The sequence below is a fragment of the Ixodes scapularis genome, unplaced genomic scaffold (genome assembly GCF_016920785.2).
Source record: "Ixodes scapularis isolate PalLabHiFi unplaced genomic scaffold, ASM1692078v2 PGA_scaffold4__175_contigs__length_147842914, whole genome shotgun sequence".
NCBI classification, from domain to species: domain Eukaryota; kingdom Metazoa; phylum Arthropoda; class Arachnida; order Ixodida; family Ixodidae; genus Ixodes; species Ixodes scapularis.
The window spans coordinates 62,741,761-62,813,849 of NW_024609879.1; the positions used below are offsets into that span (position 1 = coordinate 62,741,761).

The following is a 72,089-nucleotide window of genomic DNA, read 5'->3' on the forward strand; positions in this document are numbered from 1 at the left end:
AAGCTACTACGTCACTCTTCCAAGCGTCACTGTGGGCAGTGCTTCATGGGCTATCTGGGCACACAATCTTTTACACCCAGCGAAAAAACGCGAAACGATCGATTCATGTCTGATAAACCATTATTTTCGCAAATACTTTAGACTGGTCTAGCCTCTAATGGAAATCCCCGTCAATACTGCAATTCCAACATGGCTCCTAAAACAAAGAATGAAAAAGATTTCAGTTAATAAGTCAACTTACCGTGACGATTATTGCCTCATATACTATCCGCCGAGGCCGATAAATACCTGATAAAGACATAACATCTAACCCAAACGCCCTATTTAATATATATATATATATATTATTACGGTTAGACCGCGATCACATAATTTGGTTATACGAAGAACGACGAAGTAGCCACGGGGATAAAAAAGAGGAAGTTGGTCGTAAATTAAAGACCGAACTGACAAGACCTGGTTGCCGTGTCTTCCAAGTCCTTTTACACCCTATTATTTGGTGGAGGTGCGGCGACCCCTACCTCAAGGCTGAGAATCCGACACGGAGCTTCGATCAGGTAATCACCGGGGTCTACAGCCATCGTTGGGCACAAACACCGTAACATCCCAAACCATGCCGGATCCACCCGTCACAACGTCATCGACCGTCACATGCCGTCAATGTGATCCTCCATTGTTTGCCGGCACAGCCACCCAAGATGTCGTCGAATGGCTCCGCGACTATGATCGAGCGAGCGCGCACAATCGCTGGGATGATACGCTTAAACTTGCTAACGTTAATTTCTACCTCAAAGACACGGCGATGATCTGGTACAATAACAACGAAGACGCTTTCACCTCCTGGGATCGATTCAAGGGGAAGTTTCTGGAAGTGTTTGGACTTTCTACGCAGCGCAAACAACTGGCTGAAGGGCGTCTCGCTTACCGTGCCCAAAGTCCCGACGAGGACTACATCGGCTACATCGAGGACGTACTTGCTCTCTGTAAACTCGCCAATCCAACCATGTCAGAGGCAGACAAAGCTGGCCATATACTCAAAGGAATATAAGACGGGTTCCAATACCTCATGGCCCGTGACTCCCGCACCGTCGAGAGCACCATAGAAGCATGTCGTCGCCTCAACGAGACCAAAAGAGCCAGGATTCCAGCAACCACCTCAACGAGGTTACCCTCGCTACCTTCGCGACTGCAAATCCCCGTCACTGAAACTATACGCACAGTCATCCGTGACATCATCAAGGAAGTGCTTCGGATTATGTTTCCCGACAGTGCCACATTACTCGAGGAAACAACTGCAGCGACGCGTATGTCTTTAAGGGACGCCATTCGAGAGGAGCCTTCTGCCGCAGCTCCTAATATATCTGCAATTACCGTGAGCCCTCGTCTACATGCTGACTCAGCGCCCAAACATCTTCCCCAGCCAGCTGCCCAGATTTCTTTCCAACCCACGTTCCAAAGACCGATGAGTACCGAACCTCCGAGGACCACTTACTCGAACGTCCAGCGGACGTCCACTGTTCGAAGCCGCCCCACCTGCTTCCACTGCGGAATCCAAAGTCACATTGCTCGCTTTTGTCGCCGACGCATCGCGGAAGAACGAGGAGATACCTACAGATTCTTTGGTCGCTCCAGTTACAACTCGCCACCAGCCTATCCGACGTATCCATACGACGAGGATGTTGCAGTAACAAGCTTCCCACCTCGTAACCGATCTTCATCTCCGAGACCATCGGCATACAGGCGTCCGCACTCGCCTTCGCCTTACCCACGTTCGTCGGCGTCATTCCGACCATCCCATGAGCCATCCACTTCCTACCAGAACGAGGGAAACTAGACGCGGCGGCAGTAGGAGGTAACGCCGCTTCGTTCAATTCTTGACAGACTCCGCCTCCCCCAAGAAATTTTGTTTCAATAACCGTCAAAGGACAAACGTTTTCCGCATTAATAGACACGGATGCATCAGTTTCAGTCAGGAACGAGTCCACGCGACGGAAACTTCGTTTGGTTGGCACCCCTCCAGACGGCAGGTTATTGCAAGGTGCCAATCGTTCACTTTTCTCGCCATGTTGCTTGTGTACCACTCGCATCACTCTAGACAAAGTTACCGTGGTGTCTTTCACTGTTGTTCCTCACTGCAGCAATGATTTTATTTTGGGATGGGACTTCTTATCACAACGCAACGCGCTCATCGACTGCGGCACTGGGTTGCTTAATATTGGTAGAGAGAATTATGATGACTATGACCTAGACACGGTTCAAGTAAGGAAGCTATGTTTGAGTCATGACTATGTCATTCGGTCTTTGAGTACCATTTCTGTCACGGCGGTAAATAAGTTTTTTTTTCGGCGACTATAATGGCAATGTCCTTGTGGAACTTTGCCGTGACATGTTGTTACCCAAGAACCTAGCCCTTCCATTTTCATTATCGACATTGACCAATGGCACGGCCACAGTCCCTATCACCAACATGTCAAACGAGCCTCAACGTTTATCAACTGGAACTTGCTTAGCCTTTCTTTATCCTCTGCCCACTTCTCCAGTGTTTACTCTTCTGCCGTGCACTGAAACATTATTAGGCTCGTCTACTTTATTTCGTGACTCCGTCTCTTCTTTATCATCCATGGTTGATAAACAAACTACCGAGGGATTATCAAAGACTACTGTTGGATTTATTGAAACAATACTCCTCATGCTTTGACATCGACGACGGTCCATTAGGTTTAACAACCTCTGTAAAGCACCGAATTGATACCGGCGATGCTCCACCAGTTCGACACAGACCTTCACGCGTCTCTTCAGAGCGAGCCTTAATTGATCAGCATGTTAAAGACATGCTCCGAAAGAACATAATTGTACCATCATCAAGTCCCTGGTTCTCACCTGTAGTTATAATCAAGAAAAAAGATGGGTCATGCAGGTTTTGCGTACATTACAGACGCCTAAACAATGTCACAAAAAAGACGTGTATCCTCTACCACGAATCGACGACGCTTTAGACAGCTTACAAGGATCCGAATATTTTTCCTCTTTAGACCTTCGATCCGGATATTGGCAGATACCAATACATCACCAAGATCAAGAGAAAACAGCCTTCATAACTCCCGACGGGCTCTATGAATTCAAAGTCTTTCCGTTTGGTTTATGCAACGCTCCTACCTCGTTCGAGAGGATGATGGATGATTTATTGAGGGGTTTAAGATGGCAAACATGCCTGTGCTATTTAGATGATGTTGTCATCTTCTCTGCCAGATTTAAAGAGCACCTCTTACGATTGCAATCCGTCCTAGAATGCATTAAGACAGCGGGTCTCCAACTTAATACTAAGAAATGCCATCTTGCTTGCCGCCAAATTCATATCTTGGGTCACACCGTCAGCGCAGACGGCATTCGTCCTGACCTCGACAAGATAAGAGCTGTCTCGGAATTTCCCCGGCCACTCAACGTTAAACAACTGAAAAGATTTTTGGGCCTCTGCTCATACTTCCGTCGCTTTATCCAAGATTTCGCTGACCGTGCAGCACCTCTAAATCGCCTTCTCTCAAAGGATACAGCGTTCAAATGGACGGAAGACCAAGAGAACCCTTCAAATCCTTAGAGCTGTCTCTGACGAATGACCCAATACTATGCCATTTTGACCCCCGCTCTCCCACAGAAATACATTCAAACGCAAGCGGATATGGAATTGGTGCTGTCCTCATCCAGAAGAAACATGACAAGGAACAGGTCATCGCGTATGCTAGCCGCACGCTCACTAGAGCGGAGGTAAACTACTCTACAACAAAGAAAGAGTGTTTGGCTATAATATGGGCCATAACCAAGTTTCGACCATACTTATTTGGGCGACGCTTTCGAGTAGTGACTGACCACCACGCTCTCTGCTGGTTGACCAAAATAAAAGACCCATCAGGACGCCTCGCTAGATGGCCACTTCGTCTACAGGAGTATGATGTTGAGATAGTTTATAAGGCAGGCTACGCCCACCAAGATGCCGACGCTTTGTCTCGCTGCCCTCTACAACCTACCACCACCGATGACACGGATGCCACCGAGATCCCTGTCCAAGCCTTATCCCTCCAAATGGGCATCGCAACGGAACAACGTAACGATCCGAAACTGCGGAGGATCATCCGACTCTTACAGCATTCTTTGCCACGGACCAGAGCAGCGAAAATGGAACGTATGTATGCAATTGTCGGGAGAGTTCTATATCGTCGCAATTATGAACCCACAGGACAACCCCTGCTTCTCATGATCCCGCGACATTTACGCTCTGATGTACTTCGTTCCCTTCATGATGATCCGACTGCCGGACATTTGGGTGTGTTTCGAACATACAACCGCGCCCGCTCTCGTTTTTTCTGGTTTGGCTTATACCAGGGACTCAAACCGTAACCGTAACCGAAACCGAAAACCGTTTAGGAACGAAATTTTTTCTGTAACCGTAACCGGAACGAAACCGTTATTTGATATTTATAAAAACCATAACCGTAACCGGAACCGTAAATTATTCACCGGTAACCGGTTTTAACCAATATTAACCGAAAAATAAACTATTAGTTTTTCTGAAGTATGACCTGGAGGAGGGATCTTAAATTGTTGTGGCCATTTGACAGAGTTACTGTCAGCGAGTGGTGCATCTGGTTACATATTTCCATTCAATCTGACTTTAGGATTAAGAATACTCAGATTGAATTAGTGGTCGAGCTTATAATTAAAAAAATTCTATATTTCTAAATCTGCCACACTCCTACATCGCTACATGTATTCAGTACGTGTCGCTTTCAGTGTATTAACCAATAACTTCGAATTCTCAGATGTCCATCCAACTCGGTTCTATCAAAACCACCGATGTTCCTGACATGCAGTAGCCAGTATAAAGAAACGAGGTAAATTGGCCATCATGCAGAGCTGGCGGAAAAGAAAACCTGGGCCCGTTTGCTCGAAGCGCTAACCGCGGCTAAAGTTAGCAGCAGTACCTAGGAGAGGGAGTTTGAAATCACGTGACTGGGGGCTGGGATGCCGGGAAGCATGGCGGCGCCCCGGTGCGTGAGCGCCGCTCGCTTTGTAACTAATATGTCGTTGTAGCTGCACTATCGGGCGCGTTAGTCAGCAACGAATGGTGCAGGAGGCTTTCGCTTTGCCTTACCTCGCTTAAATCGCAAAGCACGAGCAATGACTTCGCGGCATTTGTTTCATAGTCTTTCGATTCTGGCCTTTCTAAGCCTAAATGAACGCGATAATTGTCGGCATGGCAACGTCTTTGGAAAGCGGATTGCCTTGACTCAATCGACCGGATATTAATAGTACACAAAAGAAGACCAGCGTCCCGCCCCAACAGACCTTTTTCTAAATTACCCAAGCATCGAGAAGAACGCTGGAAGTGTAATTCTATGGTCCGCGCTCGCTGTCCTTCCTCTTATAAAAGATTCGAAGTAAATAATCATTATAAGACTTGGACGAACGCATGTGCAAGGCAAAATTTGTTTTAGACTTTTTCCTTTAGAACGATAGGCCCGTAGCTCACAAGTTTTGAGCAGCGCTGCAGGCGAGCAAAATAGAATATTTGGCTCGCGTTTCGAACATGCATCAATACGCTTCCCCACTAGAGTTTTTTCTACTCAGTTCCATTCTAAGTTCCAGCGTAGCAGAGGCTACAAGAGCGAGCTGCGAGCTTTCCGCGTCCCTGCCAAGCACGCGCGCTCGTGCAGTGCGAGCATCGTTCAGGATGACGCGCTTTTCCGAGTAGCTTCGGCTTCACTATCACGTAAAGTGAAATATACGTGCTCGCGGAAGCTGTGAAAGAAAGCAAATATGAAAGGAATGTTTAATGGAACGCTGCGACCGCAAGCAGCATAATTCTGTTCTTTTTTTTTAAACTTTTTTTAGACGTTTTGTTACCGCACATCTACAGATGCTGACAGCGGCTTGTATTCGAACGTGGCACGTGCAAAATCGAACGTTACAGCGCCACACGGATGATGCAGCCAGCAAAACTTGGTCGCGTCTTGCGTAAGTCTTCCGGACGCGCTCGCGCCCCCTGCCCAGAGCAACGGGTATATTACTACTGCATACGCCAGCACGCGCAATGCCTGCAACTACACTCGTAGCATGCACCTCGGTGCTTGGGAAATTTGTGTGCTATCGATACAAGGCCGATTGAGTCAAGGCAATCCACTTTCCAAAGACGTTTCCATGCGTGCCGACAATTATCGTGTTCATTTTGGGCTTAAGAATGGCCAGAATCGAAATACTATCTAAAAAATGCGGCGAGGTCATTGCTCATGCTTTGCGATTTAAGTGAGGTAAGGCAAAGCGAAAGCCTCCTGCACCATTAGTTACTGACTAACGCGCGCGATATTGCAGCTACAACGACATATTAGTTCCGAAGCGAGCGGCGCTCACTTTGCGGGGCACCGCCATGTTTTCCCGCATCCCTACCGATCCCTGTCACATGATCTCAGAATCCCTCTCCTAGGTACTGCGGCTAACTTTAGCCGCGGTTAGCGCTTCGAGCAAACGGGCCCTGAAGCCCCTGTATCCTGGGAAAAGTGGCGCCTTCATTGTTGTGGAAACGCGCGAGACACGTTCAGCGCGCCACTTCTGGAAAGAACATGGCGTCTGAAATCTAGCTCAGTGCTGCGCTGTGCCGCCATGACCTTCCCAAGGGATGCACGTTGCACGTGCCTCGTGCATCGACGCACTTTGCGCTACTTTTGAAACATGAAGGGGCTTTAATGGGCCCTGCTGTTCATTAATAATCTTTATGTTGTTCATTTAGTGTGAAACGTGTCGCGAGTGACAGTTTTGAAACAACACAGAAAGAAAAAAAAAAGTCAGGGGTTTGACATTGGCGTTTTGTATTATATATACAATATATATATATATATATATATATATATATATATATATATATGCTCGGGCTGAGAGTGGTGGAAGGAGCGAGGAAACGTCAGAAGGGTGTCCGAGTTTTTTTCTTTTCCTTCCCGCGCCGAGACCCTTCTTCAAACCGAGTGGCACCCGCCGCCTAAAGCCCCTTCATGTTTCAAAAGTAGCGCAATGTTCGTCGATGCACAAGGCACGTGCAACGTGCAGCCCTTGGGAAGATCATGGCGGCACAGCGCAACACTTAGCTATTTCAGACGGCATGAATTTCCCAGAAGTAGCGCGTCGCACGTGCCTCGAGCATTTAACAACAATGAACGGCGCCACTTTTCCCAGGATAGAGGGGCTTTACCGTCGCCGGCACTGCCACGCCTCTCAGCTTCTCAACATGACAAAAGAAAAAGCCAAGGAGAAGGATGCCTCCTCGTCAAACGCGCCAACGCGCCACCCTCGTCCAACAGACATGGGATGCAATTTCTGCCTCCTTCGCCTGAACCTTGGGAGCTGCCCTGCTTCCAATCGTCGATGGCCTGGCCAATCTCGCCCCACACGGCCAGCAGTCTCAACAGTCTCTCTCGCAAAACTGTGAACGCGAGCTATTCGAACGTCGGCACGGTGAGCTCGAACATCCACAGACGCGCCGAGAGATCGCTTCCAGCATCGCCGGAGGCCTCCCCCTGCCACCGCCGGAGGTATGGCTTCTACGAGAATCATTTCTACCAGAGCCACCAGCGCAATCCAACTACCTCTGATAGAGCCCCCACCACCCATGCCGGAGCGAGGGTCCGTCATGCCAACGACATTCTGAGCGACCTCGCCCAGGACACCATAAGTTTCTCCACGAGAGATGTCCATGAGATCAGGCATCTCCCCCGCCATCGGTTCTACTGGGATGACATGCTCCCCGAACACCAGCACCTCATTTTCGATAGACTGGAACTCTTCCACGTCGTCGCGAGAGGGAACTGTAGGACGGCAGTCCTATCCCAGACGTCGAGGATTCGAGTCTGAGGTTTTCAGAGAGCTCCCCGACCAGCTACCCAACCAGCCTCAACGCGGACGCCACACGCCTCGTGCTCCCGCGCACACCAGCTACCGCCCAGACACCAAGTCGAAGAGGCCCCCTAATCGTGAGTCCGGCAGCTACGCTGAGTCTTCGAAACCCACCAGTGCCGTCATCGACGGCACAGTCGTCTCCTCGACGCTCCTGTGCGTTTTTCCTGTCGAGGACATTCTCGCCCATGCTCTTTGCGAGGCTGGCGTCTCGGCCGACCGTGCCCGAGCTTGATCTTGGATCGAAGAAAACGACCCAATGGATCCAGACTCGACAACCACCGCCACCGAGCGAATCCTGGAGTGGCTCAGCAGGACCGACAGTCATTGAGCCCCACGCCGATGACGGCTCCTTCGACACGTACGATGGCAAGGAGGAAAACCACACCAACACAAAGGAACACACTACAGACAAACAAAGCGTCGTCGAAGACTCTCAGTCGGACCTGGGTAGCACTGCCTACAAGTCAAAAGCGACGGGACCTACACCGCCAGTCCACTCGACCCAGCAGGCACCTGAAGTCGACTGGGCAGTGTTTAGTTTTCACGGGCCGCCCGACTACGGCGGACTTTCCATTCGCTGCACGAAGGCTTCTTGCCTCACGGCCCGCCCAGCCCAGCTCTCAATTTTATTACTTCATTCCACTTAGCAGTATTTTACTAGTGGATGGCTGTAGTTCTGTTCCTTCCTTCAGTGAAGCGAAGACTCGCCTGCATGTATGAGGTTGAAATCAACTGTAGCGACGAGAAAGTGCGAATGGTTCTTCCAGCATCAAGTGGGAACTTTCTTAGGGTAATTGTTTATAAATGGTGCCAAACAACAGAGTAGCGGTGTTTATTTTAATTTTTATTATATAGAACGCGATGATCCCCGAGTACTAGAAGTAACATGTATGCTCGGGCATCAAACTAAATAACGTAAGTAGATGTAGTGAACAAGAGTTGGAGCTAGGAACGTGTGCAACTTCTGACCAATTAGAAGTATTAAGACGTTTCTAGGTTCCTTGTATTTCACGTTATTGGATATCTGAGACTACTTTAAACAGTTTTTTCTAAAATGGCTGTCTAGCATTTCAATTAGACAAATTATTGGAAAAACCGAAATAAACCGGTGTTTATGAACGTGTAACCGGTAACCGAAACCGTAAAAATTAAAACCGTAAAAAACCGAAACGAAACCGTTATCAACAGGAAGCGGTAACCGTAACCGTAACCGAAACGTTATATTTTTCGGTTTGAGTCCCTGGCTTATACAAAAGTGTGCACAGATACGTCAAATCATGTGAAGCTTGCCAACGCCGAAAAATACCTCCCTCGCTCCTGCAGGCTATCTGCATCCCATTCAGCCCCCTAGCCACCCATTTGAAGGTGTTGGAATTGATCTCCTTGGCCCTTTTCCTGAGTCGACACAGAAAAAACGATGGATAATCGTCGCCGTCGACCATTTGTCGCGATACGTAGAAACCCAGGCTCTCACGGCACCAAACGCAGAAGAGGTGGCCTTGTTTTTTCTCCACAATATTGTTCTGCGACACGGATCCCCCAGAAAACTCGTGAGCGACCGAGGGCGCGTCTTTTTATCTACAGTCGTTCAGCACCTCCTTCGGTATTGTTGCACAATCCATCGCACTATAAAAACTGACCCAAGTCACTAGGCTCGATTTAAGATCAACCGCAAAAGTCGACGCCTGCACGTAGCAATCTAAACTTTTCGTCAAAGGTGTATTTCACAGGTCGGTTTTTTCTTGTAAACTTACAAAGCGTAAACCTTTTACTGTAAAACAATAGGGCCAAGAGACTTGCCAGGGTCTACGGCGGGAGGTGACGCAGACGACCAAGATTACTAGCGGGGTGTGTTTACAACTACTGATAGATTGTAGCCATACGTACCAAGCATTTCTTAGTTCAAGTGCCCAGGGATGCAGGAACGGAACACGCAAGTACCAAGTCAAACCAAACCTCCACGTATATCTTTATTTGTAGTAAAATACACAAATCCCAAGATCTCATTATAAGTATCCGGGAACTTTGCACTAGGATAATTAGGGGTTCGGATATGGAATTAACGTAATAACAATCAAACACAGAAGACAACAGGTTCAGGCAAATTCCTCCCATATTCTATCCGTGACACCAAATTTTCAGCTTGTCTTTAGTTTATTCATAGGGGATAAGCCAACAAAGTCATTTATGCATTTGAGGTTCTTATCGCGTATATTGATTTAAATATATATAGTTCGAAGATAAGATAGATTGAAAAATCTGCACCATTAAATGTTTTTTAGAATATTACGTAAACTCACACTGACACCTCGAAGCTCCAAAGGTATAAAAAAATTGTGCTTTTTTTTACATTTTCAAATAACGACGACGGAGTGCATACACATCTACCGTGCTACTCCACGCCAATCGTTTTCTTCATAATCGTTCAAAGGCACCCTTGTTAAATGATAAATTAGGCATTCCTTTAAGTAACATGAGCACATAACAACTAAATCCTTTACGAACGTTCGGATGAAGTGCATTCTTTCATTTATTTTTTAATTCCTTGAATTTATATATTTAATGAACGAACTTTATTATTTCGGCGAGAGGTCGGCAACCTACGGCCCACGGGCCGCATGCAGCCCGCTGGACACTTTCATGCGGGCCCCGGCAAAACCCAAGAATAAGCCCCCCCCCCCCCCCCTGTGCAGCTTCCTCACAGACACAAGAAGCACACGGAACTTGGGACCACAAATGGGGTTAGACAGGAACAAGGAACAATTCCAATCGGCATTGTCCGGCATACCCATACTTGGGCAGAGAATGTCGTCGATTTCGTTCGCTTGCTTTTTTGTTGTTGTTGCTTTTTTTTCTGCACTCGTTACTTCGTTTAAGTTGCCTCGCAAAACATAAGGAAATTGTGTCCAAGCTGTTTCCTTTTAGCATTCACGCGAATAGCTTGGTGAACATTTTTTTTTCAAGCCTGGTTCATTTTACAAATAACTCCTGAGAAACAAAAGCAACGCGAACATCGCGGCAAATGCCTCGTCGATTTCTGGGCGCGTAGAACATGGAGAATTTATTTGGGGTTTTCCCATTGCCAATTTGAATAATAATTTTGATTACTGTGTATGACATCATTATCGGTATAAGAAATACATGCCGGGGTTCTCTAAAAGTGAATATATTATAGATACTGCTGAACTTCGCTGGATTACTGACAGATAAAAAAAAAAGGACCGCTACTCTAAAGTTGACGTCTTCATCGACCAGCCGAGTCCAGACACTGGCACATCCGACGACAATTTGCTTGGCTCTTTCTGTGAGGTGCGCATTCTTCCCTTGAACTTCCCTTGAATATGGCTTCATATTCTTTCCAACCTGACCCAAACTCCCTCCTCGCAGTAAGCTAGAATGACTGGTGCAATGTAGTTGAGAGTCCTCTGCAAGGAAACCAATAGATACGGTGAAATTAAGGGCGGCATATATTCACTTTGCTCTTGAAACTAAGAAATTCTGAGCGTGGCGAATTTTGAGCATCTAATTATCACGCTGGCGCCAATGATATTGCTGCAGCAACCGAAAAAAAAATCCGCCAAGAACGAATCACAAAGCAAGTGTGAACATAATGTCTTGTGTTTCTTTAAAGAGGCACTGACACCCCCTAAAAAAAAGGTTTTTGTCATTTTTCGCCAGACGATATAATATGGTGTGGGGAGACTAGCCAACGGTATTTTGCTGGAGAGTCACGTATATTTTTAATAAAGCCAAAAAACTCAACTGCTCGAAACCGAAACACGAGCACGGAAGCTCATGGCCGGAAGTCACGTGGCCACACCCAACCGCGTTTTGTTTACCGCCTTTTCGGCGTGTGAAGCAGACGACGAGGACGACGATGAACTGGCGCGTACCGTTTGTCGAACGCATGTTTCGCACTTCTATCCCTTCCGCTCGATGCTGTGCGCTTGATGAACCGACTGGCCGGTACAACGAACGACAGTTCCGAAGTATCGTCCCTACGTCCGTCGCAACGTTCGTCCGTCGTTCACCGCCATGGCGTCGTCCAGCCCGCGGTACGTTGCCATGTTGAGAATGGCGTGTACAGGTACTTCCTGTAATCTGTGCAACATTTTGTTTTCGGTCAACGTATTTGCAGCTTCTTGAATGTCACGAAAATGGAATTCATAGTCTTTTCTATTTTTAATTTAAAAAAAATGTGTGCCTTTGATGACCCACGACTTTGAGTATACTATTTGGTACACATCGTTTGAACGCCACGTGACCATGGAAAAGAGAGTGAGCGCAACTGAAGCCGGTCCATTCTCAACTGGCTGTTTTCGGGCGAAAAGAAAACGAAGTTCGAGCCGAAAATTGTATTCTGGATAGTTCGGCTCTAGTCATGTTCAAATAAAAGCTCGGCGAGCATAAATTCCCTGTCAGTGTCCCTCTAAGCTGTCATTTATTGTAGTTAGACTTATGAACATTATGGGGAGACATCGCACGTCCTTCTCATTAGTAAAGCGGAATACTGGGAGTGCACCGCACGGTAGTTTCGAAATTCCCGGGTCCGATCGAGAAACCGAAAACCTGTGCTTCGGCGCGTACAAATAAACAATAGGCATCGCAGAACACTGAAATACCGCGAGAATGGGTCGCTGTAGTGGTGGGAAATGAATGCATAAAGTTTAAGAACACGACGTCAACTAAATCAACACAGACGAAAAAAAAGCAAACTTTTTCTATGAGCCGACGTTCACCTAAGAATAATATTAATCAAACAAAGATATTGCATGATGGCGAGAGTAGCATTTATTTTAGTAAAAGTACTTCGTCAACATCAAATTCGATACTGTCGTCTGTCTTACCGATAAGTTGATTTCAATAGAGGAATGCGACAGACGTTGGGTGACGTGACGTCAATTTACAGGCTATATTTGGCGGGACAGCATGGACGCACAGACCAACGGACTAATTTTAGTTACTATAGTCACCGACCAAACCGCAGGACGTAGTGAGTCCCGGGCATCTGGTTATCCCTCCGCAACCAATGAAATTACGTCATTAACCGATACAAAGGTCGAAGAACCAATCATGAAGCAAGGTGCTTAAACATAATGAACCACACTCTGCGTTATTTTCTTCTTCTTTTTTCTGTCACTGATTTTAATTGATTCAGTTAAAAAGTAGAGTACCTTGCTTTAAGATACCCCCAGAAGTTAAAACCGACTCGCCTTTTCTGGTTCGTCGCAGAGATGCAGCTTGAACTTGGCCACAGTCTTGGCAATGAGAAGCGAGAGCTCAAATTCCGCGAACCGGGATGCGGGGCAGTTGCGAGTTCCGATGCCGAAAGGGATGTACGCCATTGGCTCGATCGTCGACTTGTTTTCCGGACTGAATCTGGTGATGAAAGAGGGAGAGGAGACGAGAACACGCGGGGCGACGTTACTGGAATTATTAGCGGGTAGGAGCAACATTGGCTTGCTTTGTCTCGAATTGAAATGAAGGCTGACCGCCGATTTCCGGCGGTCGGCCTTCACGTTGGAACAGCAAGTAGACTTTTGGCCAGTCTACCCGTTGCTGCTGTGGTATAGAGTGTTGGGCTCATAGTCATGGGTCTGGTATACGATTCCCGTCGGGTTAATTGTAGAATTCCGCTATTTCTTTTCAACCCAGAGCGTAAGACCGTCCCCTTCTTGAACAGGGGTTGCGGTGACGTCGGAACGCAGAGTTCTGATTGGCTCCGATCGGAAGTATGGTGGGTAGGTCTCAAGGAGGGTAGCCTTGAACCCACTAGATCCCTCCGTGAGAGCTAATGAGAGCTTGGCGTTCTGACATCAGTGCAACAGCGGCCTTGTGCCATCCTCCCTCCCAAAGGATCAATAAATAAATAAAATGCTTTCCTTTGTACAGATTGCCCGCTGAAGTACGATCTGCACATGTTGTAACCGTTTTCGTGGGGTTCCGTACACAACTCAGGCACGAAGATCCTGATACCGCAGTCAGTTGCACTCCGTTTCGTACCGAGTCCGAGAGCACCCGACGCGGCAATCTGATGGAGCCGATTCTGTAGCGCAAAAAGGGGATAATCGTGGCACTCGTGGTCGACGCACGTCTGCTATGAGCAGCTGAACCAATCGCGCGAAACAAACGTTTCTTGATCTCAAGTTTTTTGTTTAATTTTTTTTTATGCGCGATTGGTTTAGCCGGCGATAGCAAACGTACGAAATTAGCGAACACCCTGACTATGCACTGTTGGCGCTGCATGATTGTCTCGATCGAATTGTAGCGTTGGATGCGCTCTAACTTGCAGTGAAACGGAGTGTAGCTGTGTATTCGGGTGGGGAGGATCCTGATTATTGGGACAGTGATCCGTATTCTTTTGTGCATGATGTTCCGCGCTGCGGAATGTGCATCTATGGTACCTCCAATTGGAGAAACTACGCCTCAGCGCATTCATTAGAAAAAAACATACACAGACACAGATCAATAAAGAAGGTGAGGTTGTGCAGTGCTTTGCATACTTCACCGTATGCGACACGACCGGGAGTTTATATCCCGACTCTGCCAAGCTTTCTGTTTTTGGTGACTTTGCAAGCTTCGTTCCCATTTCATCGGTACATTTTATTCGTGTGCACGTTTCTAGTCGCCAGTTGACTCAACTGCAGGTATCAAACGGCTCATACTCCTATAGACCTGTAGCTCTCACAAAATGAGCAGCGCCCCTGGCGAGAAAGCAATTATTTTTAGGTCGCGTTTCCGTTGTGTGGACAGACGCCGAGGGACGCTGATAGAAGCTACTTCGCGCCCATGAATCGTGCCAGATGCGACGATAAGACGCCGCTTCACGTCAGCATTAAACGGTCTCGGATCGTTGACGCTACAGCATTTTCGTGGCCCAGAGTAAACAGGTTTATTCCAAGACAGCAGCCTTAAAGAATGCACGTTGACATTTTACCTGTCAGGGTTGAATTTGTCGGGGTCCACCCAGTATCTTGGATCGTGGTGCATCACTCGTACGGGAACTACAACGTGCGTGTCTTTTGGAATGCGAAAGCCGTTGAATTCGAAGTCCTTCACGCATCTTCTTGTGATGTTTCTGCATGCCAGAGTTATTCGAAACATTCAGTATGCACTCAGAATTTCCGCACCCCCAAGTCTGGAAGGAGCCGACGCTATGTGCTGGTGGTACCAAACAGACATGCAACGTCAAAAGCGAACTCGCACGGTGTCTATCTTATTTATTAATTTTCTTTCATTTCACGCGCTCAAAAACAATCATCCAGGTCTCCTCTTTGGTGCACAAATGTATAAATATAAACAGAAAAAAAAGAAGAAAAAAACACAATTCCAGGTTTCCAACACAAAGCAACAAACACACAATATTTAAAGTTCGGCAACAAGCACTTTAGCTGGGTTCCTGGACACCTTAATGTCACTGCGTATATTAAGTACGGCATTTTCAATATTCGTAAACAGAGATTGTATCCGTGACAGAGGAGATGATTTACAGAAGGTGGAAATGCTAAAAGTACTGCGAGTCCTAGTGGAACGAGGAGAGACATGAATGTTTACATCTCGTAAAAGCGAAACACTCTCAAATACGCTAGTTGCAATTGTGTACAGAAAAACTAAGTCGCGCTCTGCTCTTCTATTGGTTAATGATATCAACGAAATCTTAATAAGCAGGAAAGTGTAGTCAAAATAGAAACGGTCTGGAAGTAGCGATAATAAACAGTACGTATTAGTTTGTGTTGCACATGTTCGAGGGTCATTGTTTATGTTCTTGATAACCAAGTTCCGGCCACAGAACCGAACTCAAGCTTACACCTAACTGGGGCACAAAATAAACGAATAATGGAGGACGGGTTCTTGAATGGCTCAGTAATGCGGCATATAATACCCAACATTCTCGTCGCCCTACCAACAATAAACAATACGTGAGCAGTAAATTAGAACGCATTATCGAGATACACGCCAATGTATTTTACAACAGATGCACGCTTTATTGTCATTCCGTCTATAATGTGATCGTAGTGTCCTATACTACAACGCCTGCAGAAAGTCAAAACATTGGTTTACAGGCGATTCAGTGATAAGGTGTTTGCTGATCACCACTGGACAACACGTAAGACATCATGTTGCAGAACATGACAGTCAGCAAGGGAGTTTATACTCACAAAAAGCTTGATGTCATCAGCAACCATCAGTAACTCAGCACTATCTACACAAGCCGCCAGATCGAAAGGGGGTTAAAAATAGATCCTTGAGGGACACCAGATGTTGAGAAGAGAAGGTTGGAATAACTTTTATGAATACGAAGACTGTTTGGACGAAAGGATAAGTAGCTTTCGAACCAGTTACACAGCTCTGAACAACAACCGTATGACAATAATTTGTGTAACAACAACTTGTGACTTACTTTATCGAACGTTTTCGACATGTTACAAGATATATACAATCAACTTGGCCTCTGTTTAAAACAATGGGGGACGATTAGTTTAAAAAAAAAGCAAATATTGGTTTAAACCGTCCGCCCTTTCAAAAACCCATGCTGACAAGATACAAACTTTTGGCGAATCTTTTGGCGGGCCCGTTCAAAAACTTTAAAAATTTCCCTCCATAAAAATATGGGGCAATAATTACTTGTGACGGAGCTATCGCCTCCTTTTAAGATAGGTACCACAACCGCTTTCTTTCATAGTGATGGGAAGACACCGAAACTCACAGAGAGGTTAAAGATGTGCCACAGATGGGTGTGAAAACGTCACTGCAGCCCTTTATAATGAATGATGGAACACAGTCTGCGCCTGTAGATATCTTTGGTTTTAATTGTTTAATTGCTTCTTCGATTTCTGTCGTATCTACTCTGATATACCAGTCAAGAAGTCATGGCAGTAGGTTTTGACTCCTACAGGCGGAGCACTACCCCAGCTGGTTGAGTAACACCTATATACTGAAGTAAGTAGCAAATATATTCGCAACTTTTAAAGCAGACGTAACCAGGGACTCAAACCGAAAAATATAACGTTTCGGTTACGGTTACGGTTACCGCTTCCTGTTGATAACGGTTTCGTTTCGGTTTTTTACGGTTTTAATTTTTACGGTTTCGGTTACCGGTTACACGTTCATAAAAACCGGTTTATTTCGGTTTTTCCAATAATTTGTCTAATTGAAATGCTAGACAGCCATTTTAGAAAAAACTGTTTAAAGTAGTCTCAGATATCCAATAACGTGAAATACAAGGAACCTAGAAACGTCTTAATACTTCTAATTGGTCAGAAGTTGCACACGTTCCTAGCTCCAACTCTTGTTCACTACATCTACTTACGTTATTTAGTTTGATGCCCGAGCATACATGTTACTTCTAGTACTCGGGGATCATCGCGTTCTATATAATAAAAATTAAAATAAACACCGCTACTCTGTTGTTTGGCACCATTTATAAACAATTACCCTAAGAAAGTTCCCACTTGATGCTGGAAGAACCATTCGCACTTTCTCGTCGCTACAGTTGATTTCAACCTCATACATGCAGGCGAGTCTTCGCTTCACTGAAGGAAGGAACAGAACTACAGCCATCCACTATTAAAATACTGCTAAGTGGAATGAAGTAATAAAATTGAGAGCTGGGCTGGGCGGGCCGTGAGGCAAGAAGCCTTCGTGCAGCGAATGGAAAGTCCGCCGTAGTCGGGCGGCCCGTGAAAACTAAACACTGCCCAGTCGACTTCAGGTGCCTGCTGGGTCGAGTGGACTGGCGGTGTAGGTCCCGTCGCTTTTGACTTGTAGGCAGTGCTACCCAGGTCCGACTGAGAGTCTTCGACGACGCTTTGTTTGTCTGTAGTGTGTTCCTTTGTGTTGGTGTGGTTTTCCTCCTTGCCATCGTACGTGTCGAAGGAGCCGTCATCGGCGTGGGGCTCAATGACTGTCGGTCCTGCTGAGCCACTCCAGGATTCGCTCGGTGGCGGTGGTTGTCGAGTCTGGATCCATTGGGTCGTTTTCTTCGATCCAAGATCAAGCTCGGGCACGGTCGGCCGAGACGCCAGCCTCGCAAAGAGCATGGGCGAGAATGTCCTCGACAGGAAAAACGCACAGGAGCGTCGAGGAGACGACTGTGCCGTCGATGACGGCACTGGTGGGTTTCGAAGACTCAGCGTAGCTGCCGGACTCACGATTAGGGGGCCTCTTCGACTTGGTGTCTGGGCGGTAGCTGGTGTGCGCGGGAGCACGAGGCGTGTGGCGTCCGCGTTGAGGCTGGTTGGGTAGCTGGTCGGGGAGCTCTCTGAAAACCTCAGACTCGAATCCTCGACGTCTGGGATAGGACTGCCGTCCTACAGTTCCCTCTCGCGACGACGTGGAAGAGTTCCAGTCTATCGAAAATGAGGTGCTGGTGTTCGGGGAGCATGTCATCCCAGTAGAACCGATGGCGGGGGAGATGCCTGATCTCATGGACATCTCTCGTGGAGAAACTTATGGTGTCCTGGGCGAGGTCGCTCAGAATGTCGTTGGCATGACGGACCCTCGCTCCGGCATGGGTGGTGGGGGCTCTATCAGAGGTAGTTGGATTGCGCTGGTGGCTCTGGTAGAAATGATTCTCGTAGAAGCCATACCTCCGGCGGTGGCAGGGGGAGGCCTCCGGCGATGCTGGAAGCGATCTCTCGGCGCGTCTGTGGATGTTCGAGCTCACCGTGCCGACGTTCGAATAGCTCGCGTTCACAGTTTTGCGAGAGAGACTGTTGAGACTGCTGGCCGTGTGGGGCGAGATTGGCCAGGCCATCGACGATTGGAAGCAGGGCAGCTCCCAAGGTTCAGGCGAAGGAGGCAGAAATTGCATCCCATGTCTGTTGGACGAGGGTGGCGCGTTGGCGCGTTTGACGAGGAGGCATCCTTCTCCTTGGCTTTTTCTTTTGTCATGTTGAGAAGCTGAGAGGCGTGGCAGTGCCGGCGACGGTAAAGCCCCTCTATCCTGGGAAAAGTGGCGCCGTTCATTGTTGTTAAATGCTCGAGGCACGTGCGACGCGCTACTTCTGGGAAATTCATGCCGTCTGAAATAGCTAAGTGTTGCGCTGTGCCGCCATGATCTTCCCAAGGGCTGCACGTTGCACGTGCCTTGTGCATCGACGAACATTGCGCTACTTTTGAAACATGAAGGGGCTTTAGGCGGCGGGTGCCACTCGGTTTGAAGAAGGGTCTCGGCGCGGGAAGGAAAAGAAAAAAACTCGGACACCCTTCTGACGTTTCCTCGCTCCTTCCACCACTCTCAGCCCGAGCATATATATATATATATATATATATATATATATATATATATATATATTGTATATATAATACAAAACGCCAATGTCAAACCCCTGACTTTTTTTTTTCTTTCTGTGTTGTTTCAAAACTGTCACTCGCGACACGTTTCACACTAAATGAACAACATAAAGATTATTAATGAACAGCAGGGCCCATTAAAGCCCCTTCATGTTTCAAAAGTAGCGCAAAGTGCGTCGATGCACGAGGCACGTGCAACGTGCATCCCTTGGGAAGGTCATGGCGGCACAGCGCAGCACTGAGCTAGATTTCAGACGCCATGTTCTTTCCAGAAGTGGCGCGCTGAACGTGTCTCGCGCGTTTCCACAACAATGAAGGCGCCACTTTTCCCAGGATACAGGGGCTTCAGGGCCCGTTTGCTCGAAGCGCTAACCGCGGCTAAAGTTAGCCGCAGTACCTAGGAGAGGGATTCTGAGATCATGTGACAGGGATCGGTAGGGATGCGGGAAAACATGGCGGTGCCCCGCAAAGTGAGCGCCGCTCGCTTCGGAACTAATATGTCGTTGTAGCTGCAATATCGCGCGCGTTAGTCAGTAACTAATGGTGCAGGAGGCTTTCGCTTTGCCTTACCTCACTTAAATCGCAAAGCATGAGCAATGACCTCGCCGCATTTTTTAGATAGTATTTCGATTCTGGCCATTCTTAAGCCCAAAATGAACACGATAATTGTCGGCACGCATGGAAACGTCTTTGGAAAGTGGATTGCCTTGACTCAATCGGCCTTGTATCGATAGCACACAAATTTCCCAAGCACCGAGGTGCATGCTACGAGTGTAGTTGCAGGCATTGCGCGTGCTGGCGTATGCAGTAGTAATATACCCGTTGCTCTGGGCAGGGGGCGCGAGCGCGTCCGGAAGACTTACGCAAGACGCGACCAAGTTTTGCTGGCTGCATCATCCGTGTGGCGCTGTAACGTTCGATTTTGCACGTGCCACGTTCGAATACAAGCCGCTGTCAGCATCTGTAGATGTGCGGTAACAAAACGTCTAAAAAAAGTTTAAAAAAAAAGAACAGAATTATGCTGCTTGCGGTCGCAGCGTTCCATTAAACATTCCTTTCATATTTGCTTTCTTTCACAGCTTCCGCGAGCACGTATATTTCACTTTACGTGATAGTGAAGCCGAAGCTACTCGGAAAAGCGCGTCATCCTGAACGATGCTCGCACTGCACGAGCGCGCGTGCTTGGCAGGGACGCGGAAAGCTCGCAGCTCGCTCTTGTAGCCTCTGCTACGCTGGAACTTAGAATGGAACTGAGTAGAAAAAACTCTAGTGGGGAAGCGTATTGATGCATGTTCGAAACGCGAGCCAAATATTCTATTTTGCTCGCCTGCAGCGCTGCTCAAAACTTGTGAGCTACGGGCCTATCGTTCTAAAGGAAAAAGTCTAAAACAAATTTTGCCTTGCACATGCGTTCGTCCAAGTCTTATAATGATTATTTACTTCGAATCTTTTATAAGAGGAAGGACAGCGAGCGCGGACCATAGAATTACACTTCCAGCGTTCTTCTCGATGCTTGGGTAATTTAGAAAAAGGTCTGTTGGGGCGGGACGCTGGTCTTCTTTTGTGTACTATTAATATCCGGTCGATTGAGTCAAGGCAATCCGCTTTCCAAAGACGTTGCCATGCCGACAATTATCGCGTTCATTTAGGCTTAGAAAGGCCAGAATCGAAAGACTATGAAACAAATGCCGCGAAGTCATTGCTCGTGCTTTGCGATTTAAGCGAGGTAAGGCAAAGCGAAAGCCTCCTGCACCATTCGTTGCTGACTAACGCGCCCGATAGTGCAGCTACAACGACATATTAGTTACAAAGCGAGCGGCGCTCACGCACCGGGGCGCCGCCATGCTTCCCGGCATCCCAGCCCCCAGTCACGTGATTTCAAACTCCCTCTCCTAGGTACTGCTGCTAACTTTAGCCGCGGTTAGCGCTTCGAGCAAACGGGCCCAGGTTTTCTTTTCCGCCAGCTCTGCATGATGGCCAATTTACCTCGTTTCTTTATACTGGCTACTGCATGTCAGGAACATCGGTGGTTTTGATAGAACCGAGTTGGATGGACATCTGAGAATTCGAAGTTATTAGTTAATACACTGAAAGCGACACGTACTGAATACATGTAGCGATGTAGGAGTGTGGCAGATTTAGAAATATAGAATTTTTTTTAATTATAAGCTCGACCACTAATTCAATCTGAGTATTCTTAATCCTAAAGTCAGATTGAATGGAAATATGTAACCAGATGCACCACTCGCTGACAGTAACTCTGTCAAATGGCCACAACAATTTAAGATCCCTCCTCCAGGTCATACTTCAGAAAAACTAATAGTTTATTTTTCGGTTAATATTGGTTAAAACCGGTTACCGGTGAATAATTTACGGTTCCGGTTACGGTTATGGTTTTTATAAATATCAAATAACGGTTTCGTTCCGGTTACGGTTACAGAAAAAATTTCGTTCCTAAACGGTTTTCGGTTTCGGTTACGGTTACGGTTTGAGTCCCTGGCATGTAACATAGCCCGCATCGATATCTGCATGCAAACGAATGCTGTGGTTAGAATTGCGAGTGTACTTTTTTGCAAATCGCCAAAGGTTTTTGGGAGCCGGTTTCAGCTACACTCTACCTGGTCAAGGTGTAGGCGCTTGTCTCTCGAACATAATTTTTTTTACTAAGGCCCTGTATATACTGAACTCAGTGTAACATAAGGAAGAGCCCGTTTCTTTGAAAAGTCGATGAAAGTGATCTTTCTACCGCATACACGTTTTCAACTCTTTAAGAAACCACTCAGGATATATTGAAGGTTTTCATTGCACTGCAGCAAAAATAGACCAATTCCGCCTTTAACCACCAAAGAAAATGTGCGTTCAGATTCTGTAAGAGTTATGCCATCGCTGAACTAATGATTTATATGAAAGGCCAAGTGACTTGCGCTTTTGATACTGTTTGATTCGTTCCATTATCTAGAAGCCTCGGCAGCGTTCAGACATAGGGTGAAACAAAGTATGAGTTACGTTTACTAACAAAAAAAATCCTAGTCGGTTGCGGATACATTACTCAAAAACAACTATAAAATACTTTGACAGGACTTCATCGCATTTCAAAACTAAAAGTTGGTTTTAAGTACTAACATCCCGTTTAATTTTTTTTTAATTATCATTGTTGTGTTGTTTTTGTTTTGCTTTTTAATGTCCGCAGTATTTGCTCATTCGGGTTATGTTTTATTTGAGCAACATTTTTTTTATTAGTTCTACTATTATTTGTGCTACCAAAATCTTTTTAAATTGTATAATTTCGGACGCTGGTAAATAAAGAGCTGCAATTCAATTGAGTCACGGTACCCTGGTTGTGCGGGATAGAATCTTGAGGATTCTGCAATTACTTGTTTCAAGTACTGCAGGCTGAAGAGGTTGTCATAGTTGAGATTTCCCTGAAAGGAAGATTAACGAAGAAACAAATAATATTTATGATTTCGGGGCACTCTCAAAGACACTTACAAGGATACCCAAAAGATCGAATCATGACTTGTGAAAGCTTGAATCTACACATCCACACCAAAATTCATTTAACGGTTTATTCGAACATTTGTGTTCTATTGACTTGAATGGATTGCGTCCATTTGTATCCGCTTAACACGCTGGCGCCACCTATTGGGAAGCCCTCGAAAACTCTAGACTTATACATAACTTAACTGAAGGTTTTGCATTGTTTGAAAGGTCGAATGCACATATACAGCATGTAAACTAATGCGTATAAGGCACTTTAGACGAGCCGCAAAAATGGGTTCTCCACGTATCGCCCTGTGATTTAGTACAGAGGTGCACGCAGGGGTTGGAAGTCTACCGTGAAAAAATAAAGAAATGAACTTACGTCGTTCAAAAGAAAGAAAAACAAAACAGAGAATCCTGTTCTGGACAATCTACGGCGCCACATCGCAGACGATGCACCCGCAGTGAGCAGAACTGCCGAAAGATGGCGTACGCCGCGTCGAAAGAGCGCCGGCCGGTTCGGGTTATGATAGCAGACGATCCCGCAAAAGAACCGCAATGGGCCGGCGCTCCCTCTACCGAGCGTGCGCCATCTGTCGGAAGCATTTCTTACTACGCGTGCATGAATTGGCAAGAACGGGTAGAACTAGAGCAAAGCGCACATGAAGGCTCCCTATGTAGAACAAGTGGCGGCATAAATTGCCCAGGACAGGAATTTTTCTTTTTTTTTTTTGTTTGTAATGGGACAAGATTTTTCATTTTTTTATGTTTTCACTGTAAACTTTTACCACCTGCTTGCACCTCTAGCTTGCGGCGCCATACGTTGAGAAACCAATTTTTGTGGATTGGCTAGACTCTAAAGCGTCTTAAAAGCTTTGGTTTACATGCTGTATATGACAAGCGGTCGCCTTATAACCTTGTGATAATTATTTCATGCCTAATATGGAAGAATGATGCATAAACAAATTCATGATAATATAGGTTGAAAGTGCTCCAGAGCTAGCGGATAGATAGAGCCGGTGTGCCAGTGTGCTAATCGGGTCATAATAAAACGCCCCCCCCCCCCCCCCCCTACGCCTTCGACACAAAATAACGAACCTGCGTGAACCAGTCTTAATTCGGGTGTGGTACGAGCCCTACCCAGCGAGATCGAAAACAGAATCGCGTCCTAAATGATTCCCTATATGCCACGAACCGCAGGAATTGAAGAGTATTCCAACTACAAGGATATGAAATACCTATTTAAAATAATTCGGCTATTTTGCATCTAGATTATATACACATATTAGGGTTGGGCATCGATGAAAAGTTTTAACCCAATTAATCGCCACCCTTCAATCGATTAATTAATCGATTAATCGGTCTCGTTTGTTTCCACATATAATATTTCAAGTTTTTCTCTATTTTTGCTGAATATGTTATAAACGGTGCAATACACAACTTACATTATGAATTAATCGCGCTGTGTAGTTAAGAACGGTATCAGATACTTTTCACACAATGTTACTTTTGCTGCATGAGGCAAAGATTTTCGTTGATATTTTCTGGAAAGACCGACTTCCTTCGATTGTTCACAATAGTCTCTGCTGCACTATAAAGAGACACTCGAACGACGTTGAAGTGGCCGGGGACCTGTGTAACCTTCTGCACTTATTTGCAGTTACAAATATATCGCCCCCTACTGTTTACTTTATTCTAAGATTTGACCTAAACTTTTCCTTTTGTACAGGTGTACTCGTCCACGTCTGCGTGGTGGAACTGTTTAATTTTTACTTTTTTTGGTTCGTCAAAATTTTACCGATTAACCGATTAAAAATATAATCACGATTAAATCATTAATCAATCAGTTGCCCATCCAATATATATATATATATATATATATATATATAACTCGGAAGAAAAAATTGCGGTGGCTTAGCTCGGCTATGCCAGGATATACGTAGCGTGAGCTTATGCGCACAAAATGAGAAACGCTATCAAGCGGCTCCGGTGCAGCGTCAGACTTGGCTACTGCGCAACGAAGGCGCACAGCTGGGCACGTGGCGGCGCCAGTGCGTCTGCCGCGGCTATGACGTCACTCCTCTGGAATGCGCAGACCGGCGAGGCGGGCGCGGCGGTGCCGGATCGCGCGGCGGCAGCTTCGCGTGGCTCTCGTAACGAGCCGTGCTCATTATGCGCGCCGTGCTCATTATGCGGAGCTCCGCCGCCGCCGCCGCGCGCTACGAATAATGAACATGGCTCGCATAATGAGCACGGCTCATTATGAAAGCCACGCGAAACTGCTCTACCTTGGCCGGTGTAGCTAGAGAACATAATAGCGCTTCAAGACAGGGATGAAGAGTAGAAGCGAGACAACACAATGCGCTAACTTCAACTGGTTTAATTGTCAGAAAGTCAAAGGTATAAATACTCTGCATCATCGCACCATTTAAACAATCCCATGCCACGCCACTGATCGCAAGAACTGTGCCTCTTTGTCGCCCAAATCGATCGACGCCACGCTGACACATCGATCACCGTAGTTTTTTTTATCAGGTCTGCCTCTATAATTTCTCTTACCGTCTTATCTCTATGTTTTCTAATAACCGTACACAAATTAAATTCAGGTTTGCACCCACAGTCATGGCAGTGCATCGACAAATGACCGTCACGCTGTCCGCTCACTTTTTGGTTGTGTTTGCGCAATCTGTCACTCAGACATCTTCCCGTCTGTCCCACGTACTTTTTACCGCACGTCAGCGGGATCTCATAGATGACGCCTTCTGCGCATTCTACAAACGGGCTGCGATGTTTCTTTACGCAGCCAACCGGTGGTTTGCGGCAAGGGTCCGTCATTTTGCACAACTTGGCAAGTTTTTCCGGGGCAGAAAAAACCACCCGAGCATTTACGCGGTCTGCTATCTTTTTGAGATTGTGTGCGGTTTTGTGCACGTAAGGCACAACCGCCACTCTTTGTTTCTTTTGGGCCACATCCTGGTCTGGACTCGCTACTACTCGTAGCTTCTTTAAAACCTTTTCTGCAACCGACACCAGGAGCGTCCCCGGAAAACCGGCAGCCACCAAGCGTTCTGACTGCTCCTTCAGATCTGAAGGCATCGCATGATGACACGACTTTCTGATGGCGTTCACAAAGCCAGGAATTTACAATTCCTCTCTTAGCAAGTTTCGAATGGGATGAATTGAACGGCAACAGGGGCTTATTTGCTCTTGGTAGGTATTTCCAACACACATGTTGCTCCCAAAGTGTGAGTCTGATATCTAAAAACTGTATGACGTCGTCCACAGGCACCTCGTGCGTGAGCTTGAGAGGATCTAGGACGGTACTAAAAACTGTTAAAAGGCTGTTCACCACCGAGGGAAAGTGAGAAACATCATGGTCAACAAAAACTAAATAATCGTCGACGAATCTAAAAACCTTGCTACCATTAAAGTAATTCAGGCGTTCCGAGAGAACTCTGTCATGATAGGCTAAAAATATATTGCTTAAAACTGAAGCTAAACACCAGCCAATGCACACCCCTCGCTTCTGAATATACACTCCGCTGTTCCACTCAACAAAGGTCGAGTTTAGATAAAATGTAAGCAATTCGAGAAAGTCACCTACAGTCATTTCTGCTGCGTTCTGAAAGGCCACCACCCCGTGTTTATCGATGCTTTCCTCTACGCAGGTCAGTAGTTTGTCGTGCGGTAGGGAATAGTATAAATCCTTTATGTCTAGTAAGCAGGCTAGAAAGCCTTTGTCCGCGTTTGTCTTTAAAAAATCTACGACTTCATCCGAGCTTTTGACCAAAAACGGGTGGTCAATACAAATGGCTCCCAGTTTATATTGCAGAAAGAGTGCTATCGATTTATGCCATGTGCCTCTCTCCGAAACTATCACTCTTAACGGACAATCAACTTTGTGCGTCTTAGCGCTGAACATGATCTGTAGGCACTGCCCTTTGGTTTTTTCAATACTCTGTGACAACCTGTCTAATTTTAACCTCTTGCACAATTTTTTCGCCTCCGCCTTTAGCTTAGTTAAAGACACCTTCCGACGCTGATTGAACACTGACGAAATAGCCTCAAGGGCCTTACTCCCGAATTCGGCTTCTGTTAACACCACAAACCCTCCTTCCTTGTCGGCGGGAATGATTGACGATCGACGCTGTTTCAATAGCGACACCACACACTTAACCGGAATTCGGGGCTTCGCGGGTTTCGTAATGTTCTTAGACAGCACGTCCACTCCCTCCGAGATACAACGTTCAACTTCGCCGTCTGGTGCGCACCTGGAGACTTGGCGGACCAGGCCCAAGAGTTCCGCAGCGTTCATGTTCGGCTCAACCGCAAACTTTGGTCCTAGAGAAAGAACTCTTCGTACATTTGCTGGAAGCTGAACGTCACTCACTGATTTCATGTCACACGTGGCCACTGGACGTCGCTTGGATAGGGTGGCGCGTAGACGATGCAATGCTTGCTGCCAGAGTTCCTCTGTGGTCCTTTGGACCAAAGTTTGCGGTTAATCCTTTGGTCGTTTGGTCCTTTGGACCAAAGGACTAAAGTTGGCGGTTGAGTCGAACGTGAACGCTCCGGAATTCTTGGGCCTGGTCCGCCAAGTCTCCAGGTGCGCACCAGACGGCGAAGTTGAATGTTTTATCTTAGAGGGAGTGGACGTGCTGTCTAAGAACATTACGAAACCCGCGAAGCCCCGAATTCCGGTTAAGTGTGTGGTGTCGCTATTGAAACAGCGTCGATCGTCAATCATTCCCGCCGACAAGGAAGGAGGGTTTGTGGTGTTAACAGAAGCCGAATTCGGGAGTAAGGCCCTTGAGGCTATTTCGTCAGTGTTCAATCAGCGTCGGAAGGTGTCTTTAACTAAGCTAAAGGCGGAGGCGAAAAAATTGTGCAAGAGGTTAAAATTAGACAGGTTGTCACAGAGTATTGAAAAAACCAAAGGGCAGTGCCTACAGATCATGTTCAGCGCTAAGACGCACAAAGTTGATTGTCCGTTAAGAGTGATAGCTTCGGAGAGAGGCACATGGCATAAATCGATAGCACTCTTTCTGCAATATAAACTGGGAGCCATTTGTATTGACCACCCGTTTTTGGTCAAAAGCTCGGATGAAGTCGTAGATTTTTTAAAGACAAACGCGGACAAAGGCTTTCTAGCCTGCTTACTAGACATAAAGGATTTATACTATTCCCTACCGCACGACAAACTACTGACCTGCGTAGAGGAAAGCATCGATAAACACGGGGTGGTGGCCTTTCAGAACGCAGCAGGAATGACTGTAGGTGACTTTCTCGAATTGCTTACATTTTATCTAAACTCGACCTTTGTTGAGTGGAACAGCGGAGTGTATATTCAGAAGCGAGGGGTGTGCATTGGCTCGTGTTTAGCTTCAGTTTTAAGCGATATATGTTTAGCCTATCATGACAGAGTTCTCTCGGAACGCCTGAATTACTTTTATGGTAGCAAGGTTTTTAGATTCGTCGACGATTATTTAGTTTTTGTTGACCATGATGTTTCTCACTTTTCCTCGGTAGTGAACAGCCTTTTAACAGTTTTTAGTACCGTCCTAGATCCTCTCAAGCTCACGCACGAGGTGCCTGTGGACGACGTCATACAGTTTTTAGATATCAGACTCACACTTTGGGAGCAACATGTGTGTTGGAAATACCTACCAAGAGCAAATAAGCCCCTGTTGCCGTTCAATTCATCCCATTCGGAACTTGTTAAGAGAGGAATTGTAAATTTCTGGCTTTGTGAACGCCATCAGAAGGTCGTGTCATCATGCGATGCCTTCAGATCTGAAGGAGCAGTCAGAACGCTTGGTGGCTGCCGGTTTTCCGGGGACGCTCCTGGTGTCGGTTGCAGAAAAGGTTTTAAAGAAGCTACGAGTAGTAGCGAGTCCAGACCAGGATGTGGCCCAAAAGAAACAAAGAGTGGCGGTTGTGCCTTACGTGCACAAAACCGCACACAATCTCAAAAAGAGAGCAAACCGCGTAAATGCTCGGGTGCTTATTTCTGCACCGGAAAAACTTGCCAAGTTGTGCAACATGACGGACCCTTGCCGCAAACCACCGGTTGGCTGCGTGAAGAAACATCGCAGCCCGTTTGTAGAATGCGCAGAAGGCGTCGTCTATGAGATCCCGCTGACGTGCGGTAAAAAGTACGTGGGACAGACGGGAAGATGTCTGAGTGACAGATTGCGCGAACACAACCAAAAAGTGAGCGGACAGCGTGACGGTCATTTGTCGATGCACTGCCATGACTGTGGGTGCAAACCTGAATTTAATTTGTGCACGGTTATTAGAAAACATAGAGATAAGACGGTAAGAGAAATTATAGAGGCAGACCTGATAAAAAAAACTACGGTGATCGATGTGTCAGCGTGGCGTCGATCGATTTGGGCGACAAAGAGACACAGTTCTTGCGATCAGTGGCGTGGCATGGGATTGTTTGAATGGTGCGATGATGCAGAGTATTTATACCTTCGACTTTCTGACGATTAAACCAGTTGAAGTTAGCGCATTGTGTTGTCTCGCTTCTACTCTTCGTCCCTGTCTTGAAGCGCTATTATGTTCTCCAAGTTTCAGTACTAACTCGCCCAAGAATCCGCATTACTCAGTGTAGCTAACACTACAAAAAACCTTTGGTGAAACAGCAAGAACGTACGTCAGGAAGAACTTTTACAAATGAACGCGGGTGGTATTACTATTTATAAACATACTCATTTTTACAAACAAACCGGAGCGCCCCTAGCGAATGCCACCGGCGCCGCGCATGCCCGAGGGGGGTGTGGGCAAGAAGCTCGCTGTCGCCTATAAACAAACTATTGGAATGCAATGTTGTCGGCGTCTGTGTGAGTCCCCCTGCCCTTTTTCGCGTTCGAATTGTTGATTCTACATCTTCCTGGACGATGTCTGGCTACTTGAGCGGCGTCAGCGAAATTACCGAGGCTCGTTACATCGCAAAATTTCGCGTGAATAATAAGACATGTGGCGATTCATTCTGTGTGAACGCCGCAGTATGTACGCTAAAGCCTGATTCGCATGATGTGATTTCGCTCGCAATTTTTAGTCGCGACGCCGCTCGGGCTGCCGAAGCGTGAACCGTAGCTGAGATAGTCGACGTCGATACTGAGAATCGCAAGCAGCGGACCAAGTGAATTAGGGATATCAAGTCTCTGATGGTCACTGGTGACAATGATCAACATCTTTTTTGTATTTATTGTTTACATCGAGCCTGCTTACCAACCTTCAAATTTAAGTCTTTTGAGGCCTGCACTTACTTCTTATCGCAAGTACCGGGCCAACACTTGGTCTACGGGCCGGCGTCATCTAACAGAGCAGACGACAAGCAGAAACGTTTGAAAGAGCAGACGACAATTCGAACGATCAGGCGGCCGTTTGAACTTGAAGACGCACTGAACGTAGACCGCAGGTGGTCCGCACAACTTGACGGTTTTCTGGCGTTGATGATGGAACAAAACAAATAAATCTGATGACCACAAGTATCCGTGAATTCAATCCAAAGTGCTTCCCGCCCAAGCAATCGTTGTCCGACGGCGTCTGCTTTTCCCTTTTCACGGCACATGTCCAGATTCTCGGACGAACCGAGCATGTGAAAACTGACCTTCAAACCTTTCTCGATACATTTGGTACGGCCCCAGTCGCGGCGTTTTGACGAGAAGGCAGGTTTTTGTCTGGTTCCTTTCAAAACAACGCAGGAATACACGTCTGGCATGGGGACTTCTGCCCACAGCCCCAGACCGGAAGTGCGACCGACGCGCCACCACCGCGCCGTGACGTCACAGAGTTGAGTTCGTGTATACAATGCTACGGTCAACTCCAAATTTCAAAAACGGCGTGATGACGGTTCGATCGAGTTTCCAAAAAAAACGTAGGAAGATTCCCAGATGGGCAAACGTTTATACAATGCTACGAACGGGTCCGAATTTCGGCTGGGTGACGGTTGGAGCTTTCGTGAGAGGAAAGCGTAGGGTAGTTCATATCCGGGTGAAGAAGCTTGGCGGTCTGGGCCAGGTTTCAAAGACGGTGGGACGACGGTTGTATATATATATATACATATTAAAAGTGGCGAATGTTTACAAATGCTTCCGTTGATATATAGGCAAAAGTAAGATGCGCCGACACAGCAGTTGTAGGACGATAAAAATAAAATTTTAATTTAATGGCGAAAAAAGTCGCACACAAGAAAGTGTGAAGTGCCGAAAAAAAGTAGTATTAGTTTACGGGAATAATGAAGGCTGTGCACAAGAAGGCTAGTTACGCGGGAAAAAAAACTTGAAGACGAACGGAATAAAAGTCAAAGTTAAACCAAAAGAACTTACAAAAATAAATTGTTAAATTGAAAATAAAAGAAATGCATAAAAATAAGAAAGGGGTGTGACGTCCGTCGACGTTTCGGCAGTGGCACTGCCTTCTTCAGAAAAAAAAAAGAAGGCGGCAGTGCCACTGTCGAAACGTCGACGGACGTCACACCCCTTTCTTATTTATATTTCTCTTTTTTTCATTCTTAATTCTTTATTCTATTTTCCATTTAACAATTTATTTTTTGTAACTTCTTGTTCTTTAAATTTGACTTTTATTACGTCCTTTTTCAAGTTTGTTTCCCGCGTAACTAGCGTTATTGTGCCCAGACTTCACTATTCCCATCAACTAATACGACTTTTTTCGCCTTTAAATTAGATTTTTTTTTTCACCCTACGGCCCGCGCCCATCACTTTTGTCTATATATATATATATATATATATATTGGAGAATGTATTTGTCCCTCGTACTTAAGTACTGGACATTCAGTATTTGAAATACGTGATTTCAAGTACTGCCCAAATACGATTTTGGGCGCTCTTCTCTAAGCGAGACATGCACAGAGCACGAGATGCATGCTCTTTGAACATAATATGCTTTGAACAGACAAAATAAAGAGTAGTGCAAGGAATAATCGGGATGGGTATAATTACTGACTTTTTAGTTGAGTGTTCATGTTTTCTTTTGTTTCTTTTTAGGCGTTCGCGATATGTTTTTGTTTCATACACTGAGAGTTTTAAATTAAGCAAACACTAAATACAGTGTATTTTCCCCGATATACCCGCATATCTCATAAAAATATATATATATATCTTTTTTTGATGCGCAAGTTTATTTAGGTACTTGTTCTTAAGGGCACTGTGTATTTTTAGCACGGTCTTTTATTATTTTACTCCAGGTTACATTTAAGTTTAAGATGTTAAAAAAGGGAATGAAAAATGTAGTTCTAAACGTGTTTCAGTTGATAAAACGCACTTGTTGTATTTAAGTCTCTTATCCGAGTAGTTTTCTAAAAAGTGTAATTGTATTAGTATAATAAAATACATTTTTGTCGAAATTTTTGGAAGCGGCATTCGTGTCAAATCACGTTTGCTCACGACTGCTGCATCAGTGGTCGAGTGGGAATCTTGTCCAAACCTTAATGACACGAATCTCATCCGAACTGCAGGCCCTAGATCCTATTCGTACTGAGAAAATTCAGTCCTACGGCCTTGCTATATAAAAGGCGTTGACGATACACGACGGTCACACGTATACAACTTTTCACGTGATGTTCCGCTATCTCTATGCATGTACGTCTGCGTGCACAGTTGCTCGTTCCAGTACAAAATGAAAAACTTTTCTTTTTTTTTTACTTTAGGTAGCTGTTTAGAACGTAGAAAACTTTGTGGTATCTGCCAAGCAATTCCAGTGGCTTACATCTTTTTCGATGAGCGATTTCACTTCCGCCCTCAGTTTGTTTTGGACGTCTTGATGCTTTGCCAAAAGGTGGGCGGTGAAAGACAGGGCCGAACTGACCGTCTCAAGCCTGGAACAGAAACCGAGTTTAGAAGCCCGTTCACGCGCTTGCCTTTGCCTAGAACCGACCTCTTGTGATCTATTACGATGAGGCTGAAGCCTAGATTAAAGAGCCTAGACTGAAAAGAGGGTTCATCTATGACCGTGTGGAGCGTTTGCATTTTATTGGCGGACGTGCCCCCCCCCCCCCCCCCCCCCCGCCTATTGGTCGAAGTACGCATGCGCTGTATTGTCGGGTGGCGACAAGGACAGCAGGCGGAGGCGTTCGGAGATGGTCGAAGCTTTTGGCACCCCCTCGCAGCTCGTATTTCAAACGGGGCCCACAAACCACGTGACCCCCTCCGAGCAGTCGGAAACTGTCTGCAATACAGGCTCTTTAGTGAACACACGGGCACGCTTGCTTATCAATGAGGTGACGCTGCATTTCACTGAAGCGAAGGTTTCTTGCCTTTTAGAGATCAATAACTCTACGTACTCTTTATGAGAAGATCGTTTATAAGACTATTTAATTACTTTTAGAGCGCAGCTCTTAGGGGCCCGTTCCCGGCTTGAGCGGCGTCGGTGTCGCCGTCGGCGTCGCCGTCGGCGTCGGCGTCGCCGTAACCAAGGTCATCCCAAGGTCACGTGGCCCCCAAGGTCATTCCAAGGTCACGTGACTCCCAAGGTCACCCCAAGGTCACGTGACCCAAAGTCACGTGACCCAAAGTCACGTGACCCCCTGAAGTCACGTGACCCCCCGAGGTCACGTGACCCCCCCCGGTCACGTGACACCCCCAGGTCACGTGACCACCCCCAGGGTCACGTGACCCCCGCCGAGGTCACGTGACCTCCCCGATGACGTCATCGGCATCCGCATCCTCATCGTCATCATCACTGATGACGATGACGATGCGGATGCCGGTGACGTCACTGATGACGTCATCAGTGATGATGACGATGACGATGCGGATGCCGGTGAGGTCATCAGTGACGTCACTGATGACGTCATCAGTGATGCTGACGACGACGATGCGGATGCCGGTAATGTCATCAGTGACGATGACGTCATCGTCATCGTCACTGATGACGATGACGATGACGAGACCCCCGCCGAGGTCACGTGACCGGGGTTGTCACGTGACTTCGGGGGGGCATCCGCATCGTCATCGTCATCATCACAGATGACGTCATCAGTGACATCACTGATGACGTCATCAGTGATGATGACGATGACGATGCGGATACCGGTGAGGTCATCAGTGACGTCACATGACGTCATCAGTGATGATGACGATGACGATGCGGATGCCCGTGACGTCATCAGTGACGATGACGTCATCGGGGAGGTCACGTGACCTCGGCGGGGGTCACGTGACCTGGGGGTGTCACATGACTTCGGGGGGCATCCGCATCGTCATCGTCATCATCACAGATGACGTCATCAGTGACGTCACTGGTGACGTCACCGACATCCGCATCGTCATCGTCATCATCGCTGATGACGTCATCGGAGTCCGCATCGTCATCGTCACTGATGACGTCATCAGTGACGTCACTGATGACATCATCGGCATGGTCACGTGACTCCCCAAGGTCACGTGACCCCCCCAGGTCACTTCACCCCCCAGTACCCTTCCCTCCTCCTCCTCAAGAGCTGCGCTCTAATTCGTTGTTACAGGGAGTTGTAAACGGCTTTCACTTTTTAAGTCCAAGAAATAAATAATAATCCCCCTCCCCCAAAAGAAAAAAAAGAAAAGATGTGCATGGCTTGCACTGGCGTCACATCGCATTCTTTTGGCCACCATGAAAGAAAGAGAAATAGGGAAGCTGCCTTTGTACGGATTTAGAGTGACGGGTTAATTTTCTATCATGCTCTGGGAGGAGAATAGCATTGGTCCGGGCAAATCTGGGAGACACAAATGAGGGTATTGGTAAAAGGGGGGCTCCCTCTTCCCCTCTTCTCTGGTGGCCACCGGAGCGCTCTTCGGATGACATTACGTGCATGCCATGTATATCGTGCAATTCACCCATGACGATAATGAGAAAACCCAAAAATAAAATCATTATAATCAATTCTCGTTGAATCTGGAAAGAATAGCCCGCTTAAAAACGGATAGTTATAAGCGGCTCATCGTTATATGTGGATTACGCTGCATAAAAAAACTACAGGTGGTCCAACACTGCCTGACAGATGGTGCCACCGAGCTCTTCCTCCGCGAGAAGTTTTAAGGGGATTCAAGGCACACGGTCGTAAAAAGCAGTCACAATTGAGTGTTTGAGCCAGCCTTAATGATGACCCTGCTGGCTGCACTGAAACTAGGCTTGATTGACAATGAAGGCGATCAAAGAAAAAAAAATAGAAAAAGCTAACCCATGTGAACCCACAGTGCAGTCAAAGCGATCAAGGCGACAGCTTATCGAACTCTAAATTCGGAGTCACGCGGCTCCTAGATCATACAAAAGACCCGGTGTTCACTGCATCTACGCGATGACAGAATTATGGCTGAATCGCACGGAAACGGTTTAGCGAGCGAAGAGACGAGCGACGGCGGCGGGAGCGACGGGAGTCAGCGACGAGCGACGAAGATTTCTCACTGTCGCCCGTCGCGTCGCTCGGTCTTTGAATATCTAGAAAACGTCGCTCATCGCCTTGGTCGCTTGCTCCCGTCGCTATCACGAACTTTGAAGTTTTTAACCCCTGAACAATCTTAGCGCTTTTAATTCTAAAAAAAGAAAAAAAAGACGTAAAAAAAAACGCGATCATGCGGTTTCCTTCGTCACGCGACTGACCGAGCGACAGCGAAGCGGGTCGCCAGCGCTTGTCTCCTCGCACGCCGCATCACTTACATGCGGTTTACACTTTATCTACGGACGTAACATCATTCATAATAAAAGCATGTACGCCTAAAACATGCCCGCAGACCGTTTTTGTACAACCAACGAGACAGGATCGTCATACAGGGAAGAGGCATAAGGCACGGCTCATGACAATGTATGCAGGCTGTCTTTTGTATGGTGTGTAAGCAGTGTGACCGCAGCTGTGTCCTTATGCCCCTTACGTGAAGGTATACCGTCGCCAACGTATACTACGCTGGAAGAGTGAGGCAGTCGTCTGTAACCCTAAAACAGCGTGACGTTCCGTGACCTCATGATGCCGCGTGGCACCCTGGCCTCACGTGACGCCGGGACAAACCCCTGACATTTAGACTTCAGGCGGCGTCGTGACGTCGCGTGTACGCGACGTCACGACGATGACAATGCTGAAACATGTTTCGGCATTGCCATTCACTGAGTTGCCTCCGTAAGTTGCGGGGATTGGTTCTCCGAGTGTTGTGCGAGAAAGTAGGCGCACGGGCTTTAATCAGAGTGGAGGGAAAAGAACATAACAATTATCGCAGCAAAAAAAAAAAAAAGACAACGATAAATTGTTTTGGCTTACAGCTAAAGAAACGAAAGGTGTGGCTTATTGCGTTAGTGGTCCTTGCTTCGCGATTCGTTCATACGTGTTCTTATCGGATAATGCTACAATTTAATTGGTTGAGGGACGATAATAAGATTCTCCTAATTGGCCACATCATGCGCTCCTTAAGCTGTAACTCAAGATTAAAAAAAAAACATACTGTTACGTTCGACGACCTTTACGGGGCGTACCTTGGTACCCTGTCACTTATTCGCGTGTTCTGTATAATATGTTACGCTAGAGCTCACCCTGAAATCATAAAAAGTTCGGCATTGGAGACTGTTGCAAACGGTGTCATCCTCGGCACCTTACGCGGCGTGTGAGCTGCAACAAAAAGCAAACTGAATTAGTATATGCGTAAGACTACCCCGAGATGTAGGTTGTAATACTCAACGAGTGATCACAGGATTAAATACTTAATTAATTGGTCGACAAAACTGCCTTCAATCTCTGTCTTGCGGTATTTTAGCAGTGCAAATTCGCCAGGAATGATATTTTCTTTCTTCTTTATCATTTCATTGTTAAATATAATGATAAGACCTGGAGTACAATAACTGAAAATAAAATATTTGACTTAGGTTTTATTTCGCAGTGTTGATCTAATTATTTTTTATCTTAAGAGTTTAGAAAAAAAAACATGTTGTCTTGCTTTGGGCAGCATAAGCAAAAGAAAATGTGTCTCAAACAGAAGTGACTAGCTGCTCAATATTCCACGCATTTTATTGGCTATATACACTCTAAAAAATGTCTGCGCGTCTACTTTCACGCACAACACTCGGAGAGCCAATCAGCGCAACTTAAGGAGGCAGCTCAGCGAATGACGATACCGAAACATATGTTTAGACCAAAAAACGCACTCCGAGTTGTGACATTAAGTAATGCAAAACGTCACGCTTGCATTGCTTAATGTCGCAACTCAGACTGCGTTTCTTGGTCTAAACATATGTTTCGGCATCGTCATTCGCTGAGCTGCCTCCGTAAGTTGCGCTGATTGGCTCTCCGAGTATTGTGCGTCTACTTTCGCAATATTGTCGCAGACTTTTTTTTAGAGTGTATATATTCCCTTTTACAAGCTTTGCCCTATAAAGAAAATATAATCACCGAGCATATGGTGTCTATCGCGCCCCCAAGTTTTGCATTAACGAAAATGGTCCCTCGATTTCTGCCTGATGACGTCGTAAAAGTATCACGCTGCCTCCGGCCGCGATCCAGGCGGCGTCACAGCAGTGACGGTAGATGTGGCAGACGCCTGTTGTGCTACACGTCGCTCTCCAGTTTGACAGGACACGGAAACTTCAGCAGACAGTAGTGTGGACTCCACGACGGCAGCGACACTCGCGTTCGCCCGTGCTTTCTTGCCGGGACATCTTGCCCCAACCGCCAGGATCGTGACATCCAACAACATGACACGCTGACTTCTGTGAGGTCGTTTGTGTCCACCCCGGGACCACTATTGATGTATGGGCCAGATAAGACGCTAAACGCACCCGTTGAGGACATGTGCCACGCACCGCACCCAAAGTTAAGTCATCGAAAATACCTTGTGGTATACTAGATGTGGTATACAATAAATTCCACAATTTCTCTCTCAAAGTGTTGCAATGTTTTCTTCATCAACATCAAAATCGGAAAACATTTTCGTCCTCCAGAGCTCAGGCCATTTCTTTTTGTTAGGCATTCTGCGCATCTAGCTCTTGCGCAAACACTAGGAAGTTAGACGAATGACGAGGCTGATTATTTAGTTAATAATTCAATCCATCAATTTTATATAAAATAAGCACATAACACGGTGCACAAACACAGCTGAATGCGTATCCTCCTTGGCTAGTCATTGGGTCTATTCAAAATGTGCGAATGTTAAACCTAAAAAAAACAGTCTGCTCTGTGGCACTGAGCATTGTTTCAGTGTGCTTAGCGCAACAAAGCGGACTGCTCTTTTAGGTATTGACACATTTTAGCACTGAATTTTAAACAAACACAAAAAAAAGAAAGAAAACACGGACAATGCGAATCAAGATTGGACAAGACGGGGCGTCCTTTTCAGATCTTCCTTCGTATTGTCCCAACATGCCATCTTGCTATTTTTGGCCTCGCCATCCACCGAGCTCTCTTGGTAGATTGCAACGACTGGCTCTCCCAACTTTTTGTTGCGGGAAAGTGGATTTTTTATAGCGTGTGCTTTATGACGTCGCCTTACCACGAGCCAGCCTCTATTTGGCTGATATTTTAGAACATTTTGTCGTGGCTGTCTCTCGACTACGTCATGCCTCAATTTCTAGTCACGAACATTTAGCCTATTTTATTATGCTGTCTACATTTATCCGGTCCACAAAACACAGTCACCTAGCGTGTTTTCTATCGCGAGTTCGACCGAGCCTGGTTTGAAGAAATCAGTGTTTTCGTCCGTCGCGAACTTTGCACTATACTTCGCTTCAATTTATCTGCGAGTGAAGCCAAAGCTAGAAGTGCGAGACCAGCGCTTTCTGCGTTTCTCCCCAGCTCGCGCGCTCGAGCAAAGCCTGAACGCACGGAGCTTCCGTGCTCGCGCTTCCAGCTCTGCCTTCGCTCACGCACAATGTGAAACGAAGTATAGAGCCACAATAAGGCAAACAAAGTTTAGAGAATTGGCACTTTGTGCTCCGATTATCCTGCGGCCGCCTCCATGTTTGTGGTCACTGCAGAATTCTCAAAATTTGGCATTAAAACTTAAAAAAAAAGAAGCAATCTCCCAACTGTATACATATGGTGTCGGGGAGCTCAGCCAATATTGTCGCAGATGAAAAAGGGTACACGAACGTAAAAATAAAATCAAAATTTTATCAGAAAACTTGTTCCAGAAAGAAAAAAAGAAAAAAGGAATGAGGGTCGAGAAAGCAGCAGCAAGCGTGGTGGTGTCAGCGTAACAGCGGGCTAGCGCGAGAGTCTTTGAGTCGGCAAGGCCACGCTGGGCTCCTTACCTACTACACTCGGTATTTCTAATATTCTGCCTAAAATATTCGAATGTCGAACTAGGGCGAGATTCACTCGGCAAGGCCATGCTGACCTCCTCATCTTTTACACTCGGTGTCTCGAAAGACATCATTAAAAAGAGCGCAAAAGACGGAACAAAAGTAGGAGAACTCAAGACGAACGCTGCCCTCCTGTGTGCTCCTTCCAATTTTGTCCCGTCCTTTTGCACTGTTTTTAATAATGTCATTCGACAGCCAACTAGCCCAGCAATCTACCTTTTTACGGTATCGCGAACATTCATCCAAGAATATTCGGGCGTTCCTCACATTAGGGTTAAGGGTAAACGCGAATCGTCTAGAGGTATGCGGTAACGTTCCCACTGAGCTCTGCACGCAGAAATGTCGTTTCTTTTATCGGTCACGGGCGGTTTTAATATTTCTAGAGGGCGGAAAACAGTTTTCTGCGATTTCAGATAAGGGTTTAGATAACTGGTGACAAGAAGTTTAAGCCCCAAGATGGCTGAAGTGTAGTTACTATGAAGCGTAGCGAATTTAGTGACTATTCTCGACCAACAGCAAGTGGCAGCAGGGTTCGCCGCAGGCACGTAGCCAAGGAGAAGGGGGGGGGCCATGGGGCCCGGCTTCCCGCCCCGCCCCCCCCTCCCCCCCCCCCCCCCCCCCCGAAACGAAATCCTGGGGACCTATGTTGGACAAATGTTTCTTTTCTCCTAAAAGAAACGGAAGTGACGGCATCGCGTCTGATTGGTTGAGGCTCGAATGACGAAAGTTCCCTACGAAAATGTGGGCGGAGACGGCGATTCGCCCCCACCGGAAGTGACAACACTTTGACGTATCGTTTCCTCGGTGTTTCGTCTGAAAAGGGAACGAGTCTGGCGATGGTCTCTTCGCGGTAGCGAAATTGGAAACACGGCGTCTCGGAGGCAGAGTGACAGTCTTTCTACTGTTCAACTTTTTTTTCCTCTCCGGAAAGGCACCACCGGCTGCACCGCGACACCGCAATGCCTTTGGACTACCGGAGGAAGCTTTTCGTAGGCAGTACCGTCTCACCAAGAATATGGTCCGCTGATTGTGCGACGAACTGCGCGAGGAGCCAGAGTTGAGGCTGCGAGGTTCGTGGACGGTGATGTCTGTGGAACAGCAAGTGTTGTGCGCACTTCGCTTTTACGCCACGGGGAGCAAACTGTGCGGGGAGCTTTCAGGGCATGGTGGCGAGCGACGAGCACATAGCGGGAATCAGGCTACAGTCGGCATCGTTGTGCGGGCTGTGTCCCTCACTATTGTGCAGCGTCTGGGGATCCGGCGCGGCTGGGTCGACTTTCCCCAGACAACCGGCAAGAGGGACGACGTCGAGAGGGGCTTCGAACGGCTCGGCAGGATACCCGGCGTCATCGGTTGCGTCGACGGGACGATGCTCGCCATCGTCGGCCCGTCACAGAACGACCCTACCGTCACGAAGGCGGCGTATTGGTGCCGCACGCAATTCTACGCTCTGAACGTGATGGGGGTATGTACGATCACATATATACTACGTCTCACCTTAGCATGAACTAGCTAAGAAGACTTTGCAAGCGCGGACGGCTTGACTGGAGCACTTGCTGCACGAGGGCTCGTGCAGCCGCCGGGGCTTTATCCAAAGCAGCTAGCTCGCGCTTTTAGCTATAGGTCAATGCCCGTTCTGAATGGGTTTGAAAAAGATACGGTGTGGATATGCCATTTTATAAATGAGAGTTATGAATTGTTAGTACTCGTTCATCCTCCGCACAAGCGTTTGTCCGACGAAGGAAGGGAAGGTTTGTTAGCTGAAAAGCTTTCGATCTCTGTTTGTTTTCATGTCGTGTTAAGCTTTTAAGCATTAGTCCCTATCCTGCATGATAAAGTGTAAACTCTCCTTTGAAGAAAAATTATTACGTGGATCAAAGGTAGCGGCTATTTATCATATAATTTTAATCTTTGTAACACAGACAGCGCTCTGTGTCCTCCTTCATTCAGTCCGTCGGTTTTTTTTTTTTTGGTTTTTTTTTGCGCTGTTTTAATACTTTAAATTTGTAAACCACATAATCTATGGTGGTGTGTTGGTCAGCGTGTAAATAGTGTTTGACAGGGCCCCACGACAATGAGTGCAATCAACTGTTTGTGGATTCAGTTGAATTAATGTCGACATATGTCTCACTATTGCAGGTGTGTGACGCCGACTGCCGGGTGATGAGCATCGACCCACAGTGTCCTGGGTCGTTGCACGACTTCTTCGCGTGGCGCTACTCGTGGCTCCGGAGCAACTTCGAGCAAGGCCGGCTGATAGACGATGGCAGGCTCCTGCTCGGTAAGCATACTTTATTTGTTGGTTCTTTACATGATGGCTCTGCACCACTTATAAGCTACAATATCAAATATACTGTTTCGAACATAGATAACTGGCATGCGCTCTGGCCATACCTGTGACACGTCTCCTTGGAAACACTCTGACGCAGCTGTCAACTACGGGGGGAAAGGTTGCAAACAGCAGTTTTACCTGCTTAGTTGTGAACAATTTTAAAGGAATAGTACAACGAAATTTCGGTGCTTATTTTTTGGTCTATATACGTGTTCAAAAGAGCAGTATCACATCGGACACATCCATATCTTGCTAAAAAAGGCACAAAAATGCATTTTAAAAAAATTAGGCAATTAGCAAAGAGGAATTTCTAGATGTCGCTAAAGCCGTTTGTAATGCCCGTCTAGGAACCTTGACAGGTGGTGATGATAACTGTCTTACCTAGAACTATACATGCTTTGAACCTGACGTGATACGGACAGCTGTACGGCCAGCACAAAAGTGGTGGGAGGAACTCCACACTCAGCGGGACTCTCTTTTGTGTGTCATGATAGAAGATTAACCCGTCGCTCAAAATTCACACAAAGCAGCTTTGGGGTTAGTTGCGGTGGCCCGATCGCTGGCGTGCTTTGACCGCTTTGGTTGCTGGAACAGCAAGGGCATCCTGACGACGTCTGCCTCACCGCAGCTTTGCTAATCCTGAGATAAACTACATCACAAATGCACCAGATGTGACGTGCTCTCAGCTGGCTGCTCTCCGAGCGCTTGCCAGTGTGGGCTGTTTATAACGAAAAATACATCCGTCAGGCTCAAAATACAAATGTGCAATTGTCATTTACGGGTATTGTGGATCATATTCAGCCTATTTCTGAACACGATGGGTATATTTCAACTGTCGTTGAAGTATTCTTTTAAAGAGAACAGCGTTAATATCATACATTTCCTCCTCTGACTCTGCAGCTGATAGCGGCTATGCCTTGGAGCCTTGGCTCATCACCCCTGTCCCTGGATTCCACACGACCTCCACCGCTTGCGGCCGGTTTAATAAGGCACATTCTTCGATAAGGTCCGTTGTGGAGCGCTGCATTGGGCTGTTGAAAAGCAGATTTCAGTGTCTGCAAAGGCATCGGACTGTGTATTATCATCCAACAACAGCCACCGTCATTATATCGGCGTGTGCAGTGCTCCACAATATCTGCCTTTCATCGAGGGAGCCAGAACCGGAGCCAGACTGTGACCCTGACGAGCCAGGGTTGGAGTCTGGGCCGAGCTCGGAAGGGTCAGCCGCGGATGACGAGAGGCTGGCTCCTGCCCACCCTCGGGTCAGCCTCTCGGACAGGGGCAGGGCTCTGAGGCAGCGCCTTGTTGCCCAGTTCCAAACCCGCCACAGCCGTGCCTCCCCGGAGCCCCACGCAAGCCATGATGGCAGTCGCGCCCACCAGGGACACCACTGGCGACAATGAACCCCTCGTCGTCCTCACCTCGACTGATACCCTCGTCACCAGAGAGGCCCAGGCGCCCCCCCCCCCCCTTCCCGTGGCAGTATGTGCTCCAGTTGATGCTCCACAGTCATGGCCGTCCATAAGCTCCACAGTGTCAACTCCAATGCTTTGCGTAGTTCATCGCACAACCACCGTGTTACCTTTACGGACATGTAGAACTGCCTCCGAAAAGCTATTCGGTGCATCACGGTGATGTTGATAGAGCCTTTTTTTTAATTTGCAAGCAGGGTGCATCAAATGCGTGGGACAATAACAGAAGGTTCTGTAGGGTTATTTAGCTAGCCAACGGGGCATCTGGCTCGCCCTTGTAGGAAACGGAGAACTCAATGAGGCTACTGGTGAGACCCGTTTTGCTTATTTTACTGCAATATATTTTTTGTATTGGGTTTCGACATTGATTCATTTTCTCTACACTTCCATTGCCCTGCTCCATTTTACAATCTATTATGGCTACCACAGAGCCAGGTGTATCGATAATCGCATATTGGATTTGTGTCAGTTTGAATGTATAAAGAAGACAACAAGCAGTTTGTCTTTGAAAGTGCTTTCTTTTCTTTATAACAATGCCGTAACGTGAAAAATAAACATGTTTGAAAACACAGGTTGCAATTTTTTCTTAAAAGTGAAATTGAGCATGGACTAGTAAACACCATATAAATTCTTTGTCATTATCCAGGATATATCACAGACATTCTTTCACACTTCACTTAATTCAGCACACTGCCATTTCGTTTGTGTTTTGTCACACATGGAAGCATGACAGATTCCATAGTAGAGGCGTGTTGAGATCAACGATGATATAAGAGAACAAACAAAAAACACAGGGACACAGACGAAGGAAACAGGACAAGATGCACTCTCAACTGAAGTTTATTGGAAATTCAACTTCAGTTGAGAGTGCACCTTGTACTGTTTCCCTTCGCCCGCGTCTCTGTGTTTTTTTCGTCGCTTTTTCTGTTTGCAATGAACGAACTGGCCCAAATCTCCACTTCATTGCGATAAAAGAAAAAAGTGGAAGCCGTTTACAAATCCCTGTAACGCCGAATTGGAGCGCAGCTCTTGAGGAGGAGGAGTGAAGGGTGCTGAGGGGAGGGTAGACCCCTCCTCCTTCTCCTCCTCCTCCCCTCATTCTTTAATATGCTCCGGGGGGGGTCACGTGACCTCGGGGGGGGGGGGGGGGGTCACGTGACCTCGGGGAGGCGTGACCTGGGGGTCACGTGACCTTGGGTGTCACATGGGGGTCACCTCAAGGTCACGTGACCCCCAAGGTGACCCCCACGTGACCTCAGGGGGTCACGTGACCTCAGGGGGTCACGTGACCTTGGGGTCACGTGACCTGGAGGGGTCACGTGACCTGGGGGACCCTGGGGTCACGTGACCTTGAGATGACCTTGGGAGGGGTCACGTGACCTTGGGGGTCACGTGGGGTCATCTTGGGTTCACGTGACCTTGAGATGACCTTGGGAGGGGTCACGTGACCTCGAGGGGTCACGTGACCTTGGGGGTCACGTGATCCCAAGATGACCCCACGTGACCTTGAGATGACCTTGGGAGGGGTCACGTGACCTGGAGGGGTCACGTGACCCCTCCCAAGGTCATCTCAAGGTCACGTGACCCCAGGGTGACCCCCCAGGTGACGTGACCTGGGGGGTCACGTGACCCCTGGGGATCAGGTCACGTGACCTGGGGGATCACGTGACCCTCCAGGTCACGTGACCTGGATGACCTTGGTTACGCCGATGCCGACGGCGACGCCGACGCCGCTCAAGCCGGGAACGGGCCCCTAAGAGCTGCGCTCTAAAATGACAAACCCGGAGGCCAGTTTCAGGCGGGTGCCAAGTTGTGGCTAGAGTGCAGGCCTCTTGGTTTCAAATAAAGAAAACCCGGGAGCGCCCAGGGCCGAGTCCTCGCCCACCAGCGTCAAAATACGTGAGTATGATGACGCCAGTGAGCGCACCCGGGCGCCTCCACCCCCTGTTTGCCTGCGGGTAAAGGAAGTAATTCAATAGCTTGGTCCACACTATGAGTAGACTACGCAAATTACCTCGCCTGTTTCGCCAGCTCCGTAGCCCGCGCCCGCGCCTTCGACACCCGCATGACCCAGTAGCGTTTCCAACCTTCCGGCTCCTTCCTTGGGAGCCCGAGGAAGTTGAGCCGGGAGGTTAACCCGTTCCAGAGACGAACGTTGTCGTCTCTGGACAGCGCCGGGCTCAGCTCAGTTGCGCCGAGTACCAGAGAGGCCACATCCTCCCGTTTCTTGAGCAGTCATCAGCGCCAATAATTTGAACTAGGCGCTCATCCGCGTCCCGCATGTTGTTCTAACCTTTTATGCGAGTTTACTCCATCTAATATTTTCTGGAACCGCTCCAAAATCAGTTGTTCATTTCAATAGAACACGTGTATTTTTTTAGTTTGACTAGTTTCTTTAAAAAAGAGCCGACGTGAAGGTCGCCGCCGCAAGGAATTGGCTGCCATCGCTTGACTAAAAGCAGAAAATGCCTTTCCGGTTGCCGGAGAAACGGACGCTTGCGTAGGGACTAGGTTCCAGATAGGTAACGCCGGGAAAGTGTAGGTACGGCAGGGGGACAGCGTAGCTACTTCCGCTCTTCGGTCGTTGGCTCTTGACGCCTCTCAAGTAAGTGACAGACGCCAACCTTGTCAGGTCGTCACGGCGTCAAAGAGGGCGGTTTCGCGGTGTGCGCCGTTGCTTGGTTACGCGTCTCCTGCCGCTACGTCACTTCTGTTTCTAGTTTCTCGAAAGTCCAACATAGGTCCCCTGGCTACATGTCTGGTTCGTTGAAAGCTACAATTTCAAGCATATTTGTTTTTCCTGAAAAAACAAATTTGTAATATATTTTATACTTATTTTCACTCTGATATTCGAATTTAGGTGACAAAAATATTAATAAAGCCGTTCCCAACTCGATTTTTTTTAAGTGCTTCATGCACCCTTTAGAGCCTGCTATTTTATTGTTTCGGTCAATGCCTTATTTGTCTTTGTCGTCCTTGGTATTGAGAGCAGTCACAATAAAGCAACGCAATTGACATGTTCACAGAAAGCTCAAAGCTTTGTGATTGGGTCTTCGGCGTTCTTGTCGGCAAATTCTACAATCTCATTGGCTGCGGAGCCAGAATAAGATGTTCGTCACTGGTCGCACACTGCGTTTCTTTAGCGGTACCGTGACTGTAAATGACGAAGAATTCCTTGGCCTATATAAATTAACCCGGCGGACTTAATTACTCTGGTTACCCGGCATAATGCACATCAAAATGTATACTTACAATTTGCCGAGGGATCAGCACCATTCGAATGATTCGTGCGATTAGGCTTCGTCTCTGCGTCGCTTTGTTCTTCGGCGTTCAGCAACAGCTGGAGCAAATCATCATTCCCTGTCTGTCGAAGAAGCGCACGTTAGGGATAAGGACTTCCTTCGAGGTCTCTTCGGTAGCCCCATTTCAAAATCCCGTCAGGCAACATTGGTGCTCGCCATTAGGTCCGTGCCAAACGCAGACGCAAAAGACACTCGTGTCCCACGCATGTTCGTTCAGAGTACGTTCCCAAACAATGGCGGACACGGCTACTTGATTCAGCAGCTCGTAGATTGCTCGCACTTTTGAAAAAGGGGCAATTAGGATTGCCTCCATGAGGACCTCACAGCATGTATCGTTCCCGTGCTCAATCGATCGGCATTTAGTGCGCCATATGAGTTTAGCGCTTGTAAGCCCCAGTGATCTTCATTTCAGTTTTGTTTTATTATTGTGCCTTTGGGGTGCTCTTTATTCGTCATAATCATGGTGCATTTTGTTTCCATTAAGTAATTTTGACCACCTGTCGGTTTGGGAAACCGATTAAGCAACCGCGATAGCAACAGACATTGAACACTTCAGGCTGGTTCACACAATCACGACTGCTTACAACCGAGTGCCTTTCAAAGCACTTAAAATTTCTTACGATGGATGGATGCATAAATGGATGGAGTTGAGCCATTTGAGTCGGGCGGCGACTTGCGTCACCTCGCCAGTGTTTCTTCATTTCTTTTTTTCTTAACATGTATTTAACATAAAGTTATATATTTTGATACTGATTGTCTATATATATATATATATAATTATGAGTGAGCACACTAGCGCATCTATTGAATAAACGTGAAACACTTGAAGTTACTATATATCGCCTATTCTTTGTGCATCATTCTTTCTTAGCTTGAAAAACGTTTGAGAATTTTACAAATGACCATTTCTTATAGATTTGATTTTGCAAACACCGGCAAACCCTTTACTCTGTTAAAAAACATTTCAAACGTCACCTCAAACCACCGTGCCAGTGCATGTGCTCTTCCCTTTTTTAAGATCACAAGAACTCGGTCCCAAGAAAACGCAAACGTGCATGAACGAGCCTTTAGACACACTACTTCAGAGTGAAAAAAAGAATACCAAGCAAATAATTCAAACGTCACGCGAACGCGTAAACTTGCCTTATAGGTGCACTGAAGGGGTTACTCAGATCGTCATTTTATGGCGGTAACGCGATTCACTCGCTGAAAGCACCCCTAAAATTTAAAAATTACAGTCATACGTGGCTTATTTTTCTGCTCAAACGAAAAAGAAAAAAAAAAAACAAAGACGTTTACAATTGTTTGTTAATGCCGAATTAGAGCACAGCTCTTGAGGAGGATGAGGTGAGGGTACGGACGCGAGGGTGACGTGTGACGTCAGACGTGACATTACGTGTGACGTCACGAGGGTAAAAGTTTTCCGTAAATTTTTTTCCGCTTAATTAAGCAGAAAAAATTTCCTGCTAAATTTAGCGGAAAATTTTCTACAAATTTAGCGGCAAACGTTTACCCTCTTGATGTCACGCGTGACGTCACGTCTGACGTCACGAAGGTAAAGGGTAAAGGCCTACAAAGCGTCTCGGGAGTAGCGCATCCTGGGAACAGTCCACGTCCACGCACACACTCACTCAGTCGATCGCACGAACGTTAAACATGCACACCAACACAACTACACGATAACAGCACACGACAGATGGCAAGAACGTCAGGTTCAGATGGCAGAAAAGAGCGTCCCACACACTCCGACTGCTCCAACTGGCCCCAACATCCCCCGTCCCGAATATGAGGCGCTCGCGCAAGGGCTTTTGGGAAAACCACCGTCGTCGGTGTGCGGGTGGTGTGGGGTGTACAGTTGGCTTTTCCGTCGGGAGCTACGCCAGCAACGCCAACGTGCGCTGGGCTGCTTTGCGCTACGTCGTGTTGGGCGTGAGGCTGGAGGGAAGAATCCCATTCGCGGCCGGCCTCGGCCGACGCGAGCGGGCGCGTGTGCGTGTACTCGTCGACGCTCACTCCCTGCCATCTAAGCGTGAGGACATTAGAGCGCTCCAGAGTGAGGCAGCAAGATATCCCAAGCAGCACATAAACGTGAAGAAAACGTCGAAAGAACGTCGAAGACGTCTGTAACGTGACGTCGTACAACGTCGAAGGTCCGGACGTTACCTTCCTTCGACGTCGATAAAACCTTTAAATGTCCGCGAGAAAAGGTGCACAGAAGGTCGAGGGGATGTTCCAAATGACGTTTGTTGCACGTCACATGCACGTCTCAGTGGGCCGTTGCGTCCTACTTCGACGTTTATGATACGTGTGTTTACGACATCCGGACTACCAACGACGTTCACAGAACGTCGAGAAACCTTTCCAAATTACGTTTCCTAGCCGTCGTGAGAAAACGTTGCCCCCCCCCCCCCCCCAAAAAAAAAAGAAAAAAAAAAAAAAAGTTTTTTGTTAGTATTATGTGAAGGCAAGTTGCTATCATGCAAGTACGAAGGAAGTAACTAAAACACAGGTTTGGTACGAACTGTTTATTTGAGCATGTTCAGACACGAGATGCAATCCGGAGCACCTCCAAAAGACGTCCCTGGTTGTGCCAGCCTCAAAGATATAAAAGAGCAAACAAATTCACGTAAATAAGTGAACAAGAGACGATGTCACGCGGCGCGGAATGTTCCACCGCTTACCTCGTTCTGCTTCTGATTAATGCGCTGACGCGCGTGCTTCAGCCGTCCCATTGCGCGTAGCTGGTACTCTCGCTGCGTGCACGGGAACGGTTTCACAAGGGGGTCCCTTGCGCTGGGCGTTCTTGATTGGGATCGTCGGAGGCGTCTGAAGGGTCTTGATCGGAGACTGGACTTGACGCGCCGTTATGTGCACTGCCACTTGTTTTCCGAGGGGCGTCATTCATATCCTCACAGGCACCTTGATCCGAGCAGTAGTACGATTCAACGTGTGAAGCGTTACGGCCTTGAAAAAGGTCCTCGAGCCGTGACTGAATACGACGGCGTTTTTGGCGATCACCGACTTCTTCATGGGGGCGGCTTGAACGACTCATCCAATCGCAGCACTTATACTGTATGCAGACCCGAAAAAAAAAAAAAAAATCACGGCGACCATAGCAGCTTGCCTCGTAGACCCGTAGACGTGACGGCCGGTGCTAGTGACTGGCTTTCGGAAAAAGCTGGACGGGTCCCAGAGCTGTTCTCTATCGGCCAATTCGAAGAACAGAACATTCAGTGAAATATTTTGGGAACGACTGAGAAAATACGTGCACCCGGAACTTAGGCTTGTCAATTGTTCGTCGTCGCTATCTTCCCCCACTTTTCTCTCTCGCCCTCTTCTTGCCGAGTTTGCCGACGCATCGCATAAGGCTCTATGGAGATGCCACTGGCATCTCCTCTGCCTGCCTTTCCCCCTCTCTCTCGCGCCGTGCCGGCTGGTTTAGTTTTTCTTTTCTTTTTCTTCTTTCTTTTTTTTGTGTGTTTTTTTTCGGCACGTAAGTGCGGACTGGGCTTGAACGCTTTTTGGACCGTCATCTGGGCCACTCAGGGGTTGGCATCATGAATGTCGATTTCCACAAACCATTGACAGTATCTACCAGATTTCTTCATTGCCGGGCATTTTATTTTTTTTTCTTCAGTCAACTCCAAAAATGCGCAAGTGTGCAGTGAAGTTGTGCTCTGATATAGTGTGTGCTGGCATGCGATTTTCGTTTGGGTACGTGACCAGTGGAAACGAGAGCCAGATCTGTACTGACAGTCACGTGACAAGACTTTGCGCCCCGATCTACCGAAAGCGCTAAGGCGCTGGAAGTTGGTGTTATGGATGAACTGTGATGTTGATGCGAATTTTTTGGTTGTGCGCAGGTGAGCATGGGTTACAAAATACGAAGAGAAATTGACGAACCTTAAAACAATCTCGGGTGGTCGCGGAGCAGTATGGATGCTCTTAGGAAAGGACGCAGGCCTGAAATCACCTGGAGAGGGGATAGTGTAGCGGCGCCCCTGAGGCGCATGCCAGGGCCCAGGACCCATGGAAGACGACAACACGCTTGCAAAATGCAATAATGGTACAATTCGATCCGTTCTAGACGCCATGGGCTTCGCAAAATAAACCCGTAACAATATTTTGAACAAACCAAAAATATAACAAGCACATCTAAAAGGAATGATATTCCCAACATGCTTTCATATTATTTTTTTTTCTTCCGTGTACATTGAGTTTTGTAAATGCCCTCTTAGCGTCATCGATGTGCAATTAATAGCATTTTGAAATGCGCAAATTAATGTATGAATAATTAAACTTCTCAACCTTTCAAAAATTAAGTTTTGTTTGCGGCTCTTGTGCACTGTCACCTTGACCACACTGATTCTGCGGCTGGAGATTGAGCTGGAAAATCTAAAAACATCGAACAAAACGTGTATGGTCGACGTTGCCAGCACGTCTTGTATGATGTTTACGACATTGAGGTGTGAACGCGACGTCGCTGAAACGTCACTTACGGGGCAATAATGTAACGTCACCCTGGACTTCATTTTAACTTTGAAGACACGTGAGTGTTCGACGTTGCTAAAACGTCTTGTCTTGACTTCGTGGCGACGATGACGACGTTAAAGTTGAAACGTGACGTCGCCAGCACGTCACTGACAGGACGATAATGGGACGTCATTTATAAACTTCAGTTCAACGTCAAAGAAACGTGAGCGTTGGACGTTGTGAGAACGTCGTGCATCGACGTCATGGGAACGTTGACGACGTTTGAGTTTAAATACAACGTCGTCACAACGTCACTGATTGGACTCTAATGGAACGTTATATAAGGACGTCACCTCAACATCGAAAAAACGTGATCGAAGTCAGGCGGGACGTCACGGACGTCCGGGACTTTTTCTCGACGTTTCCAGGACGTTTTGTGCTGCCTGGGATGTGGAGCTGCATCAATGACTAAGTGCATCAATAGTGTGTGTGTGTTTTGTTATTTATTTTTTGGGGTATGAAGGGTCAGTTCTGCGGGCACACATGTTGTATGGGCTCCCGCCTTTCCGCAGAACTCGCGCGCCCTCCATACTCCTCTTCTTTTTAAGTGCAGTAGGGTATGAAGTAGGAAGTACAACGCGCGACGCCGACGGGCGCAGCGCGATGAAGACGAACCGTAACGGCCCGCCGCGGCTAAATGGAGCCAGCTACTGCCCGTTATAAAGAGTACGATCGGTATCCATCGATGTATCCATCCATCCGGCGCAATTGGGCCCACTGACAAGGAGGATAGAAAGGTAGGAGAGTCCATGACGTCAGCCGCGTTGCCTCCACAAGCCATGCTCCCTTGACGCCTCGCCTCTTTCTCATTTTCCTCCTTACTCTCCTCACTTATCAACCCACCATGACCACATCACGTGACCATAGCTAGCCTTCGTCTAGCCTTCGATCTGATAAAACCTACCGGACGGAGCGCGCGCAAGCCTGCAAGGAAACCTTCTACAATCAACCATCCATCTCGCACGTGACATGTCACGCGAACCAATCGCCAGAGAGATCTGCGGTCACGTTGGGCTCAATATCGTTTAAACTTTTATGACTAGGCTTCACCAATATTGCAACGTGCGCCCTCCTAGTACTTATAACCTCCTTGCCCACTTCAGTGATTGATGATGATCTCAATGTCAATTGCTGGATCGCGCTTCCCGCGAGTGAAGCCACCGGACGGCCATCATGCTTGTAGAGGATTTGCGGTTTTGCTAGCGTTACAGAGGCTGGTGGCAGCGTGCTGAAGACACGTTTTCTACTCGTTCGTCGTCATTCGCCGAAAAAGATTTTTAAGACCCTATGTAAGGGTTGAGACTTGCCGTTGTGAATATGTCGAAATTTTTACGAAAGCGCAGGGCAACAAGAAAAGGCCACAAAAAATAAATAAAGATTTTGTACAACTGATTTGATTACCATAAGCGTCTAGCAAACAAAACAACCAAAAAAACGCGCCGCTGATGCTGTCCCCCCCCCCCCCCCCCCCCCCCCCGCCGCCCCTCTCTTCCGTCGCCAATGGACACGGGATCAAGCTCATTTCTGGATCGCGAGTGCCGCAAGTTACAAATACAGTCAGAGTAAAAGTTAAACGCTGCCCAGGGGTACATACGGCTTCACGCACATTCACTCGCAAAACACATTCCACATGGCGCCGAAACGAATCTTGATCGGTATCCAAGCTTGCGAAGGCACAGAGACGCAACACTCCGACGTGCCAAGGTAGCTTCGATGAGGCCGCGAGACCGGTGACACTAGCTTTCGACGAGTTGTGCCTATTTCCTGCGGCACTGCGCTTTCGTAAAATTTTCCACGCGTTCACAATGGTAAGTCTCAACGGTTACACAGAGTCCTAAAAAACTTCGGCGAATGACGACGAACCAGTAGAAAACGTGTCTATAGCACGCTGGAAAACCAAAGCAAAACGCTAGCAAAACCGCGAATCGTCAACGAGCAAGATGGCCGTCCGGTGGCTTCACTCGCGCTGCAGCGAACAAGTGGTGAACCGCTATCCAGCAATTGTCATTGAGATCAGCGCGAATGGTTCCGCAACTGTCGCGAGGCCGCTATCGCCTCAAGCTCCACTGCGTCGACGGCTTCAGATTCCCTTGCGCAAGAAGAGCAGATCGTTCACCTGGAAAACCACCACCGAGAACAGAAGCTACAGCTCCGCTGCTCTTCCTTCTGCACCAGAGTGAAAAGGATCATCTTTTAACTTTTTTGCGAAGACTTACCTGCTTTTTCTCTTTACGGAGGTGCACCAGCCCTGCGATGTGCCTATGAAAGATGCTGGTATTTCTCACGATTAGGCATCCTTGCACATAGAAGAATAATTTTTTGATCCAGAGCCATAACGGAATGGCGTCTGTGAAATGAAGAGGAACAGTACGATGGGATTGATAAGGGATACCAACCAGGCAAATTCGCGCTAGTAGTTCACCGTGTCTACACAAAACCAGCAGCGGTGTTACAAGCTGTGCTTCCTTACTTTACCTCACAAACTTCTGCAGTGAAGACAAAAGCACACGCGCGTGTGCCTAGCTCAGCAGCATGCTTTTGTTTGTACGAGGACTCGTGCCTAATGCCCGTGTCCCACTAGAGCGACAGACAGAAACAAACGACAGCGACAAGCCTCAAACCAGAGTGTTTCGCAATTCGAAAGGCTTTGTAGAATAAAGGAGGCTGTGCCCAAACACGAGCATCATGCACGCGAGGGTATATTTGACAGGCTTGCCATCGCTCGTGCTTACTTCACGAGCACCGAACGACTAGACGCCTGCCAAAGGTACCATCGCGAGCATGCTGCATGGATTTGAGGCTTGTCGCTGCCTTTTGTTTCTGACTGTCGCTCTACCCTAGTAAAAAAAATCATTTGTATGAGAAATTTCTTGTGTCCAATAAACACATATGAATCATACAAGATATATAAGAACATATGAGAACATATAAGAACCATATAAGAAATATATGAGAACCATATAAGAATTATATAAGATATAAAGAACCATATAAGAAACTTATAAGAAACTTCCCACTAGTTTCTTATATGGTGCTTCTATGTTCTCATATATCTTATATAGTTCTTATATAGCTCTTATATGGTTCTTATACGGTTCTTATTTGTTCTTATACATCTTGTATGATTCATATGTGTTTATTGGACACAGAAATTTCTCATACAAATGAGAATTTTCAATAGGGTAGTGGGACACGGGCATAAGCGGCACTTTCTAAAGCCTCGCCCTCGTGCCCATGCCTTTGTCTTCACTTCATATGTTTGTGAGATGGATAGTAGCGTCCCAAGCCACTTGTTTTTACGAATAGAAAAAGTGCCGCTTCACATAACCGTATGCTCTTCACGAAGCAGTGCGTATTGCCATTAACCTTTTGGGACGGGGGGACCGGTGGCCGAGTGGTCTAGCGCACACCAGCTCGCAGCCCGTGGAGCGAAAGCTCGCGCTGCAGAACCCAGGGATCCTGGGTTCGAGCCCCACCCCTGCCCGTTTCGATCTGGATGAGCATCGTACCGGCGTGCGGTCGTGCATCACTAGTGCGTGGTGCACGTTAAAGACCCCAGGCTAGCGGTTGTGCTACACGGCTAAATTGCTCATCTACAGGTGGGAGACTCGTTGCCCCTGTGAGGCAGACCAAGTTCTACACTCTCAGAAAAAAAGGTGTATTATTACACCCCTTGTCCCATATAATACACCCCAAAACTTCAATTCGACGTACAGCGCCCCATAATCGAACAGGCTGCCCCAAAGTTTACGAGAGGCTTGATAGCCGTGTGGTACAACTTATTAAGATAGCTGATGTACGTATTATTGACTACAAAAAATATTATCGGAGTTTTCTTGGCCGTACAGCAAAAGCTCCGTGTTTTCTTTCTTTGGTCTTTGATACGTACTAGAGCAATTTAATAAGTTATATCGCACCGTTATAAAGCCCCTGGTAAAATTTGGGGCCGTTTGTTCGACTATAGGGCGCTGTACGTCGAAATGAAGTTTTGGGGTGTATTATATGGGACAAAAGGGTGTAAGGTGATACCCTTTTTTTTTAGAGTGTAGGCTGTATCAACATACACACAACCCAATTAAATTAACCTTTTGGGAGAGTGTGGACAAAAAAATTGCGCGGGCGGTCACGGGACGCGATACGAATGAACACCGTCAGCTGGTGAGACATTTTGATGATATCTCGCCGTGATCCAGTACGCGCCTTGATGATGTTGCGTCCCGCGGTAACTTCACATTCCGTTTTTTTTTTTTTCATGATTTTTGAGTCGCACGCTGATTGCTTCGTGTGTACTACTTGTCTACTCACGAACACTGCGTAGGCACGTAGCACACACCTTGAAGCCAGTCAGGTCACTGTCCGGGTACGACAACTGAAGAACCTCGTGGCAAGCTGCCGTCAAAGACACCAGTTCCGCGTAAACCACAATCGATCGTACAGTGAACGGCTAGCGCCAAACACGTTCTCGCGAACGCGCTGCACAAATTTCATGGTCGAACCAGCGTGTCAACTCTTCGCTCGGTAGCGTTCTCTTCTAAGTGCCGCTTCACGTTTACGCATTGCATGATCTCGACGTCGAATCAGGTCCATCATAACTTCCAGAGTGATGCCGTTGGCGCCTACAAATCGACGACGTTTTCTCTCGCGGGCGCATTTACGCCGTAGAGCAGCCGCTAACTTGCTCCGGAGTATACTTCGTCAGTCGCAATTTTGCGCGCAAAGGCTTAGAGGGCTTAGGCAATAGGCGACCGAATGCGAGAAAGAGCAAGTAGCGAGGAAGGCGATCACATGATCCCCAATGCAATCGCGATTGACCAGCAGGCTCGGCCTCAACCGCGAATATTATCAGCGAAAGCGCGAGGCTGTCAGTCTGTACCAGGGCTGCCAACACGGAAAGTCAAATTTTCCCTAGCGGACGCCTGAAATTTAACTATTTCCGCCAACATTTCTCTTGCTAGCCCCAATTATTGTTTAATATTAAATATTCGTTGTTTTCTGCATCACCTCCACGTTTACCATGATAAACCTATATATTATAAAGCCTTTACGTCACAGGTACGTTTAGAAAAAATGAGTTTATCGTGTGAAAACCGTCGCCAAAGCCAATCTAGCGAAGGGCGATTCAAACTGTCGAATGAAACTTTATCTTCGCCATAGATGTTATGCGTGTCATCAAAGCATCATACTGCTTTAATAGCTTCATTGGCGCTTTTTATAGTAGTCACTCCAAAACAAGAGGTGCAACAGAAGCGAGAGTTCTCAAACTCGAACACACGGAAGACGACCCAGAGTAAGTACTATTTTGTACATGGCACTTCACGAAATATTATTAGTCATGGTAACTCTGTACCTTCAGATATCGCAGTATTTCTTCTTATACTCAAGGTTTCTTTCTCGAGATGGCACATCGGCGCTCTCAGAAGTTTCGACTTGGCTTGTGCCCTCCTCAACATGTTTCACCTGGCGAGGGGGTGATGAAAACTAATTTGCCGAAAAAAGTTGTGGGAGTTCTCAGTGTTATCAGATGGCCGCACAACTATCCGCGCCAAACGGCTGAAGGGAATAAACCCAAATATAGCCAAAGCCGCTGATGTCCAATGCTATCTCGGAAAAAATCACAATTGACCTTTAAAAAAATCCAGATATATAAGGCGCCCATACTTTCCCTCAAATCAGTATGGTCTACCTTATTCCCACATAGACCTGAATAGTACTTTAATCTGGGAATTTCCCTCAGGTTGGCAGTCCTGGTCGGTACTCAACCTTTCCCGGAGCCAAAGTCACCCGCCATTGACGCGCGCACGCTCCATTCGTTTTCGCAAACACCACCCATACCCAGTACAAGCCCAGTACAGCTGATGCTGTAAAAGTCTCCAATCGGTGGACGCCCCGATGTACATGACGCCTCAAACTTAACGCCGCAACGGCATTTGCCGTTTCTGACAGTCCCTGCGGTTGCCGATTGAACTATCTGAAGAATGTTTGGGTTCCGATTTCTATCCCAACCTGAAAAGGCATCCCGATCGTTTTGGTGCCAAATTTAACAGTATGTAGCCGACACCAGCTCAGTGTTTGGGAACCCAGTGACGGCGTTACGTTTGGAGGGCACTGTACATAAAATACTCACCACGGTGGTCCTCCTGAAGAGGAACAGCTTGGCTCTTGTGGCAGAAAATTTCGATAACTTCATTTGTGTACAGTAATACAGTGAATCTCCCTCTCCCTGTCTCTCTCTTTCTTTCTTCAGACTTGTTCAGAACACGCATGTCTTATCTCATGGGAGAGCTATTCGCGTCCCCAGCTCGTTGCTCGCCCTCCCGCGGCGGAAACGGGAAGCGCTCTAGTGAGGGTCACCCGATTCTCCTGTTCAGCGGGCACGGTGGAACTGCGCGCGATCATGGCTCGCAAATGTAAATTCCGAATGCAAACAGCACTCTTCACTGTCCCAACGTAGTGCTGCAACCGGCATTGAAGAAGGCTCGAGCGCGCAAGGATCAGGCGCGAGCGGCCGAGGCGGCCGAGAGTGGGTAGACCCGCCAGTCACGTGGGTCGGTTGAGAAAAAAGCCCCCGGTTTATTCCGCACATCGTTTAAATACACCATTGCAAAACCCGAAGGTGGTTCCACGATTTATACTTGTTCTGTCGCTACATTAGCGTCCTCTACATCCCCCCTTCGGGAGCCCTATGCTTACCAAACTTAGAAGCTTAAAGGAAAGCCTTACGATGAAACCGTTGGCAGACTTTACGCACTCCAGTCCGTTATGAGAAGCAATGCCTAAATACATAAGAGCAACAGAAATATGCTCAGCATAGTCCTGCTCTATGCACAGCAGAATAAAAAGAACATGCCCTACAACTTCAGTCGTTTATGGATAATCACACCCCGTCCATAACGGGAGTAGCGCGGTCGTGAAGTCCCTGGAGAAGCTGGAGGTGCTCGCGGAGATGCAAGAGGCGCTCCGCCGCTGTCGCTGTCCTCGGAAGCCTGCTGCAGAGCTGCCGATTCGTCAATTGCTTGAGGAGTTGCAGAAGATGATAGAGGGCTGCTGCAGGGGACAAGGTGTCTGCGGTTTCGCACGAGAACACCGCTGGCCGTCTGGACGACATACGACCGTGAACTCTGAGCAGGACTCAGAACCGTTGCTGTGGACTGGGCGTCTTGTACCCACACTTCCTCCCCGTCTTGGAGAGGGCGAAGATCCCGCGTACCGTGGCGAGAATTGAAGTCTTTCTGCTGTCTACGACGCTGGGCAGCGTCGCGCTCGTTAAAGTCCTTGACTTGAGGCCAATCTGGAACCAGGCTTGCGGCGGTGACGGGTAGGCGTGTTCGTAGAGAACGTCCCATCAGGAGCTGGGCCGGGCTGTATCCCGACACACCGGGAGTGTTCCGGTACGCTAGCAGTGCCAGGAAGGGGTCCTCCGCTTTCCGGAACAGTTCTCTGATTGTGCGGACTATCCTCTCAGCCTCACCATTTGATTAAGGGTAGCGAGGACTACTCGCGAGGTGAGTGAATCCATAGGATTTCGCGAAGTCCCGGAACGCTTTGCAGGCAAACTGCGGCCCGTTGTCACTGAAGGAGGTCTGTGGAATGCCGTGCCGCGCGAAAATGCTCTTGATGGCACAGATGACTGCATCCGCAGACGTCGACCGGAGCGTTATGACCTCGGGGTACCTCGAACGGTAGTCCACAACGACAAGGAAGTCCTGGCCATCTAAGCAGAACAAGTCAGCAGCAACCCGCTCCCATGGCACTGAAGGGGTTTCGGTGGCAATCATGGGTTCGCAACGCTGAACTCGGGTGCTTGCAGACGCAGTACAGTTCTCAACGGCGGTCTTGACCTGGCTCTTGAAGTCCGGCCACCACACAGAGTCTTTAGCCAGGGCCAGACACCGGTTCACACCTTGGTGCCCGTCGTGAAGCAGGCCCACGATGTCCTTGCGCAGCAGCGAAGGCACGACGAGCCGTCCACCCATGAGCACCAGGTCTTCGCAAATGGAGAAGTCGCCCCGGTGGTCCCAGTAACGGGTCATATTCAAAGGGAGTCTATCTCGTCTTGGCCAACCTCTAGTGCAGTAGACCCTCAGCGCGGAGCACTCGGCATCTGACGCTTGATGCCCTCTGAAGTCGTCGAGGCGCACCGCCAGAGTCGAAGGAAGGGCTGTCACGACTTGCGGCACAAAGAGCTCGACACTGTCGGTGGAAGAGGCAGCTAGAGAGGGGTCTTCGGGATCCCGTGACAGCGTGTCGGCAGTGGCCAGGTACTTCCCCGGAACGTACCGTGCTGAAAACTGGCACCGCAGAAGTCTGATGGGGAAACGCTGGATGCGGGGAGGCACAAGATCGAGGTCGGCAGTGCCTAGTAACCTGACGAGTGGCTGGTGATCAGTCTCCATGGTGAACCTGAGGCCACGCAAAAACTCTTCAAAGCGCTGCACTGCCCACGAGACTCCGAGCGCTTCTTTTTCGATCTGACTGTACCGTTCTTCAGCGGCTGTCAAGGCACGCGCCTCAAACGCGACCGCTCGGCGTTCCCCTGACGGTTGCTCCTGTACGAGTACGGCGCCCAGGCCGTACGAGCTGGCATCAGCAGATACAGTCGTAGGGTACTCGGGGTTGTAGCGGGCGACGCAAGAGCTGGAGGTCACCATCTTCTTCAGCGACTCGAAGGCGGAAGCTTGGGCTGATTCCCAGGTCTATACTGTATCCTTGTTGAGAAGGAGTCTGATCGGAGCAGTCGTGGCCGACACATTCGGCAAGAATCGTCCAACGTGGTTCAGAAGGCCCAGGAGGCGCCCACCCCGTGTACATCCGTCGGAGGTCGCATATTCGTGATGGCGGAAACCTTGTCTGGGTCTGGTGCGATGCCTTTGGCACTGATGATCACCCCCAGAAACTTGGCGGACGACACACCAAACTGACACTTGGAGGCGTTAAGGGTGACGCCAGACCGCTGGAGTCTCTTGAGGACGCCGTCGAGTCTAGCATCGTGCTCCGGTCTGTCCCTGCCGAAAACGAGGATATCATCCACCATGTTGACGCACCCGTCGAGACCATCGAGAATGCGCGACATCTGGCGTTGGAACACCTCCGGGGCCAAGGTGATGCCGAAGGGAAGGCGCCTGTAGCAGTAACGCCCAAAGGGCGTGATGACTGTTATGTATTCCTGGCTGCTTTCGGAGAGACGAACTTGATGAAACCCTGACGACGCATCGAGTTTCGAGAAGACGACAGCGTTTCCCAGTAGTCCCAGGACCTGGTCGACGGTCGGCATCAGGTGTCTTTCCCGTAGGACGACCTGATTAAGCTTGGTCAGGTCAACGCAGAGGCGATAGCCACCAGCAGCCTTTGGTACCACAACAAGTCCGGCGCACCACGCCGTAAGCGTCTCAACACGCCGGATGACGCCTTCTCTCTTCATTTTGTCAAGTTCATCTTTCACCACCCCGCGGAGAGGAATCGGGATCCTTCTGGGTACGCTTAGCGAGAAGGGCACAGCTCCGGGCTTGATCCGAACATGGTACACATCAGGCATTGTACCAAGCCCCGTGAAGAGCGGAGCCGCAGCTGCAAGCGGCGTCGGGGCAGGCGACGACGGGGCGGGTGGCGACGGTGTCGTCTTCGGCAGGTCGGCGTCGGTTATCGAATCGACAAAATTGACGACCCCTAGAGCGACGATTGCGGCGTAGCCTAGCAGAGGAGTGTCTACGCCGCCGACAACGTACAGCTTCTGGTGCACTGTCCGACCTCGCCATGCCAGGGTAGCCGGGAACGTTCCGAGAAGGTTGAGACGGCAGCGTCCCGGACCGACGAGTTGCTCGCCCGTGGGTTTGTCCAACGAGGCAGGACATCCCGGAAAAGAGCGGGGGACAACAGAAACGTCCGCACCGGAATCCACCTTGAACTGTAGGGGGAGGCCGTTGACGCGTACAACGACGTACCGGCCGGACGCTTGCGACGATTCAACGGAGTGCAGCTGGATATGGCTGAGGCGCTTCGTTCTGGAGCGGCACACTTCTGCGAAATGTCCTTTTTTTCGGCAATGGTTCCATGTAGCCCTCCTGGCTGGACACTGAGAACGTGAGTACGGTGCGTTGCCGCAGTAGTCGCACGACGCTTTCGACCCACGAGGGTAGCTGTCCCGGCTATGGTCCCGGCTTCGAGAAGGTTCTCGAACTTTGGAGGCAGGCGCCATCTTGGTTGACTTTCGCGACGCAGCGTCAACGTTGAGGGGACTCGGCTGCGAAGTCGTTGCTTGACGTTTCTTCTCGTCTCAACGCCATGCACCAATCCAAGACCCCAATTTCGGGCTCCGCGCACGCGCAGCGTGTAACACGCAAAGCTAACGCAAACATTTGCACTTGCGTTCGCTGGTATACGCAATAGTAAAACTCGAACTGTTTCACCTGTTTCACCTGTTTCCAACGCCAACGCAACGTGCTGCAGTGAGCAGACGTCCAAGCAGGTAGGCGTTCCTTCGAAATGGAAAGGCTGAGGTTGGCAAAATGACGGCGAGTAAAAATTAAAGTAAATAAATGTTATAAAAAAATTGGTAATTAAAAAAAAATAATCTTCCTTTCGACTTTTTTATTTTGGGGCGTTTGGTCTGGAAGGATTTTGGCGGCGTCTTCCCATTGCAAAAAGTCGCGACTTGGATAGCCAATAATACGCTTTACCCAGAATTAATGCAATTTTACATGGATGCCTCACATTAGCGAGAATGTTTTGATTGATTTTAGACTATTTTTAATTTATAACTTGGCAATTAAAAATGCTGCATTTAGCACCACTGATGATAATTAGCACACTTCTGATTGTCATACTTGTTCCCGCGCGTTTGAAATTAGATCGATTCATAAGAAACAAATTATATTAGATCTTGAAAAATTGCGTTTTAAAATATCTGAATTTTAATATTATTATTATTAATACGAATCACGGCAAATGTATGCCCCAAATAACGCCACGATCACAAAAATATGCCAGTTAAAAGGTATAATTTTCTTTTTGTTTTTCTTTTGAGCATATGCAAAACTCTGACATCGTTATCAAGATGGACAAACAGTCAAACACTGGATGCGATATAAAGTCCTTTGCGTCAAGCGTTGCTTTGAAAAGTGAAAGCCGTTTACAACTCCCTGTAACGCCGAATTAGAGCGCAGCTCTTGAGGAGGAGGAGGGAAGGGTATTGGAGGGGGGTCAACTGACCGAAGGGGGGGTCACGTGACCTGGGGGTCACGTGACGATGAAAATGCCGATGATGTCATCAGTGATGTCACTGATGACGTCATCAGTGACAATGACGATGCGGATACCGATGACGTCATTAGTAGCGTCACTGATGACGACACCAGTGATGATGACGATGACGGTGCGGATGTCGGTGACGTCATAAGCGATGTCATCAGTGACGATGACGATGACGATGCGGATGCCGGTGACGACATCAATGACGTTGCTGATGACGTCATCAGTGATGATGACGATGACGATGCGGATGTCGGTGACGTCATCAGTGATGATGACAATGACGATGCGGATGCCAATGACGTCATCAGTGACGTCACTAATGATGTCATCAGTGATAATGACGATGACAATGCGGACGCCGGTGTCGTCATCAGTGACGATGACGCGATAAGCGATGATGATGATGACCATGCGGATCCCGGAGACGTCATCAGTGACGATGACGTCATCGGGGGGTCACGTGACCTTGGGGGGTCACGTGACCTCAGGGGATTCACGTGACTTCGGGGGGCACGTGACCGACCTTGGGAGGGGTCACATGACCTGGGAGTCACGTGACCTTGGGAGGGGTCACATGACCTGGGGGTCACGTGACCTTGGGGGGTCACATGACCTGGGGGTTACGTGACCTTGGGGTGACCTTGGGGGTCACGTGACCTTGGTTACGCCGACGGCGACGGCAACGCCGACGGCGACGGCGACGCCGCTCAAGCCGGAAACGGGCGAGTAAGAGCTGCACTCTAAAACACACACACACTTCAGCTGTCTGACTCGGATTCCGTCTTTGGGTTGTTGTAGCGAGAACAGCGTTTATTAATTTATGCGTTTTGTGGGGATATTGTAAAAATTGGTTTTATTTTGCTCTTTTTGTGCTAGGAACAATGTTGAAGCGATAAATCGTCTCAATACCCAAAACCCATTAAAAGGCCTGCAGTTCATTATTTCGCATGACAATTATCAGAGCGACAAAAGGCAGCGAGAACGCACAAATATCAGCACCGATTTCTTCAACAACTACAATATTCTATGCTACCTCTAAGCTGCATGAAAGACCCCGTCTTTAAAGGGACACTGAAATCGAGAAAATATTTTGAAGTGCCTGAATACAACATATATGTCACAGAATAAAGTTTTTGCGAACAACTGCTTAAACTAAATAATTACGATGTGAGACACATCTTGAGTTATAAAAGAATTGGAAATTAAGGCCGATATTGAGAAATTATCTCCAAAATAGGGGTTAGTTTCGGTCTCGCTCTGGAATTAAAACGTGCCTCCTGGAGTAAGTATTACGCTGAACAGCGTTTCTGTTCTCAGGATAAAGAGGTGACCTGCGCTCTTAACACCCTAGCTTCCTCGTATTACCAGAAATAATTTGTGTCGCTCAGTGAAGCCGGCACACTATACAGGCTCAGCAGCGGCACAAATCTCCGACCCTCACTATAACCACCATTTTGGAAACCGAGTGGCGCCACCTGTAGTTAGTTGGAGTCGCGCATTGTGGCGTCTGCCGAAGAACTGCCTCCAGGCATAGCGCTCAGTGAAACAGTCCGAGCAGGAAAGGCCATTGGCTCAAGGTTAAAATCGCTGCTGCAGCGGGGATGGCTCAGACATTTGGCCTGTGAGGCGATCTATGCCTCTCGCCCCAGTCAGTAGAAAAATGCTTACCGATGGAATCATCTAATTACTGACGGTTTCGGTAGTCACCTAGGCATCCTTGTGCGAAAAGAAGGCGATAAGTATAAATTGACCAGCCGCCAAACTTACTGTATAGTCCCAGGTTCAGTGAGCGGCCTTCCCTACTAGGGCATTTCATTTGCGACGCTAAGTAACAGAGTAGTCCTTCAGCTGTCACCAGGATAGCGTTCCTATGTGAGCAGACGCCGTTCGCGTGCTCCGGGTAAGTTTGGTGAGTGCTGTTCTTGAGAAATCCATCAGAGCGTCACTATTCCGTAACTTTATAATAAAGTACTCACTCGAATACAGGATCCAATTGAAGGCAGGTCGTCTAATAGCGGCCCGGACACCATGCAGAAGGCGTTCAGATTGCTCGGAAGCCGCCTGAAAACCTAGACCAGTCCCCATCGTGAAACGCAAGAGGATCTCCATGGAAAGTCTGCTGAAGCGTATGCTGATATCTAGCCCTTTTCGGTCCCCTACTGTATTGTCCAGTATCTCCAAAAACTCATCAGTGTATTCGTTCATCATCGGAAATGCCTAAAAACAAAGAAACAAAAGAAACAACAATAAGGGAAGGGAGTTCTGGAGTTCCTTTACATGCATGTCAACGACATTGGGTAGGAGTGTTTCTCCCTTTGCGCAAGCTTACTGGCACTGGTAGGACCCAAGTGTACTCACACGCAACGCAACCAAAAAAAAAAACTTTCAGCCTTTCCACTCTGGCGGAGAAGGAAGACCAGCGGAGCTGTACAATGAAAAGTAATGGCCGGCCGCAAGTCGACAAGCCAGAGTGGAAAGGCTGTCGCCATCTATGAGCGACTGCGACAACCAGATATGTGGCTTGCCGTCGTCGCTCATAGATGGCGGTAGGTGTCCAGAGTTCGGTGTCTTCATTTCTTTGCGGGGGACACGATCCTAGGGAAACTAGCCCTTAACAACTCTGCTGTAAAAAAAAAAAAAAAGTTTTTCTGTCGCCACGTCGTGTAATTTCAAGAGTAGAAGCTGACGTTTTCTTTCAGTCCCGACAAAACTTGGTGACAAAACCTGGACTGAGCGCGTTGGTAATAGATTCAAAAATACAAGAGTCCGTCCTCTTTGTCTAACTTTTTCGCATTGTTAAATTGGTGACGAAGTTGCGGGGATCGCATTGGTGGCGTTGTCAACAATGCTGTCACCGGAGTTTGGTCATCGAGATTCCTGGTCCCAGCGGTGACAGTATTTAAACGCCGCTCATGCAGTGTACACGAGCACTGCTAAAGCATTCGATGTAGGCTCGGGACAATCCAGGCCTCAAGATGCTTTCTGCTGTACTCCGTTCACTCTTAAGTTGAGAGTGCAGCCACTGCCATAAGCACGAGAGCTCGAGGTCGCTGCGTTGATGGGTTCTTCCAAAGAGCGAGCACCCGCGGTAGAAATGCACGTTTTAAAGCCAGAAGCACGGCCTAGCTCGCGCTTGTAGCTTCGGCTCACGGTGCTTCGGATGTAGTCTCAGCTTAAAAGGGTTATGACACGAAAATTAAACGGATAGATTATTTTTCAAATGGAAGGCTAATAGGCTACTTAGTTTATACACCAAGATAAGCGATTAATAGAGCCCGGTAATTGCAATAACCAATCTATGAATTTTGAACATTTTCATCTGGCGACCAGGCAACACCTCCCAAGTTAGTCACACCATGGTGTCCACAAACCACGTGATCATGAACGCTCTCTCATTTTAGGCGCCCCCATGTTCGCTGAAGCTCGTCTCGCCGCGGTACGACCAAAACCGCTCACGCAACTCAGGCACCCGAACGTTCTTCTAGCTCCTGCCCCCGGACCGTTGAGCTTCCACCCTGCGTGCGCCTCCGAGATCCCGTACAATGGTGACCACGGCGAGTTCGCCCGTAGCTAGACGTCGCTGGAGGTGGTCACCAGCGGTTTCGCAGTCAAAATGAACAGCTTCCAACATCTCTTGATACCAATCACTCTCATCGCTGCTGCGATCAATGCCGAGCACTTTGACAAGGCCAGCGATGCCGCAGACCTAATTGTCACGGACCGCATGCTCCAAACGTGGAAGGTAAGCGAGAAAACTGAAGCTCGAGACGCCAAGAAAGCAAAGAGAGCGGAGTCTGTGAGTACGTGCAAGGGGACGCCGCGCGGTTAGCTGACGACGTCACCAGCCTCCAGCCTCGAATTCGGCTTTTTCGAATAGGGCGAATCCGAGGGACCCGCATGTAAATCGATTTATCCACTAAACTATCGTGTCATTTTAAAGCGCAGCTCTTAGGCGCCCGTTTCCGGCTTGAGCGGCGTCGGCGTAACCGTGAGGTCACGTGACCACCCCCCCCTCCCCGAGGTCACGTGACCTCAGGAGGGGCGGTCACGCAGGATGACAAGGTGAGGAGGAGGGAGGAAGGGTATACCCTCCCCTCAGTACCCTTTCATCCTCCTCCTCAAGAGCTGTGCTCTAATTCGGCGTTTCAGAGAGTTGTAAACGGCTTTTTTTTAAACAAATATAGCAGGATCATAGGAACATACCATGGGTCCTAGCAGTCTAGTTATCTCATATTTTATTTCTGGCGTGTCATAACCGGCTTCTGTGGCGCCATTTGTTGCCAGTTCAAAACTACTTTACCAGCATGTGCGTGATATGGGACGCTAAACACACCAGACGGAGACGGGTTCCAGGCAGCGTTCTCGGCTACCGTATCCACGTACCCGCTTCAGCTTGCTCGAGTTGAAGGCCGGCGATATGAGCGTCCTTAATTCCCGCCATCTGCCACCGTGAAGCCTCGAAAGTTTCTCCTCGTTGACTGGAATGCCACTGGACATCTCGACGTATTGCTGCAAATGGAGGGGGGTGGGTGAGCGCCATCTTTTGTAAGCACTGAAACCTTAATGTCATCGCTAGGCACCTTCACTGATGTTTTTGTATCTTACCCATTGTAAGTGTATCTCGCGGTGCTGTACACATACTGCTATAGGGTTTTGTCCTACATATGATATGGTGTACAGTCGTCTAGAGAAACACAAATACATAAGCTTAGGGAATACTTATTCAGCGGCGGTCACGCGCGGTCACACACCATACAAAAGACGGCCTGCAAACACTTTGTGAGGCCTTCTTTACATGACGGTCATATTGGTCACAGATAAACTGCCTGCAGACATGTTCGAAGCACAGATATATCTATAAAGCAAACACATGCTTCGAAGATGCTTGACACGTGTACGCAGATAATCCTCTCCTCATGTGTGCAGCGAACACCATGAGTCTTTTGTACAATGGGTGATCAAGGGGATTGCCTGTTTGCAGGTTTCGACTATTGGAACGTTGCAAAGACTTCATACTTGACCTTCATAGGTTGAAACACTACCAAGGCATATCTGAAATCATTGCAGCCACGAGAGTGCCGGCATTCGTCAACAAGCGGCACGTTTAAGATTCAATTTGCACACATTAATACTGTGTGTCATAGAAGAAATACGAAACAAAAAAAGGCCTCAGCAACTTCGGTCAAGGAACAGAACACGTGAGTTCCGCCGGGCATTTTTGACTTCTTTATTACGTTCGAGTGGTTTCGTTTCGAATACTTCGTAGTGATTATCGTTCTCGACTCTTGCATTGACAGGATTAGGCGGACCAGAAAACAACAAATAGAAATGCCTTATAATTTATCTAGGGTCCCGCTAAAATTTGCAAACGACCACACAACATTTTGTGCGCTCGACAGCGCAGCAACTGTTCCGTTCCTCAAAGATCTGGTTTAGGATATTTGCTTCGGGAGCTTTGCGTTTGGAACAATAGTTGTAGGAGATGTGATTTTGCGTAATGTTTTTTTAGGAGATTCCCTTTCATGTGATGGAGTTTACGAGATGCGCTTTTACGAGATGTGTTTGTATGAAATCTGTTTTTGGGAACATGCGCCCTTGGCGACAAACTGAGACGTGCTTTTTGGTTGAAAGGCTCGTATGGAATGTTTTGTAGACGCGCCGGCAGAACCTACCAGGGACCTGAAGTGGCAGCGGTTTCGGAGATGCGGCCACCTACAAAGGGAGCGATATCGCGTCTTGTCATAGATGACGTGGTTGTTAGAGGGGCGACGGTGGTGACGAGAGAGCGATAACGCGGCGGCGACGGGGCGGCGCGTGCTCCGAGGCCGCGTGCGTTTTTTATACGGACGCCGTTGGATTTCACCGGGAAAGGCACTAACAGCTGCCGCTGTAAAATGTGACTTCAGTAAAATTGAGCAAATGTGTAATACACTTTTTGATGGGCACAGTCGTGCTCCATGAAATCATGGCAATCTGTAGGCGAGCAGCAATTGTACCCGAAGTTTTTCAGTGTTGCCAAGTTCATTAACCATAACAAATCGCCTGAGTGCCGGTGCCTCTTAAATTGCTTCGTTTTGTCGTGGGCTCATGCTCAATCATATGCACGCTAAGAACTTGTAGAAAGCTATAGCTATGCATATATCGCGTTTCCCTTAGTTTTAGATGTATAACACAACATAAGTTTGCCTGCGTGGGAAACCATATCGATACTGAGTTCAAGTTCGTCTGCTTCTTCTGCAGGGGTTGCGGTGACGTCAGAACGCCGAGCGTTGATTGGCTCGATAGGAATTAGGGATAGTGAGTAGACCTGAAGGTAGCTAGCATTTAGGTCTACACAGACTGTCCTTCCAATCAAAGCCAATACGAACTCGGCGTGCAGACATCACCGCAACCCCTGCACAAGAAGCAAACGAACTTGCACTTCGTATAGGCCTACACACTGTTTAGAAATAAGTCAGTGTTTGCCCCAGTAAAACGGTTGCGCTTGCTCCATGCTGAAAACAGCGCCACCACAGCGGTGGTACGTCAGGGCCATGTGCAGGTGTATAAAAGAGTATGTAGCACCACAAGAAGAAGGAAGCATCCCCTCCTTCACCGCACTCTGGAATCAATGATTGGTGCTTTCCTCCTCTCCATCGTTTTTTCTTCTTCTGCTAAGGTGGAAAGGAAGAGAGGCTTTGAGCGTGGAGCTTGTCGTGCTGTCCTTAAGGGGGCCCTGCAATCATTTTTAAGCGTGTATCTTTTTTGCGGTTTCCACGTCTCTTGGGGGTTCGAGCAAGCCAGCGGGCACGGAGAGAGTAACTAAATATCAGTGCGTCATATTTTAACCGGACGACGCGGAAACCTCCTCCACCTACAGGGGCGACCCGCAGTACCGAAAGCGCTCGAAATGTGACGTCTTTGGTCCTGGGCTTACTACTGGTCAGAGCCGCTAAAATCTTCTTTTTAGTCAAAATACAAAATATAAGTGACGCGAACCGTTTCATATCTTCATGAATGTAGTTTCTGTTCAGTATTTTAGATCATAAATGAAACAACTGTAGTTTAGAAAGTCCGGAAACCAGAAATGACCCGTCGACACATCCGCCACCAAGCGGTAAAAAGGGCCGCGCATACTAGAAAGGAATAGTGGGATCAGGCTCCGACAAGCGGCGAGCGTAGAAAAGGTCCTGGATCTACGCGGCTGCGCTGCGGTCGTTTAAGGACTCGAGGATCTGACCGGTTCCGAGCGTTCCGAAGGCCTTCGGCGCAGGTTTGGCTTGCTGTTCGGCCGTTTTGCAGTATAGGCAGCCGGCAACGGCCAGGCGGCGCCAGCAGGGTGAGAGCGCACGGTTATACCCTGTCTCGGTGTGACTTGGCAAACAGCGAACGATAAGCCCCACATTGCCTGCCGAAGGTTTCGAAATGCCCGACGTATACAAGCGCAACGCACACATATTGGAGCATGACGCAGCGAAAAGCCTGATATTTCTTCTAATTTGAGGCGCGCTCCGGTGATACGCAGTCACGTTCCGATTCGCCCGCCAGGGCCGTAGCTTCCGCTCTACTGGCACGTTACGCGATCACGGCTTCCTGGGATACCCAGTGTTTCTTGCTTCAGACACTAGGCTCAGCGGCGCCACCAGAGTAAAAGCTCACGTTTCAACAAAGCAGCCGCCACTCCTAGGACAACCCAATATTTCTTGCTTCAGTCGCTAGATGGCGCCAAACCAAACAACACTGCTGGTTGCCCGTGGCAGCGCAAAGTGCCTCCCGTTCTGAAATGATCTTTACCCGGTGTTCGCTGTCGTTTGTGGCCAATGAAGTGTGATGCCGAATTAGTGTTTAATTGCGCAGCAAATGCAAGGCGACCCGCCCTGGCTGCCCGCTTCATGCAGCCTATCCAGCACAAGCTTTAGTGGCGCGCTCTCGAGCCGTCGACACGAAGTGCGGCAGCCGTGAGCGCTCGCTGAACTCACTACCCCTCCTCTAGTTCACGGCTACTCAAGCAACCAAGGACGTCATGAAGAAGGTTATTTTTGCTTGTTTTTGTAATTTTAATTTGCCTAGAACTTTTAAACTAAGGCGAAGTTCGAGAAATATTTTGTCATTAAGTTACTACGTTTAGTGCGCTCAGGTTTGGTGCAAACTAAAAACTAGCAAAAAAGTCATTGCAGGGTCCCTTTAAAAGGTAACTGCAAACAAAAACAAGTGTTTTTTAAGCAGTCTAATTAGGACAAGCATGTCACAAAACAAATCTTCCGCGAAAAAAAAACTTCTAGCAATATTTACGCCACAGGACGTAATTTAGTCGGAGTCAGAACCCCTCCACATTTGAAGCTCCCGCTCTTTCGACCCCCGCGGAGAAGTACGCTCGCCCCTCAGTCGTGGATTTGCTCTTGCGTTGACTTGGCTGCGGAGTTGAACGACGCAGCGACTTGACTTCCGGTAAGATCTGGCAACAACGCACGTTAAACATGGCGCCGGTATTGTTTTGGTTTGACGGGACGCGAGAAGGTGCGCTGTTTGCGAGCACATAGCAAAGACGTGACCGGAGAAGTGCCCCTGTGATGTTCCCGGAAGACGGAAAGTATCATTCGTAATCGTCGTGTGTGATTTGAAAGCAAAGGGAGTCACAGGGCCACGAGAGCGCAACCACAAGCCAAGGTTCACGACAGCGCTGCGTTGACTTCGGCGATCTGGTACTGTTTGGTGCAACGCGGCGATGCGGCGAGAACTGAAACGTTCGTGGTGTGTGTGGTGCGGTGCTTGGAAGTAGACACGCACACTAACACAGAGCGCAAATTGGTTGGTGTGGGGCTGAGGTTCGACGGGTTCAGTCCCGTCGTCGTCAGCTGATCCAGTCAAACTGGTCCGGGAGGACGCAGCGACCGTTTTTAAAAATAAATCGACCTTGGTTCCGTTTCAAAATGTGGAAGATTTCCGACGCACACCTTGAATAAAAAGCTGCGGGCGTTTTAAACAAAATTACCTCGTTTTAATTGAACAATGGACTCCGAATCGTTGTCCAGGAAGCATCAACGCTTTCGTGCTTCGTGTCGTTGGACTGCGTTTGCACGGCGACGTGTTGCGCTCATCGTGCGGTATGAATAAATTTGGGTGAGATTTCCTACCTGCCCAGAGATGCATGAACTGAGACCATTTTTTACGTAGTGAACATAGTGTTTTTTTTTTATATTTTGGGAGGGGGCGTTGTGCATTTATTACGGTACAATCACTTGAGAGTTCAGAAATTGGGGAGGGCGAGCAAGCTTTACGAACTTTATCTATTTGCTCTGTGGCACTGCCCCTAGTTTCAAGTTGCAGTTTCAGTAGACGTACCTACTAGCAGCCATCAGGTAGAAACTGCTCTAAAGCAGGTAAAACACTGGGAAGTCAGGACGGTGCGGACTCCGTTTTTTGCGCTTTTCGCAAGGTGACTGGGGAAGTGCCTTTGCAAGGTATGCGGGATACGCGGCCGATTTCGCTATGCCCGTCGTTTGCGTCTCTCCAGCAAAACAAATAGCAATATCTACAAAGCCGCAATCAAAAGCCAAGATTTACGATAACAGTACACATTCATTCAAACAACTTTACGTACGATGGTTCGGAAGCCGACAAAAAAAAATATGTCGGCTAACGCAGAATTCGGACGTTCGAAGGCTTCTGCGGACAGCCGTCACGTAATAAACTGGCTGTGCCAGGATTTTTTACGTAACAGCTGTGTCTAGTCGCGGACGTTCGGTGCAAACGGTGCGAATCTCGATGGCCTCCGGAGCGATATGACGAGAACGTAACTGGACACGTTTGTCGCTACGCGAACGCCCGACTGCCTCCAGCCAAATAGCATTCCTTTCGGGGCGACATGGCTGCTGGAAGGCTCACTGTTGGGATCACGCATCTGACATCTCCGAAAAGTCGGCATTTGCACGCGCAAAAAAAAAACACAAAAAAAAGCACGCTAAGCAAGCAAGAAGGAAAACGAAAGAACCGCGCTACGAAAGCCGAAACTTCGCGTCGCTTCCTATCACTAACACCTGCGACAGCTTCTAAACACACACTACTTCACTTCAAGAAGTCTCACTCAAGCACTTGGGTCAACAGGAAACACTGATCACTTCGGCAAAACGACTAGTCGAGGTAGGCGAGACAGGCGGGAGCTGAGACTTCGGCGGCCATGAAAGAATGGCGAAGCTTTTGTTTGTTATGGCATGAATGCCAACGGAA

General features: G+C 48.0%; 1 protein-coding gene across 1 annotated transcript; it reads right to left on the reverse strand.

Annotated features, from left to right (window-relative positions):
* Positions 1-11,285: 11,285 nt before the first annotated feature.
* Positions 11,286-46,136, reverse strand: LOC115308915 (cytochrome P450 3A16-like). The gene is made up of 7 exons (XM_040213484.3): positions 46,054-46,136; positions 36,238-36,313; positions 32,452-32,560; positions 22,567-22,655; positions 14,876-15,016; positions 13,152-13,317; positions 11,286-11,363 (listed from the first exon to the last, which is right to left on the reverse strand). Exons 2-7 carry the CDS (start codon positions 36,285-36,287, stop codon positions 11,286-11,288), a joined length of 633 nt encoding a protein of 210 aa, XP_040069418.1. The 5' UTR covers positions 36,288-36,313; positions 46,054-46,136.
* Between the last annotated feature and the right edge of the window lie 25,953 nt (positions 46,137-72,089).

Excerpts from the sequence above, each read along its gene's own strand:
- LOC115308915 (XM_040213484.3), bottom strand. The coding sequence starts at position 36,287 with ATGACACCGTTTGCAACAGTCTCCAATGCCGAACTTTTTATGATTTCA. Across the intron at positions 22,656-32,451 it reads AATCGCTCATCGAAAAAGAT|GGAAATCTCAACTATGACAA; the intron begins GTAAGCCACTGG and ends TCTTCCTTTCAG. Across the intron at positions 13,318-14,875 it reads GACAAATTCAACCCTGACAG|ATTCAGTCCGGAAAACAAGT; the intron begins GTAAAATGTCAA and ends TTTCATCACCAG.